We start from the raw sequence: 72,089 nt of genomic DNA, 5'->3' as shown, positions 1-72,089 counted from the left end.
CCTGTCTCAACCACTAGGCCTCAATGGATCAAATTCAGAAGTGATGACAGGAGAGTGCAAGTTACATGACAGTAGTGGGCTGATGAGAAAAGACTAAGTTGGTGCAATTTACAGGTTTAGGGGCCGGATAAAGGTGTAAATTATAACATACACTTTCCTAACTTCCCCTCTCTTGTTGTTTCAGACATGTCCCCAAAAACTTTAATTATAGCAGAGCCGAAGGGCTTGTATTTTGCAAAGCCAAAGCAAGTGACTTCAAGAGACACTAGCTCAGAAATCTCATTTGGAGTTGTTCCCATTTGCAGTGGAAACACTAGATCTTTAATAGTAAGACTGTTTCAATAAATTTCTGGGATTTTCCCACAGTTGTTCCCTGCCAGATTGCAATGGAGTAGAATTCAGTCCTAATGGCTTGATCCTGCAGAGTGCCTAAGTATTTCTGCCAGGGCCTCTGTGCACTCAACTACCATTGGAGTTAGTGGGAGTTCAGCCCCTCACAAAGTGATTGGCGCCTTGAACCATTTACCAGTGTGGCCTTGCAAATGGCACTTCTACTGCTGTGGGAATGAGCTAGAAACTGGACCTGGCTCTGAAGAATACCTTTCTAGCCTTCTGTCTAGGAAAGGGGGCTCTTTGGCATGTGACAGCTGAGGAAGGAGGAGAGTGCCTACACATTTATGGCTTTTTTTCCTTAAATAGGCATCATCCAAAAGTCAGACACTGCAAAAATCAGATAATTGAGCTTATTAATAGCGTCTACATAGCTGAATTATTTGTCATACTGTGGTGAGTTTCTGTGGATGAATTGATAAGGGAAATGGCTTTTCCCCCCTTTCTAAATCTAAATACAGAATCCAGATTGATGTTGGTTACAGTGCAGAACTACGTTGTTGTCGTTTTTGTGTTGGGGGGTAGGATGGGGGTTTGGATGACAAACTGCAGTCTCTGGGTTAATTGCTAGCGTGACCAGAACCAGCGGCATAGCTAGAAGTAGAAATGAGTGGGCCCCAATTTAGGGGGGATGGGCAATCATGTTAGCTGGAGTCACTGTTTGAGACACCCAGGAGCCTGGGGGAACCTGCAGACACCTGCAGGCACCCCCATCTGCAGATAGAATCTCACCAGCCCTGCAACGGAGGATTTATGCAACAATCAGTGCAGGCTGCTGCGTGCTTCAGGTAGGCACCACAAAGCTTTGTGGGGCAAGGCACATAAAGCCTCTTGGACCACGGGCTGTGAGACATGGTGCCCACTCCCATCCCAGGCCTGCTCTGCCTGCTCCTCCTCTCCATGGCACTTCTGGTTTTCCAGCCCAAGGCAAAATGGCTTTGCAGGTTCCCCCACCTTGCTTCCTGCACCCAGTGCAAGGTCAATGGAAGAATTCTTCCATCATCCTACCGCTGTCTAACAATTTAACTATGTCACTCGGGGGGGTGGATTTTTCACACCCCAGAGTGACATAGCTGGGTCACCCTAACTTTTTAGTGTAGACCTGGCCTAACAAATATACCAATCCCAGTAATTCAGTTGTAATACAGTTTTGGGGGTGAAATCCTGACTCCACTGAAATCAATGGCAAAACTCCCATTGCCCTCAGTGGAGCCAGGATTTCACCCTTCCTGTTTATTTCTGGCCCTTCTGTCATTTGCTGTCTTGAAAATGAAAATGTCATGTAGGATTCTGTATCATTTGAGATCAGTCAGGAAAAAATGTTTCCACTATTTCTGACACAAGTGCTGACCCTTTCTTTGTTTCTGGGTTTGCTCTCCCCTCCTCACTACAGCCAATTCTTTTTTGTGGTACCACTAGCATGAAGTTGAGTCTAATATCTGCATCTGGATGGGGCTACTTGCTCATTGCCAGGTCAAGTCAGAAAGGAAGAAAGGTAACTGGCTGGCAGAGGCAAAGCTGGTGGGAAGAGGGCAATTTTTTGACAGTCTGGTGGCACATCCTCACCCGGTGTAAAATATCAGAGCTTCATTGGTTTCAATACGTCTATAAGAATCTGCCCCTCTATTTCCCACTACACAGTGAGTCTACCCTCAGATGGTCATGTCTGTAACCTTGGAGTTCTGGATTCTTCACTGCTTCCAACCAGTCAAATAGTGATAACTGCCAAAAAAAAAAACCAACAACAACAAAAATAACCTTTCACTTTCAGCTGGCCATGAGGCTGAACCCCCACCATGACAAAGTCTTGGCCAAAAACAGTTTGCAGTCAACTTCATGGCCTCCAGGCTGGATTGCTGCAACTTCCTGTAGTTGAGTATCAGAGGAGTAGCCGTGTTAGTCTGGATCTGTAAAAGCAGCAAAGAATCCTGTGGCACCTTATAAACTAACAGACGTTTTGGAGCATGAGCTTTTGTGGGTGAATACCCACTTCGTCAGATGCACGTAGTGGAAATTTCCAGGGGCAGGTATATATATGCAGGCAAGCTAGAGATAATGAGGTAGTTCAATCAGGGAGGATGAGGCCCTGTTCTAGCAGTTGAGGTGTGAAAACCAAGGGAGGAGAAACTGGTTTTGTAATTGGCAAGCCATTCACAGTCTTTGTTTAATCCTGAGCTGATGGTGTCAAATTTGCAGATGAACTGAAGCTCAGCAGTTTCTCTTTGAAGTCTGGTCCTGAAGTTTTTTTGCTGCAGGATGGCCACCTTAAGGTCTGCTATAGTGTGCCCAGGGAGGTTGAAGTGTTCTCCTACAGGTTTTTGTATATTGCCATTCCTAATATCTGATTTGTGTCCATTTATCCTTTTCCGTAGTGACTGTCCAGATTGGCCGATGTACATAGCAGAGGGGCATTGCTGGCATATGATGGCGTATATTACATTGGTGGACATGCAGGTGAATGAACCGGTGATGGTGTAGCTGATCTGGTTAGGTCCTGTGATGGTGTCACTGGTGTAGATATGTGGGCAGAGTTGGCATCGAGGTTTGTTGCATGGATTGGTTCCTGAGCTAGAGTTATTATGGTGCGGTGTGCAGTTACTGGTGAGAATATGTTTCAGGTTGGCAGGTTGCCTGTGGGCGAGGACTGGCCTGCCACCCAAGGCCTGTGAAAGTGTGGGATCATTGTCCAGGATGGGTTGTAGATCCCTGATGATGCGTTGGAGAGGTTTTAGCTGGGGACTGTATGTGATGGCCAGTGGAGTCCTGTTGGTTTCTTTCTTAGATTTGTCTTGCCGTAGGAGGCTTCTGGGTCCATGTCTGGCTCTCTTGATCTGTTTCCTTATTTTCTCATGCGGGTATTGTAGTTTTGAGAATGCTTGGTGGAGATTTTGTAGGTGTTGGTCTCTGTCTGAGGGGTTAGAGCAGATGCAGTTGTACCTCAGTGCTTGGCTGTAGACAATGGATCGTGTGATGTGCCCGGGATGGAAGCTGGAGGCATGAAGGTAGGCATAGCGGTTGGTAGGTTTTCAGTATAGGGTGGTGTTAATGTGACCATCACTTATTTGCAGCGTGGTGTCTAGGTAGTGGACCTCCCGTGTAAATTGGTCCAGGCAGAGGTTGATGGTGGGGTAGAAGCTGTTGAAATCGTGGTGGAATTTTTCCACAGTCTCCTTTCCATGGGTCCAGATGATGAAGATGTCATCAATGTAGCGTAGGTAGAGAAGGGGCGTGAGTGGACGAGAGCCGAGGAAGCATTGTTCCAGGTCGGCCATAAAAATATTGGCATATTGTGGGGCCATGCAGATGCCCATAGAGGTGCTACTGATCTGGAGATATATATTGTCATCAAATTTGAAATAGTTGTGTGTGAGGATAAAGGCACAGAGTTCAGCAGCCAGTTGTGCTGTGGCATCATCAGGGATACTGTTCCTGACAGCTTGTATTCCATCTGTGTGTGGGATGTTTGTGTAGAGAGCCTCTACATCCATGGTGGCTAGGATGGTGTTTTCTGGAAGGTCACCAATGCATTGTAGTTTCCTCAGGAAATCAGTGGTGTCACGGAGATAGCTGGGAGTGCTGGTGGCATAGGGTCTGAGTAGAGAGTCCACATATCCAGACAGTCCTTCAGTGAGAGTGCCAATGCCCGAGATGATGAGGCATCCAGTATTTCCGGGTTTGTGGATCTTGGGTAGTAGATAGAATAACCCTGGTCGGGGCTCTAAGGGTATGTTGATTTGTTCTGGTGTTAGTGTAGGGAGTGTCCTGAGTAGATGTTGCAGTTTCTTAGTGTATTCCTCAGTGGGATCTGAGGGAAGTGGCCTGTAGAATTTGGTGTTGGAGAGTTGTCTGGCAGCCTCCTTTTGGTAGTCAGACCTGTTCATGATGACAACAGCACCTCCTTTATCAGCTTCTTTGATGATAATGTCTGAGTGGTTTCTGAGGCTGTGGATGGCATTGCATTCTGCACGACTTAGGTTATGAGGCAAGCGATGTTGTTTTTCCACAATTTCTGCCTGTGCACGTTGGCAGAAGCATTCAATGTAGAGGTCCAGACTGTCATTTCGACCTTCAGGAGGAGTCCATGTGGAGTTCTTCTTCCTGTGCTGTTGGTGGGAGGGTACCTGTGTATCAGTGCGCTGTTCGGTGTTGTCCTGAAAGTATTCTTTGAGTCGGAGACGATGAAAGTAGGCTTCCAGATCACCGCAGAACTGTATCATGTTGGTGGGGGTGGCAGGGCAGAAAGAGAACCAGATCAGCCACACCATCACCGGTTCATTCACCTGCACGTCCACCAATGTAATATACGCCATCATATGCCAGCAATGTCCCTCTGCTATGTACATCGGCCAAACTGAACAGTCGCTACGGAAAAGGATAAACGGACACAAATCAGATATTAGGAATGGCAATATACAAAAACCTGTCGGAGAACACTTCGAGTATGGCTACACTTGAAATTTCAAAGCGCTGCCGGGGCAGCGCTGCGGGAGCGCTGCCGCGGCAGCGCTTTGAAGTGTGAGTGTAGTCGGAGCTCCCAGTTGCAGCACTGATTACACTGAGGCTTTACAGCGCTGTATCTTGCAGCGCTCAGGGAGGTGTTTTTTCACACCCCTGAGCGCGAAAGTTGCAGCGCTGTAAAGTGCCAGTGTAGCCATGGCCCCAAACCTCCCTGGCCACATTATAGCAGACCTTAAGGTGGCCATCCTGCAGCAAAAAAACTTCAGGACCAGACTTCAAAGAGAAACTGCTGAGCTTCAGTTCATCTGCAAATTTGACACCATCAGCTCAGGATTAAACAAAGACTGTGAATGGCTTGCCAATTACAAAACCAGTTTCTCCTCCCTTGGTTTTCACACCTCAACTGCTAGAACAGGGCCTCATCCTCCCTGATTGAACTACCTCATTATCTCTAGCTTGCCTGCATATATATACCTGCCCCTGGAAATTTCCACTACGTGCATTTGACGAAGTGGGTATTCACCCATGAAAGCTCATGCTCCAAAACGTCTGTTAGTCTATAAGGTGCCACAGGATTCTTTGCTGCTTTTCCTGTACTTGGTAATGAAAAGACTGACTTTAAAAAAGATCCAGAACTCAGCAGCCCCACCTCTTTAGGGACACCTGTCACCCCAGTGCTGTGCTACTGCCACTACATTGACTCCTCCTAGAGCATCTGATACATTTAAAGATCACTTCCTGGGGAAGAGGGAGGAATCCAGTGCACTGGGAATGCTTTTTCCTGTGTGGTTCTATTTTGGAGGCATCATATACTGATAGCCTCTGTTGTAAGAATTTAATGCTCTGCTTATCTGTCTTAATGGGGAATGCAATGAAAGACATTTTAACAACGGGGATGTAAGATGTTAAACACACAGAGACAGACCTACAACACTTTTGTGTGACTAGTAATGACATTTAGACTAATATAGATCTAGAGGCAGCTTTTGCTGTTTCTTAGATAATTTCTCAGATATTGAAAAAAAAATCTAAATGGTCTGTGATCCTACACTTGGAGTTGGGTGAAACCTCACGGGAACTGGTGGGCAATAGTCCTTCATTCAGGACCAATGTAAGAAGCCATTAAGCTGTTTTGTGGAATTGATAGCTGAAAACAGAAAAGCCTCTAGCAACATGTAAGGCCAGTCAGGAGCTGAGCTATGGGGTAGAGGTGTTTCACTGGGGGCTGGATGCAGACAGCAGGGGCTGGGTAATGGTTGATGAATTTGTGTTTGTGAGAGAGAGAGAGAGGCAGCAGAGGCACTGCAGAGGCACACAGAAAAGGGATCATGGAAGCTCCAGAGAAGAAGCAATTCTAGTGTGACTCTGGGGAAAAAGCTAGGAGAGAGAGCTTTTGGGTAGAGTGCTGCCTGGAAAGAAGCTTGGAACTGTGAGCGTAGAAACGGTCTGCGGTTGTTTGATTCCTGCTGTGTTCAGGGAAACAGGACTTTGTGTACATTCTAAATAAACAAGAGTACAGCAAAGAAATATCTGACTCCATCATCAGTTTCTCCAAATGAAAACAGCCACAAGACCCTGAATATTGGCTAACTGCTCAGGTCAACAGGGGTAACATTATTATACCTGTGGTTTATAAATACACCATTGAACATATGTCAAGTGTAGGTCTTGATAATAAAAAAATTTTTTCAAAAAAGAACCACATGGTGTGGTTTTAAAGTTGTAGGCTTAATAAGGTACATTGTTGGAGTTATCTGGAAACTGTAAGGTTAAAATAATACCACCTGCTACAAACATGTTCCGTTCAGATCTGGGCTTTGAACAGTCAATCGCCTAAACTTGTGAGCTCCATGGAACTGCAATTCTCATTATTGGCACTTCCTGCTCCCCATAAGCAGTAACTTCCTGGCTGTGTGAATCAGTGTTTGTTCCTACCCTTTCCAGATGAGTGTGACCCCATGTGTTTATTTTGAAAAGCTGTCTGCAAAACTTTATTGTTTTTCCATATTGTTAAATAAAAACACCTGTTTTGATTGCTGACTTCCCTGCAGCAGCTGGCTCTTGCTCCTAGATCTGAAAAGGATATTGGGTAAAACTTTCAAAAGCTTAAGTGACTAATGAGCCTACATCCCATTTTCAGAAGTGACTTTGGCTATGTCTATAAGATGAGCTAGGGATGTGATTCCCAGGCTTATGCACCCACAGTCACGCTATCCCTCATTGAGCTAGTGCAAGTATAAATAACAGTGTAGCCATAGTAGCGCTGGTAGAAGTAGCAGAGGCATGGCTGAGCCAGGCCACACACAACCCTGCCTGAAACCGGTGGATATTTATTCAGCACGGTTCAGTTGTGCCTCCACTGCCTGCTCTACCATAGCTACACAGCTATTTATAGCTAGTGCAAGCATGTGGACAGGAGCAGGGGAATCCTACCCCTAGCTCATAGTGTAGATTTAATGTGTGGCAGGGTCTTCTCTAGAAACATTTGCCAGTATAGCAGTTTGGTTGGGGAATAATTTTTTAATGATATTTGTATACCAGTAAAAGCCCTAGTCTTCTATACTGGCATAAAAGTGCTTGTGTGAGTGTAGCTTATTTCACTTGCCAAAGTTGTAGCTGTACCAAGAAAAGCCCCCTTTTGCTGAGATAAGCTGTGTCTACACTAGGAGGGTTTGCCAGTACAACTGTATATATACAGCAATCCTGGCAGAAGTATTCCAGTGTGGACTAGGCCTTACACATTTAGGAACCTCAGTCCCATTGACTTTCAATGTCGCTTTTGAAAACAGAATTTATGCTCCTAAGTCACTTAGGTGATTTTGAACATTTTACCCCACTAGTTTGAGTGTTTGGGAACCCTGTGCAGTTTTTGCTTTTTGCCTGGAAAGCAATTGAAGCAGAAAGATAGTGGGAGCTGGAAACAAAAAATGTATATGTCCTGAAAAATGAGATCTATTTTTTGACCAGGAGAAGTTAATATATTCATTCTTCCTTATAGAAATATTGGTATCGGAAAAGTGAACAAAGAGAATCAGTCCTCCCAACCATGCAAGTTAAGGGAAACGTAAAATCAACTGATTCAAAGGAGATTCTAGGAACTTTTCATTTTGGTCTTGATTCAGCAAAGCGTTTAAGCACATGCCCGATTTAAGAATAGTATTACTCATATGCTTAATTTAGCAAAGTACTTAAGCACATGCTTAATATTGCTATAGCTCTGACATCAGTGAAGAGCATTAGCAGAACAGCAGCACAATAGTGGAGATGAGTCAAGTGTAGTGGCAAGTGTAGTGTATCCTAGCACTGGGGTGACAGGTGTCCCTAGAGAGGTGGGGCTGCCATGGTCTGGAACAGCTGGATTCTTTTTTTAAATCAGTGGGAAAGTTGGTAGAAAAAAGAAACCGCATCAAAATGTAATGATGCCACCGAAGTGGTTGAAAGAAACAGAGGTGACAAAAGGTCTCTCACTCAGGTGAACAGCAGTGGGAGCCAAAATGGAAAGGAAAACACTCTAGATTTGAATTGATATGACATCACTGGAGCCTGGATAAAGCTTTGACATGAACTTCTTGTTCATGTTAAATTTTGTGCATTTTCACAATAACTGATGAGAATAGCAGAGGGGAAGAGAAATAGCAGGAGTGTCAGTGTCAGAATGGACGCACAAGTGAGCTCACTTTTGAAAGTGAAGAGATCCAAAGTAGCAATTTATCATTTAGGAGCGCTATTGAGGAAAGCTCAAAAGTCATAACACAGAGAAACAAATTGCTTTTGTGTCCTAGATTTCTACTATCACGATACCTTGTAACAGAGGAGGAGGACAGGCTGCTAAAGAGAATCGGTGAAATAGATTCCTCACTCATAATACAACGTTTCTGGAAGGGAAAAACTAGACTACAGTTCTGGGAAAAGGCAACGATGTGGCAATTTAGCACAGAGAGCCAGGAGTAGGGAAGGCACAGAGCACCAGGCAAGCACTGCAGAAACAAACAAGATGCAGGCACTCAGAAAGGATGCAAGCCCTCCCCCTGTTCCTGTTGTGTGGTAAGCATAGAAACACTCCCTCCCACGACCTTAAGATGCAGCCATTATGAGACATAGTCTCATCTTGATGTACAAGGATTTATTCAGCTAACTCCCATTAACGCGGCAGGCTCTTTCTCAGCTGAGAACAGAACCAAACCCTTAAAGGCTGATGTCGAGCATCACATGTCACACTCACATCAATACGCGCTGTGGGTGTGAGCTCCTCTGAAAATCAGGCCCAAGGTGACCGACTGTGCTCAGTTTGTCTGCACTTCCATTCATCCGCCATTCCAGGAGCATCACAACCTGGAGAATTCTAGAACTGGGAGAAGTTATTTTTGTAACCAGTTCCTTCCTGGTTCCTTGACCAGGCCAAAATTTGTGCCACCTCTGCAAACCTGGATTGAGACATTTGTTTTGGCCAGAGACCACACAACTCAAGTGGCTCAGCTGAGGTTTGCTTTGAGCTTTGATTTTAATTTGAATTAAAAACATAGCTCAAAGGGCACAAACCATGAGGAACAAAACAGCGAGAAGTTCACACAAGCCCCTGGAAGCTGAAACTGCAATTTCATTCAGCTTTAGCACATTTGTCTTTTGATAGCCAGGATTTTGACAACAGTATTAATAGAAGTGTGAGTGGGCTGCTTTTTAGGCAGCAAGTTTCCCTGCTTTCCATATACTTTCCTCTTTAAAGTTTTCTTTCAGCAAGATTATTTTAGCTGGGCAGGGTTTCTATTAGAAATTTGGGTTGGTTTGTTTGACCAAAGGTTGTGCACTCACAATAAAGGAATGTAGGATGCTTGCTCTCAATTAACCTAATTTGATGTGAAAGTGAAAACCTGCGGGGCAGGGTGGGGTGTGGCTGACTGGAAAAGCTTCTGAGTGCACCACTGTGATGCTGGTTTAGGAGGCTAAGAAATATTCTACCTGACCTACTAGGCCCTGCAAAGATCAGCAAAGGTAGAGGGGATGTGGGGAGGGAGGAGTAACTGGAAAAGCCAGGGTACTAATGCTTACCTTGCAGGGCTGCTCAAAGGCGAGGGGGTCTGGATCACCTGTTGGAGGCCAGGAGAGCTGGTTGGGTAGGAAGTCATGGAAAGGGAGGAAGGGATTTTAGGAGCAAAGGAAAGAGAGCTCTGGGAGTCTATTGGTAATTGTGAAGGGGAGCCTATCTGGGGATGAGGATCGGGGTTGGTAGTTGAAAAGAGGAAGTGGCCACACTATGAGAACTATCTTCTATCTTAAAAAAGGGGAATGGACCCAAGCTGAAACCCTAGATCAAAACATCCCCTGACATTTGAGGAGTCATGACCTGAACTTTGCACTTGAGCCCCATCTCCAATATGTTAGAACAAAACCCTGGATCTAAATACACCTTCACTTTGGAGGTGTTTGAATTCTCACCTGCGTCTTTGGGCTTGTCTCTGTGAGGCGTATGTAGAAAGGGAAATATGGGCATGATGCGGGCTTGATGCTGGACTCTTGTATGTTCTTAATGTATAACATGTTAGTCCTTTATGGTAATGTATGCTGAATGTACAGGCCCAGTCCTAGTGTGGTATTTGTGTGTGTTGCACCACTGTCAAATTCTGGGCCTAAAGCTAGTGTAACCCACCTTTACTCCCAGGCAACCACTCCTGGGCTCTTTGGAATGTCTAGGCTGAACTCTGTAAATAAAGAAAAACTAAGTCAAACAAAAACTGCAGAACCTTTCTCTTCCTCTTTGGGTCAGGGCAAAGGTGGCTTCAGGATCTGGATCTGGGTCTAAATTTTTGTTTCTTCTTGGTCCCTGTATTTATAAGAGCCTGAAACAAAGACTGAATCTTAACACCCCTGAACTTGGGGACATCTATATTAAAATCCAAATGTTTGATCCTGCTCCAATATATTTTGGCTGTGTGCAGGAGCCAGGACTTGCTGATGTCTTAGCTGAAATGTCTAGATCAGACTCTGCTTTTAAGTTCATGGGTGCAGGGACCTAGTCTTCTTCCATATAGTTGCAAATACTGTTGACACTTGACTAGTAATGACCAGCCAGGTGAGCATCACCAGCTGGGGCTTGAAGCACTAGTTCTACGTTCCCACTATGCCCCGAAGACCCACTTAGCAAGTGGGAGCCCAATAAGGTGTGGTTTTGGTTACTTGCTATTGCACCTGTCCTGCAAGAACAGAATGTTTAGAGGTTAGGCTTTTCAAACAAGCACTCTGTGGAACTCACCCAGATGTCAGGAATCATCTCAGAACAGGTAGATCTGTAAGGATCTGGGAAAGTATCTAGTCTATAGGTAACTTGTGGCTTTATTAAGTATGCCTTTGTCCTAAGAGAAGTAACCAGGGGACACGCCCCATTCATCTTTGTAGACAATGGGAGCTTGTCCTACATCAGCAAGGCAGGACTTCAGGCCCATTATGGCCACTATTTGTGGCAGAAGCAAGGGTAATAAAACAGGAAATGTGGTACCAAATAGAACGGCTTGTAGCGAACATAAAACTAAATGAGTGGGGAAGGGAGACAATAGAAACTGATGGGGAGCATGCGGTATTCTACTCAGCATCATGAGGGCCAGGCCATAACTAACTAACTGGATAATCTGGAGAAGACTTGGCAGAGGGATAACTAAACTCTATTTTCTGTATAGAAGGAAGATAGTGAATAAAATACACTTGTTTTGATTCACAGCCGATGCCTTTATTAAATTTCCTTCCCTATCTCAGCATGACAACTTGGTATTTATTGACTAACATCCTATAAAGCTTTGATATATGAATAGACTTTAGACAGCTCCCATTTGAACTTGACAAGATGATCTAAGGAGTGCAGTGTACTGGACCCATACATCTACACCAATGTCACCTCAGCAGACACAGTATGAAAAATGGATCATTACAGCGCTTCGTAACTATATTCAGCTAGTCACTGGAAACAGTCAGACATAATGTCTTCAAAAGCTGCCAGCTATTTTAATCTACTTCTACAAAAACTGGCTTCTCGTTTATTTTCTATAAAGCATCTTATGGCACTTTAAGCTGCCTGATTCTGGAATACAATGCAGTCTATGTAGAGATTTGTGTGGTTTTTGTTTTTTCCCTTTGTGTTCGTTGGTTATGCTTCTGAGGCACTCCAGAAGGACCCAACAAAGTTAGGTAACTGGGTAACAAAATGGTAGACCATGTTCATTGTAGAAAAATTGAAGATACTGTAATGAACACTGGAAAGCAGAATATAAACTACTTCTGCACAACGATGAGTTCTGAACTGGCTGTAAAATCTTAAGGTTAGGGAAGGGAGAAGTTATAAGGATCACTATGGACAGTCCATTAAGATGACATCTCAGTGCAAAGAAACAAGTCAAAAGGAAATGTTAGGATGTATTAAAAAGAGGAATGAAGAACATATGCAGACAATATTATCATATCCATTTTTAGAACATGTCCTAGGCATAGGACTGAATCAAAACCTCTGACATAAATCCAAATGCTGGAGTGTTTGAGGTCCAGAACAGAAGCCCAGACACCTCTCTAGTGTTTCTTTGCCTCCAATGTTGCATTCCATATTAAACACTCCACATTTATTTTGTTTTTAAAGACTTTAGAAAAGGAAGAGAGCAAAAATGACTAGACACAGTGAACTGCTGCAAACGAGATGACTTGATTTACAAGGAAGTTAAATAAAAGCATTCAAAATGTTGAATGATCTTGTGCCAAGACAGCCAACAAGAGACCTCCTAATTACATTCTTCCTTATTACAAGAAAAGCAGGAGACTATACATTGAAGGAAACATTAACAATTAGAGAAAAGGAAATGCCTGTCAATTCAGTATGTGTGGTGTTTGCCACCTTATCCGCTGTGCACTGTATCAGTTATACTGCAGGCAAGTTTAATATTTAGTGATCAGCCATCATGATATGGGTCAGTAAGGAATGTCTCGTTACAGTCAACTGCAGCAGGAACTCTCTGGGATTATTACCATGTAAATATTCACTTTTCCAGAGGTTTGAAGGAAAACATCATAATGGTTTTAATGTGTAACCTCTTAAGTGTTGCATTCTCTAGAGAACTGAACTGTTGGGATAGCACCAACAGCACAGTGTGCCCATACTCATGACATTATGGGTTCAAGACTATTGCTACAGCCAGCTTAGTAGGCTCATTCTTGCCAGGCATGAGCCTAGGAACAAAAGGGATACTAAATTATTAAAAGACCTGGACCTAGAAAGGAAGGGTCTGAAAGGTGGGTTGTCAGCAGCCGCTGGAGATGTCTCTGACAGACGCTGAGAATGCAGCAGAGCAGTCTGCTTTGCCTAGTCCAAAAATGGAAGGTTCCTGGGCTCAGTGGAACTTACCAAAGCTTGCAAGGAAAGGTTAAGGATTAAGTAATATCCTTATAGGCCTCTATTGGTTTGCTTGTAGGATTTATGGTTTTAAGCCTTGTCTCTGCATGCTATATACTGTTGGGGTGAATGAATAAATTATGCTTTGTTTTGAATAAGCCATTTTTTGAGTCACTTTAATCAACTGCTGTCACAGGCTCCTGCAGGAAAAGAGCTTACAGGTGCCAAAACCAGTTGGGCCTGTTGAGTTAACACTGTTGTAAACAGGTGCTGCAGCCCAGACACCCAGAGGCAGCTCTAGCTTTTTTGCCGCCCCAAGCACGGCAGGCAGGCTGCCTTCGGTGACATGCCTGCGAGAGGTCCCCGGTCCCATGGCTTCGCATACCTGCCGCCGAATTGCCGCCGAATCCACAGGACTGGCAGATGTCCTGCAGGCAAGCTGCCAAAGGCTGCCTGACTGCTGTCCTAGCAGGGACTGGCAGGATGCCCCCGGCAGCTTGGCGCCCCAGGCACGAGCTTGGAGTGCTGGTGCCTGGAGCCACCACTGCAGAGAGCCATCTCACAGGACCAAGTGGTTCTGCACAGAGTGAGGTTCAGGAAGCCAGACCTGGCGGACTTGAGAGGGACTAAAAGGGGTCTCAGAGTGCACTTCACCCTTTAACCACAACTGCAGAGGCAGGATGAGAGCTCCAGTCATGGTGGAAGCTACCCTGGCTTGTTACACGCCAGTCCAACCGAAGTTTGGGATTGAGAAGTCCATTGTGGTGAAGCGGAAGTCTCTAGTCCCTGACCCTGCAAACCAAACCCCCATTGATAGAATTTTGGTATTAATTATATTTAATAGGGTAGTGTCTAAGGCAGGGGTGGGCAAACTTTTTGGCCCGAGGACCAAATTTGAGTATGGAAATTGTATGGTGGGCCATGAATGCTCACAAAATTGGGGGTTGGGGGTATGGGAGGGGGTGAAGGCTATGGGATGGGGCCAGAAATGAGGAGTTCAGGGTGTGGGAGGGGGTTCTGGGCTGGGGCAGGGGGATTGGAGAGAGGGGGGAGTAAGGGCTCTGGCTGGGGGTGCAGGCTCTGGGGTGGGGCTGGGGATGAGGGATTGGGGTTGCAGGATCAAGAGGCTCAGAGGGTAGAAGGGGGATCGGGGGTTGGGGTGCAGGAGGGGGTCAGAGGTGCAGGCTCGGGGCAGTACTTAACTCAAGCAGCTCCTGGAAGCAGCGGCATGTCCTCTCTTTGGCTCCTACGCAGAGGCGTGGCCAGGTGGCTCCGCATACTGCCCTGTCCGCAGGTACCGCCCCTGCAGCTCCCATTGGCTGATGTTCCTTTTACTTTTTATTTTTTATTTATTTTATTTTTTTGCCTCTTGGGGTGGCAGAAAACCTGGAGCTGGCCGTGCCCAGATCCCACTCCCCGGTGAGAGCTTGAGGCTAGATTAAAACGTCTGAGGGACCACATGTGGTGTACAGTCTAAATAGATCAGACGGGTTGTGGGTTTTTTTGGGAGGAGGGGGGATTTGAACACACAAGCAGAGTGAATAATGTGATGGTGGCAAATGTTGTTACCTCCACGATTGTATTGTTTTGTTAGTAACAAAAAAAAAAACCCTGTGTACCTACTGCAGGGGGTGTCTCACTCCCTAGTTTCTCCTCCTCCTCTTGCTGAACCTGTTACAAGACATGAAATGAGTGTAAGTGACTAACATGGCCAAAACTGAGATAATGAGGTGGGGAGAGGGGACGAAAGCATCCTGGAAGGAAGGAGAGATGGTATCAATAGTGCCCCATTTCTCTTGTCCTCTCTTTTTCTCTTAGTGCACTCACAATGAAGAGAGAGGTCACTTTCCTATTTGGTCCATTATATAGAGCTGCTGAATGACTGATGGTTCTTGGGGTACCCAGGGCTGTTAGTCACTTGTAATCCCTGCCTCTAGCAAGAGGTAGCTTTGCCCACGATACTGGCTCTGTAACACCACCAGCCCTTCAAGAACTCCTCTCTGGGCTATGCCAGCCTGTCTGTGCCTTCCTGGTAAACCATAGTCCCATCGAACTGTTCTCCTATGAGAACCAGCCCCTGACACTGGCTACTCACAGTAATCCCAGATCCTTTGCCCCAAAGGAGCAGTGTGCCCCAGTTTACTAATTTTCCCCTACACCCCTGCTCCTGTATAACACACAGCAAAGGTAATCAAACAAGAGAAGGGTTATTTAGGAAAGAACAGAGATTCAACTAGAACCAGTGTGATGGAAACAAATGGTTACAATACAAAACAAAATCATGAAATGTGAATTATGGCATATATTTACTAATGTTACCTTTCCTAGCGAATGAAATAAGATTCCCCCTAAAGTTCAGTCTGTTGCAGAGCTGGTTGGCTTCACAGGAACCAGAAGCCAATTTTTTGTTTTTCATGAGAACATCTTTCCTCCTCAAGATGTCTCCCCAGTGAAAGGGGCTTCCCCCACCCTCTGTAGTACTGAAACAATCTTTTGTCTTTATTCATGCCAGGGCGATCCCCTATCTGTAGTAGGTTTGATTGTTTGAAGAAGTCGGATGATCTTTTATTGATAGTCTTCCTTTGATAGAGCAAAGCTAGACAATTGAACCTCAGGCTATGCTAACCAGGGAGGGGACAATTCCCTCCTGCTTGAATGGGCCTTGGTGGTTAACCTTTACTCTAAGACCATAAAACAGACTTTAAATATAGTTACATTATTCCTTAAATATTACCCATGCATACATTTTGCAATGGTTATGAGTCTTGATAAGTTACGAGCTGTGTAGATACTGCCCATGTTACCCCTTATGGATAAATACCCTGCAAGATACGTGTTTGGTGTAGTGAGTTTGTCAAATCTAAGACAAATTGTTTGCAAGGAACAGGGGACCTTTTGCCAAAGGGTGTGTGTCACAGTAACTTAATACCAAACTTCAAGAGTGTGCAATGAAAATGAACAAGTCCATAAAAAGATCACTCACGGATCACAAGCAACAAAATATGGAATCTGGACAAAGGCTAATGTTTCAGCGGATAATTATCTGCCATAGGGCACTCTGTCTTGCACATGCTGTTGATATTGTATTTAATACAAACTATTCACTAATTTAAGGAGATAATCTTGAAATCCTTGCTCAGGGAAAATTCTTGGAAGCCGGTGGGATTTTTGTCTAAATATAGAGGACAAGAGTGGGCTTTAAACTAAGAACTATATCACAGGCTTTTCGAAGCACAGAACTTTTATAACTGGTAGTGGGAGGAGGAATGTGTGAGAGAGGGAGAATCCTGCCCAAAAAAGCCTGCCACTGAAATCAAGCAGAGAAGGCGCTGGCCCTATATTGTCATGGAATGAATCCTGAGAAATACTAAGCACAAATAGATTGAATGCTCGGATCCTCATTATGGTAAAGAACCATTTGGGAGTTCCTAAAATCTGGCCTAAATTTTTTAAAAAATAATGTTAGTGGTTGTTGTTGCATTCCCTCCCCTTCCCGCCATGCCTGCCTTTTCCCCAGTATCTTGAGCAGCCTTTTAATCATCTGAACAGTATGATGGCTCTGAGGATGTTAAATTAGGTTTTGAATAGAAATATGAGATAAAACCGCCTGTTCTGTTTTAATAACTGCCCCTTTTTATACTCTAGATAAATGATAAGTTAGACAACTCATAGGCTTTATCGCTTTATATAGTTGGTGCTATAAATAACAACTAGTCTTTTCTGACTGATAAGCAGTAGTAAGGCTTGCAGTGTTGTGTAACTCAAAACCTAAGCTGTGCACACTGAGACCCAAGCAAAAAGGCCCTGTGCTTCTGAGCATTCGTTGACTAGCCAAACAGCCCCTGTCGCTCATAATGTTCAAAGGTTAACTGGGCCCAAAGTGGAGTAACTCCACTTGCATGACCTTCAGCTGAAGTGACTGCTCGTTTTCATCTATTTCATCTAAAAAGGCCAAGCAAACAGGACCTGCTTGTGTGGGAAAAGTCACTGTGTACAGATCTCATCTGGCTCCATCTGGAGCTGGGCAAGGTGCCCAGTAATCTGCATCTGACTGTCATGAGTTTAAATCCTAGTGCCACTGGTTAATTTAGGATTCAGACTTGTCAAGGGTTTTTGTGGGCCAGCTGTAAGTGGGACTCTGTACAAAGAGTTCAAATGTAATCTTAATCCCTCTGCAGAGTTAGGGTGGATGTTGCAGCAACTGCAGTGCTGTTCATTCCAGAGAGCTATTGTGCTCTGGGAGTTAATGCTAGGTTACTAAATTGCCCAGTAATCATTCCAAAAAAGCATTGTTTTGGGGTGTTGAAAATGAATGCGTGGCATTGTCTCCTCCACACTTCCTTCTTCTGGACTGATGCTGTGCAGTGTAGCCATTCAGCCACTACTTGCACTGGCAAACGGGGGAATGCTGAAATTAAAGATGTAGTACTTTCCCCTCTTTATATTGGCAAGCATCACCATTCAGAGCCTCAGCACTTCACACAAGTGGGCACTAGCCTGGTTTCACAGAGGAGGTACTTATGGTGCAGACAGGTTAAGTGGCCACACAGGAAGTCAGTGCAGCCAGGAATAGAACCAGAATACCTGTGTTCAATTCCTGGGTCTCACCACTAGAGAACATTCCCCTGTATTCTGTCCCATCTCTCAAATACCTGTGCTGATCACTTCTTTGAGTGTATTTGCTTTTCACTGCAGTGAGAGTAACCGTATTGGCAAGAAAAAGGCATCATGCAGGAAGGAATTATAAAGCAATATCCAAACCACTTTGACCTTAAAGGCGATATTAGCTAGTCCTAGGCCTCTCCTGAGCAAAGACTTCAAATTTGGACTAAATTAGCAACTTCTTTTGCATTTGTAGCCTAAACAAAATCTGAGCCCAGGCCTCCAGAAATGATCTGAGCTAGTACACTAATCCATCATGCCACTTAGCCCAGTTTGAAACAATGCTTGCCCTTGCAAACGATGATATAAAAGCTTTTGCAAGGTTGGCACTTTACTGGGGTTATAATAACTGTCACCTGACTCAATCTGTACCTGCAAATGTTCTTTATCTCTTGTCACGCATTCACCTTTTAACTACCCATTCAATGATTGCAGAGGCTATTTAACCCTTACACACCACTTTTTTTGTTAGGCTTCGCTTCTCTTTGCCAATGCTTATTAATGTCTTAATAGCCTTTTAAAAAGACAGGAGGCAGAACGGGCAGAAGAGAACTGAAGCCAACACTACTTTTGCTTCCTAACTTTCGTGAGGTACAGGAAGAGATCAGTAAGGCAATTTGAAAATATTCTGCAGATTACCCTAGTAATTATGTAAATGAATACTTTGAAATCTGTATTGCTATTTGCTGCAATAAGGCAAACAGGGTTTGGCCCTGAAATACAATGCATGTGCATGTATATAACATATAGTAGATGATGAAGATTTATAATCAAACTTACACCTAATTCTTGTTATCTTAAATCATCTTTGATCCTAATAGTATCATAAGCAGCAAATCTCTTGCTCTGCTGTCTAATCAAACCGGACCAGCCACTGACCCCTAGTTCTGTATGTGGAAAGAGATTCTGCTGTTTCCGTGACCTTTTTCCTTCTACCCCCCTCGGCTTTGCTTCTGGATCCCGCAGGCACCTGTCCATGCAGACCACCGTCCATGCTGCTGGAGGGTTAGGTACACCAGAGGCTGGGCTGGTAGTATGAGGTTGGGCTGGGGTGGCGCTTGTCTGACAGAAAAGATGATACACTCTGGGCCTGTATCTATCACTTCTGTATTGCACACACCCTCTGCAGCTGTGGCTAGGAAGCTGGATAGCAAGGACTGTTCTCCTAGGTTTGGGCGTGGGCCCTGTGACCATTTCTGTTATGAGGGGGACAAACCCCACCCTCCTTACAATGATTAATGTGGTACTGGTGGCGAGGGATCCTCATGGAGACTTCCTTCATCCCATCTCATGGGAGATTGGGTTCAATATTCTCTGCCTCTCCCAGCTTTTATAGTGCCCAGCACTCAGGCCTGGCATTCGACATACACATTTTAATTGCTTATTTCAGCTGTTTATTATGAAGATCCATTGAAATGGCACTTGTCTGGAGGAGAGTATAACAGTAGGAAAGGAGAGGTTCTGAAGAGAGATGCCCTTTGATAATGCAAACTGATACAGCAGCTATAATTTATGCACACTATGTGAGGCACCAAAAATAAAATCAATTGAGAATTCTCATGAACAAGACGGAGGGGGTAGTTGTCTATGTGTTTTGAGAGCGAATACCCTTGATATGGAATTTGTGTTCATGCAGTGGGAGCTGGTGTTGCAACGTTAGCATATTAACTAGCTTTTAGGATTTGTACTTAGTATACACTATTGGCTTCTCAAGCTGTCTGTTGATCTGAATATTTTCAATGGAATTGTTTCCTATCATAACTATTCTGCATTTTGTGGCTACTTCTGAGGTGGGTGTCTTACTTTTCACGTTTAAATATAAAAGGCAATAAACAACTGTTTGTAAAACCAAGCACAAGTGGGTCAGCCAGGGCTGTCTTGGTAACAGTCTCTCCCCTAACAAATAGAGGAGTTATGTCGAAAATGAACATGTGATAGGTGGTATTTATACAGAATCACTGGACGCAATTATGCAATCATGAAAGCAACCAAACATAGCCAGGTTTCCTTGCTTCATCTGGGATGCCACCCAAATTTGTCAGCTGTACTTCAGCATTAGTCTCATGCTGATCTTCCTGTCCTTGGGTGTTGCTGTACTAATCTGTGGAGCTCCCCTCAGCACTACTCTATCAACACTTTCCCCTACAGACTCTCTCCTTTCTGCCTCTCCTAATTTTGTGGACCTTCTGAAGCTCCACCAAACCACTCTGACCTTCAGCAAGCTAAGGATGATGAACTAGGTATGGAAGCAAGGATACGTCTATTGCAAGTGCTGATGTCTCATTAGACATTTATTTAGTATTCCTGGCAAGGTATAGTTGCAATACCAGGATTTAACAGGGGCAGCCAGAGTTCACTAAACAACCTTTTTGTATAAATCTTGTGGGAATGTACTTGGAAGTGCAAAGTCAATGCATATATGTTTCAACACTAGTATCCTGGTAACATCGATCAGCTGTGTCTGGTCTCTCTTTATCCTCACTTATTAGCACCGAAAGAAACCTAGATCCTTTTCATCCCTGGTATAATTCCATTTAGATCTATAGAGTTACCCCAGGAATGAATTTGCCCACTCTTTGTTGAAGAAATATTTAAATGACTGCATTCTTTATAAATTGCAATAACTTTTACTCTTTATTTTCTGAAACACTTTCTGTAGGGATGGTCTATTTTTCTACCTAAGGGCAGGGAGTGACTGTGTGTGATTTAAGCAGCAATCTCACACCCTCCTCCTCATCTCATTTACATATTTATATGATGAATTATTACTAGAGTAACAGCTGTACACAGTACTCATATCTCAGCAACGTAACCTTCCCCTTCTCATCAGATCACTTCTATTTCTGACTAGAAATCTTCTGGTCGACGTTTTCACTGGCTGTTGATTTTTTTTTTTTTTAATTCTGTTGGTTGGTAGATCCTTAGGGATATTGTCTTCAGTGTCATTTATATTTATTCCCTCTGCTTAAAACAAGACACCAGATACAATGATGCTGAAGAGACTAGACAGCTTAAAAAATGGTAAGTTAAGTAAGTGTGTGTGTGTGTGTGTGTGCGCGCTCTCCAATGAACTGTTCATTAGTTTAAAGGGGTTAGTATGATGAACTAGAATTTAGGTTCTAACTACCCTACTAGTCTAACATTAAAACACAGAAACAAAGTGTGTGTGTGTTTAACTTAAAAATTAAACAGGAATATGCTGATTGGGGTCCTGGTTATACAGAATGCTTTAATACTTTTACATAAGCTAGGTATGGGGTTAGTTTGTTTTGGGTTTGATTTGGACTGGTGTGTGTTTTCACATGGCACCAAGAAGAGCGAATGCACAGTGTAATCTTTTTAGATAGATTGTATCTAGTGTATTTTCTGTAATGATGCATGGACAAAAATAGGAGGATGACCAGTTAGACTTTCCATTGTGAGAAAAGGTAGGGATGACAAATCCAAGCAGCACCGATATTATTTCAAGATGATGAATTGCCCAAATATGGAGAGAACTACAAATGTAAAATCTTTGTTCTTACTAGAAAGTTTTGAAAGTCACATCAAGACTTGAAAAATATGAAGCATAGAGAAGTCTCAGAGTTCTCTGCTGTGTGAACCCGTAACTGCAAGATTTTTTGAAATATAACTTATTTGCATGCCTCTTTAAAACGTGTCTTATGTATTGCATACTACAGAACAAATGACTTTGGGCTGGGCTCCAATGCAGTTATGACACAGAACTTAATATCAGTGGTAATATTTTGGAGGCAGTCTTGTTTGCACACCTGCCTTTTAAATTCTAAGGATCGTGTTGTACTACAGGGTTTTGGTTTGGTTTGTTTAAGCAGATTTCCCCTGTGAAATTGGCATGGAATTATGACTTTAAAAGAATCAATTTTGGCGTCTTAAAAGAGAGTTTGGTCCCTGTTTTTGTTTAGATGTGAAAATGTTGCTTTTCTTGTGTCTAAAAGGATGTTTGTAGTTGGAGAGTTACTGAGCTCTTTATTATAATATTAAAGGCAGCACTAGTGTTTTCATGACACTGCCTTGTGTATCTCTTTCCCTTTAGTGCTTTTCCTGACACAAACATAACTGGGATTACAGAATGAAATGGTGAGAACCTGCTGCTCCCACAGCAGGCAATAGGAGTCACAGATGCTCAATAGCTCTCAGGGTCTAACCTTGAGATAGCAAAGGATGGTTCCCCTGAGTCAAGGTCTTGTTGATGTCCATGGGTGTTGGATTGAGTCACAGGAAAGGGCTCCCATCTTTTAAATTCACTGTTTGTCTCAAGAGTTTGTTTTTTCTTATAAAAGTAAAATGAAAGTTTTGGTATCCCAGAGCAGTTGAGAACAATGGTGTTTTTCAAAATGCCTTAATATCTTGCTAAACTTGTAGTGTAACTCTGAGGTAAAATCGCATTTCAAAAATCCCTTCAGTTGATTATCTTCACTGATTGTTACCATCTTGCAACAACTGTCCTTCTGGGCAGAAGAAAAAACCTACTGCCAGAATTACAAATAATTTACATAACCCAATTTAAAGCTCTTAACAAAATGTTCCAGCGCTAAGAGGATTGTTATACTGTAATTAACATGTGGGATGAAAATACTTTCTGAAGTTCAGAAACACTCAAAAGATAGATTAGATTCCTAGGAAAGAAAAAAAAATTAGCTTTTTGCCACCACTGGCAATGTAAACAAATGATCAATTTAAAAACAACACATTGTGCATGATGATGAAGTATTTCTGGGCTGTGAGAGTTCATGCCAGTTTTGCAAGCCATTAGTAACAGTAGTTTGTGTTTTGTTGGTGATATATATATATATAAATTTTTTTTATGCTCCCAAAGCACTTCACATACTCTACGCAAGCAGCATAACTAAAATGCAGCCAACTGGTGCACAGCTCACACACCAATGTACGTGGGAAAGGGGCGGGAGGAATTCTGGCTAAGGGCACTGTGTCATGGGATCGTTAATATCCTTGCACCTCATTTTGGACAGCTATGACTCATGTTGAGTAGTTCTAATGAAATGAATGGACCTACTTATGCAATAAGGTAGTAGTGTGAGTAGAGATTTCTTCCGAAGGACCTTTACACGGTGAACTTTGTGGCACCCAATCTATCCACCTCAGAATGACAAAGTCCTGAATCCACCCTTCTAGGACCAGAGGCCAACTCAAAACAATCTGCTACTCTAGACAAAACTTTAGCGGGCCGCACCCCTCCTCCTAGGCCTAGGACTGCAGATTTGGCCCAGCCGCATTTCTGTCATGATGGAGGGGCTGCTGAGCCAGATGCGAGGGAATGGTGTTGCAGCCTGGTGGATGGGGCTGCGGTGCTTCTAGGTTTGGCCCAGCCACCTCTTTGTCAGGGAAGGGTCTCTGGGCCAAATCTGCCACCAGAGGCAGTTGCCCAGAAACCTGCCAACCTAGGCAGCTACCTCATTTGCCTATAGCTAGAGTGGCCTCTGACTAGGATTGGAACCTTTGGTTCCAGGAAGTCTGCATAATCCAAGGAAGATGATCAGATCATTGAGCTTTCCCCTTCTGTTGATCAGTAACTTATTTTATTGTGCTTAAGTGTTAAAGTGATCTCTTAAATCAGCCAAATTCACCCATAAAATGTCAAATATAATCTCTGGGGACCAGCATTATGAATAGCCAAGCTCCATAAAAGGATGCTTCCGGGATGCTGGAGGAGAGAAGAACCTGTCCTTGACCTGCTCTGAGGTTTTGCAGTCCGGGCAGTTTTCCACCCAGGCTAGTATGGAAATGGAAGCAAATAAAAAGAAATGACACTATCTCTAATCATTGTAATGTGGTGTTGATGTGTTTCACATACACCCCTACCTCAGCCAGCAGCACCTGGCAATGTAAACAAAATGATCAATTTAAAAACAACACATTGCATGTGATGATGAAGTATTCCTGGGCCCTGACCGTTCATGCCAGTTTTGCAAGACAATAGTAACAGTCAACAGCTGAGGTGACGAGGTCTTCTGAATCTCCAAAGTAAAAAACTACTATTAAAGGGCCGTGGAAGTGGGATGTCTGAGCAGAGGTCAAACCACAACAGGTCTGTACAACAGGAGAGTGTCTGTTTTACATGCAAATCAAAACAAGATAACAGAAGTAACTAACAAAGAACTGCAGCCTGGTGAATGGGCCTACCTTCTTCCAGCCATCCGCATCATGTCTGTTCAGCACCCTGTGTCACACCCCATCCCCTGTACTGAGGAAAGGGGAAGCTAGAGTTAGGACCCAGTACACAAGGGGCTGAGCTAAGAGCACCCCTGCACCCTGTCACAGACTGCTTGACAGCATTAGACGGGCCCACAAGTCCTCCACCTCTCCCTGATCCTTTTAAGAGGCATTTACAGATGCCAGCTCACTGTGCATGACCCACTTTTTCCACTCTCGTCTTGCAAGAGAGCTATTTGAACAAATGTGCGGTTGCAGAGGGAGAGCGCCATCATCGAATCTGTACTTGGATCCACATCTGAGGATCACAAAAAAACTAGGAATGTTATCACATCTCATTCATGTGCTGCATGCGATCTGGAATGACCACTAAGGCACAGGAACAGCCTGCAGGGGTTCTTAAATTGTTGCAGTGTTAAAGTGAACAGTGTCTTCCTGTTTGAAAGCGTAATCTCTTATGGCAAAAAGAGAACTCTCTGAATCTTTGAGTAGATTTAGATGGTTTTTAAGAACCCCAGGATGGCAGGAAGTGAACAACCTAGAAAAGGTAATACAGACCCAGGCCCGTATTAACTTCTGCTGGGTCAGAGTGTGCACCCTGCCCTTCCTCCCCCCACATCCTTGTGGGGATGAAACATAGGCTGAGGTGATTGGAAGCCAGGATGTGGGGAGGGATGGCTTGGATGATGAGCCATGCAATGGCGGGGGGGAAGCGGGAGGAACAGGACTGGCTAGGAAAGAAGACTGGGATGGGGAGTCCAGAGGATTGACATTAGGACTTGCAGGACAAAGAGGCTGGACCTGGGATAAGAAGCCTGAGGAGTGAAGATTGCAATCGTCTAAGTGAGGAGAATGGGAGTGGGGTGAGGTGTCAGGGGTGGGAAAGAGACTGGACTGAGACAGGGTAGAAAGGGGCCTTGTTTGAGTGGAAATGGGCAGAAGAGTCTGTGCCCAGTAGAGCAAATTCCCCTCTACAGCCTGGAATGGAATCCAACATCCCTGAGTCTCAACACTCCTCTGCTGTCAGCATATATCTGTGAAACCCTGTGTCTAGTGCTGGTCGAGAGAGGATGACAACTTACTGCTGCTATTAGTTAGTGATGAGCACCTTAGAAAAACTCATCTGGAAATTAATAACTGGGTTTAAATAGCATGCAGTAAACAAGGAACAGGGCCACACTTTGAACAACGAGAAGCAAACAAAACATTGAGTAGCTGCTCATTAAGTGAGTGCTGTCCATCTGGTGCACGGAACAACGCAGGGGTCCTGTGTGTGGGAACAATGTGACTAAAGACTGTATCATAATGCATATTCACAAAAGGACCAAATTAAGGTGCACAGGCAGATTAATTCTGGCATTTCCTAACTTTTGAGTGCTTGACTTTGCAACCTTGACATTCTTTTAATGTGTGTGTGTGTGTGTGTGTGGTGGGGGGAGAGTTAGAGAGGGAGATTGAGATGTATATTTCTTAATTATGGGTTTTAATCCATTTTGTTTGACATATGGTGGGAGATGTGCTGAATATTGCAAATTCAGTGTCTTAATAGTTCTTTAGAAAAGAGACTGGCAAATATACTAGTTCACTTATTTCTTTGCACTCCTGCTATGTGAAACAGTAGAGCAGTCAACAGGTTGATATTCTCTTGCTTGTGTCTGTAAGAAGACTTCTTAAAAAAATTCCATGTCCCTCTTGCTGTCTTATTTAATTACACCAACTACGTTCTTAGTTTGAATATTCCTTGTCATGCCACAACATTTAAACCCTGCCACTGATTTACATTTGGCTTGTAATGATTACATTTGTATTGTTTACCAACAAACACTATTGGACCTAGGATTATAAACACAAAGTACAGTGTGGTACTTTGATCTGAAATTGCACATTCTCAGTCCTTGAGTTCTTTTACCACAAGCAAATGAATTGCCTTCATTATTTAAACAGACCTGTTATCTCCAACCATCAGAATCTTATCTCCTCTGTACTGCTAGAAAGAATTTAAACAGTCATTGCAGTTGTGGAAGTGCCAGCTTAACTGGTCTCAGGTTAAAAAAAGGGGTATCATCTCACACAATCTTGGTAGGGTTAGGAATGAATGATTTACTGAATAGCTAGCTGCGTCTTCTGTTGGACTGTTCTCTTCTCTTCTCTTGAATTCCAGGGGCAGTCATTGCTAATGGTGTCAATTCAGCACATTGTACAATTAAACTCCTTATTTTATCCTTAGAGCAGGTAGAGGTAATAGAAGGCTCTTTGGCATTGTAGTATAGCTCTGGGAGAGGGGGTGAGACTTAATTCAGTATCTATACCCATTCTGTCCTTGGCCTCTGAGCTACTTAGAACCAGTTGTACTGGTACAGTTGAAATAATGAACAAGTATGTACTGATAACTGGATGAGGTCCACCATATATCAATTGTTGACCACTTTTGGTTTCTACTGACCTGGCCTAGATTTGAACCAGCTATCTACAGGTGAAAGGTTCCTAATCCCACTGGTAAACTCTTGAGCCTCTTAGATCCTTTCTTGTTCTCCCTTTTTACTGATGATTAACTTTTCCATGATGAGAGAATTTGTATGAGTGGAAAAACACACTATCCTGCCACACTGGTATTCTCAGCAAATTAAGTTTTCTCTTGCTATTGGCTTAACAGGAACACTTTTTTGGTTGTTTTTTTTAAACGAACAGAATTACACATCTAACTTCCATGATTATGCATGCATATGGCTAATTATCTTCACTTGCATGCACAATCAACTGGTTTCGTGCATGCAGTCAAAGTAACTAATTGTAGGCCCATGTATTGTATTGTGCTCAGTACATAGTGCAGCTCTCATTCCATCAACGACCAATCTACAAGTAGGTTGAGGACAGTATATTAAATCTACAGTGACCATGAGGCCAGCTGGCAAATGGCAGGAAGCCTGGAATTAAAATTTCAGGTAGACTTATTTCAAAAAGTGAAAAGCTACCTTTGTGAATAATCTCAAAGTTGTTTTTATTATGGGACTGTTTGGAATGGACTTGCTGTTTTCTTGAGCAATGTCATGCTTTATCTCTTTTTATCAAAATGGTTATTGATTTTTTTGTTTACTAAAATCTGGATTTTCAATAACTTTTTATCAAGAAAAAATATACTTTTAAAAACCAAAAAGGCACTAAAGTGTTTCACAAGAAAAACCAAAAATGTCAATGAGGCTGATTTGGAAAATGTAGTTTAATATATTTCATTTTTTTGGAAAACGTTCTCTTCAAAACCTAGAAAACCAGTTGTTGTTGCAAGCTTTTAAGGATTTGTTGGAGTTTAAAACTAGCAAACTTTTCAGTGTAGTGAAATATTCATACTACAGAGTTGTACAAAAACATGAATCTCTTACTTGTAACTGAAAATTTTTAACAACATTGAACTTAAAATCCCTGCTCCCGAGCAAATAAAGTATGGACTTTAAGATTTAGGTCAAGGGTAGGCAACCTATGGTACGCGTGCCAAAGATGGCACACGAGCTGATTTTCAGTGGCACTCACACTGCCCGGGTCCTGGCCACTGGTCCGGGGGGCTCTGCATTTTAATTTAGTTTTAAGTGAAGCTTCTTAAACATTTTAAAAACCTTATTTACTTTTACATACAACAATAGTTTAGTTATATATTATAGACTTCTAGAAAGAGACATTCTAAAAATGTTAAAATGTATTACTGGCACACAAAACTAGCATGAATTAGAGTGAATAAATGAAGACTCGGCACACCACTTCTGACAGGTTGCTGACCCCTGATTTAGATCTTAGATAAGAACCTCCAGCTATGAGCAGATAGTGGAACATTGTATTAATAACTATCCTTATTAGACAACTTTCTGTCCTGATAAGTCACCCAAAATACATCATATCCCCAGTATGATAGAGAATAATTACATCTGATGATGGAGTTAAACCAGAGAGGAATTCAGTCTAAGCAGAACAATTCTGTTGTACCTTTATTAGAAGAGAATGCCCGTTAAGCAATTTATTTGTAAATCCCTTGAGTATGTCTGTGATTCTATGAGTAGGCACTTAAGATGGTTTTCTTTGTACTTTTAAGTGGCAAGGAGGATATTATTTGAATTTACTTCCTGTGTTTGGGAAAAACTTGTCCGGCTTTTAAACATACATGGTCATTAATCACCATTTTTTAAAATATGTATGCAAATTAAGGGCTTATTCTAAACTCCACAGGGGGTAAGCAAGAAGTCTCTAGCTTTCTCCTGCCTTCAAGCCCCTCTCCCCCTTCCTACACACACACACAATGCAAAACATGGCCCCTAAACTGTGAGCCTAATCCTGTCTCACTAAAATTGTGGGAGTAGATAGGTGTATGATGTCTCATTTATCTGTATTGCCTTTTCCGAGAAGTTTCATGAATTACGCAGCTTCCAACATTGGCCATCGCACTGGTCTTGGCACAGGATATGGTAAACCCTATAGTTGCAGAAGATTGCTGGAACTTGTTATTTTGTGTCTAATTTTAAACATTTACTTTGTAGAGTATTGTTGAATTGTGTTCATTTTTAGACCATCTTTAAACCCACATATTTACTTAGTACAAAGACTCTAAAGAAGGTGCCCTTATACCCTATATAACATACTCACTCCACAAGAAGGAAGTACTTCTCCTGCACTGTTCTGGCTGTCAGAAGAATAGATCATTTATAAGTGATTGGAAGAAATTAGTAAACTTCTGAAAGAAGTGGAGGGACTCCAAGGTACAGTAATAAAGGAGACCCAATGTAGAATCCTTTGTTAAAAGAAAATATATTTTTTTAATTATTTTTTTCAACAGGAGAGACTGAGGGAGCCCCACATGGGACTATTCCATGGCTCAGAGGATAGAGAACTCTTCTGAGAGGTGCAGAGACCCTGTTCAAATCATTTATCCTCCTTTGGCAGGGAGGGGGCAATTGAACCTGGGTCTCCCATATTCCAGGTGAGGGTTCTAACCACTAGGCTAAATGTTATAAGGTAGGCACCACAGGCAGCAGTGACTCCTCTATCATTTTGTGTAGGGAGAGACAGGCTCCTATCTTATTTCTGCAGGAGGTGCCTAAGGCTTCTGACTCCAGGCCACAGGTGTCTGTTCAAGCATAGCTAATTTGATGTAGGTGCCTTCCTACAGCCTGGATTTACATGCCTATGTGTGAGAAAGGGGAGGGATTTAGGACACACCCATAGTGTTGGCATCCTCCATTGTCTAGTTTAGGTGACTCCCCGCCTACCATGTGGTGCTTTGTGTATCACATTCTAAGGTGCTGTCTGCCCCCCATTCATTGCATAGGAATCTAGGCACCTCACTTGGCTTTGTGATTTCTGGATTTTCTAGGCACCTAAAAGTTAGACAGTGTGATGCTCTGCATTGCAACACTGAAGTCTCTTTGTGAAGCCCCCTCAGTGTCAATAATATATAAGCCCCCACAGTGCCCAATAGAAGCTGCAGAATAGGCAGGGAAGGGAGGTGTTTATTGCTACTGTGAAGAGAAACCACTTGCATTGAGGTTGGAGTTATTGTGGGGAAGTGTCTTCCGCACATACGGTGAAATCCTGGCCCTACTGAAGTCCATGGAAGTCTTGCCATGGGCTTCAATGGAGCCAGGAGTTTGCCTGTAATCCAGATATTGCTATTATTTAGAGACAAATCATCAAACTCTTATTCATAAAGAAACATGAGCTTATGCCAAGAGATTCCCAATCCTATGTTAAAGCAGCAGAAGAAAATGAACAGGCAGAGGCGAACTCCTAAAAAGCCATTGTCTGATTCTGATAACAAGAGTAACTCCCCTGAAATTGAAGAGGTTACTCTAGTATAAGTGAGAAGATGATCACAGTGCCTAATCTTCATCAGCATCATGGGAACCTCCACAGCCCAATTAATCCATCACCATTTATAGGCAGTAAGAAGGCCAGTTACTACTCCTGGAGAATGGAGGGACAAACATTGGTCTAACCGGTCCCACTCAGTTTTGCTTTATGTAGATAATTCATTCCCCTTCATTTTAGTGGCAGCTTAGTTGCCAGTAAATTTGACTCTTGGCTGACATGTAACTGGGGGCAGAGGGAGAAACCTGGCCTATTTTGGAGCCCTGATGCAATATGGAGTAAAAATGCATGCTATGTTTAGGACTTAAGGGAAATACATGTAATAATACTATCTGGGCCAAGTGGCATGAGTATTCCTTTTTCTTGGGCAAAATAGACAAGTGCCATCTATGAAATGGATTGAGACCTCAAACTCATTTCTCATAGGCCAGTGTTTCTCAAATTGGGGCTGCTGCTTATGTAGGGAAAGCCCCTGGTGACCTGGGCCGGTTTGTTTACCTGCCGTGTCCACAGGTCCGGCCGATTGCGGCTTCCTCTGCCCGCGGTTCACCACTCCGAGGCCAATGGAGGCTGCTGGAAGCAGCCTGGGCCAAGGGACGTACTGGTCACTGCTTTCAGCAGCTCCCATTGGCCAGTGCACAAGTGGACAGTTTGAGAAACACTGTCATAGGCCATCAAATGGCCAACCCATAGTGACTACTGATTGTGGCATATAGACCAATTGCAAGGGACCATGTCAGAGAGGGGAAGAAGTAGTTGGGAAATGCACTTAATGATATTGTTGAGAAATCACAAAATAACTCAGAAAATATTAATGAATATTGGTGAGATGTAATGGGAGGAGGAAGGAAGATGCTTTCCTATATGAAGTGAAAGTCTTGAGAAATAGGTTGCGTAGTATTTACTGAGAAACATAATAAAGAGACTAGATTGTGTCACGGCTGCTCGATTGCTAAAAGTAGAGTTGTTTTGAAACTTTTAGCTTCTGAGGATTTTAAAAGCCATGCAGCACAAAGAGCTGAATATGGCCTGGCTAAAACAAATTGAGATGCTTCTGCCTTCCTTATACCAATTAATTGGTGACAAAGTGAAACAAAGGGGAAAACAACTTGGCCAACCAGGATACAAATAATAAAAAGTAATGAGATAGTGCCTAAGGGCCCCAGTCATGGTCCAGGGCCCTATTGTGCTAGGTGCTGTACAGATATGGTCTCTGCCTCAAAGAGCTTATAATCTAATTATGATAATGATGGTTTCATGTGATAAAGAGCAAAATTACCAACCCATGACGCACAGATCCTCAAACAGCCTTTACGTAGACAGTAATGACTTTCAGCCATAGCTGGCCAGGCTGGATTTGAACCAGAGTTCTAATCAAGGAGGCTTCTGCAATCTGTTACAAATCTCCTAAGTAATACTATATTTGAGACCATTACATTATAGCAAACTAGCACAGACTTTCTGCTCTCCTAATTTGTTCTGGCAGTAGCAGATCTCAGCTCAATCTGAGGCAAAAAGCAAGATTTATTCTGGGGTATATGCTGATTTACATAAACAGTTACTGCAGAGGCTTTTTGATAGTGCAGTACCCATCCCATTCTGTTCCTCCCCGCACATCCCATCCCCAATTGTTTAACTCTTTAGATAACAAATAGCAGTTAAAATTATGTAACAATGCTGCAGCCTCAGACTGCAGAAGATGTGTATTTGCTGCTCTTGGATATTTATATTGAGCTTTACCACTATAAACTTATTTCCAGGAGGAAACATTATTTCTAATGTTGATGAAAATGTCCTTTGGCCAAAAATGAGGCTTTTCTCCATATATGATAACCACTGCAACATGAGCTTTATTTACAGATGAGCAGCAAAGGTTTCATCTGTGTAATGTAATAAAAATGCAGCTGTGCTGAGCAGTGCTGCATCTGTTCAATAGAAAGAAGGTTATTCATTCCTCTAGAAAAATAAAAGTATTTATACCATAAATATATAAACCTTAACATCAGACCCTACAATTATTCTCAAACTGAAACATTTCAGTAATTAGCTACAATCAACTACATTTATCACTAACAACACTTTGCCATCCCAGCACCTATCTGCATTCAAATATTTACCTAGGGTGTGCCAACATAAATAATGTCTACACAGTATTATACTGACTTTGCAACTGTAGTGTAAATGCTGTCACAGCTAGAACTCGAGGAAGGTATCTTAAGCAACTACTCCAACATCACTTCAGCAAGCAAAGTGTCATGTTCTCTTAACTACGTCACTTTAAAGATTTTTGAAAGCAGAGAGAACAAGCTTCACCTAGTGCAGCATAACCCAAAATGTGCATCAGTGGGAGAGAATATAATGTTTTAGGTACAGGAAAACCTATTAGGCCAAAGGTCCCATTGCTTGTTTTTTTGTTTAATCCCACCTTCCTGCTTTTTCACAAAACTCTTAATCCTCTTCCCCTCCTTCTCCAGAAATAAACCCAAGCACCATTTTTCAGTGTAGATGCCTTCACTGAGGAACCTTAAAAGGTATGTTTGCCCCCCCATCCCAAAAAAGGACTGAGCACTTATTCCTCTTATGAACTTCAAGAGGAGTGCAGAGGGACCCATACAATTTAGGGCACTCATCTTGATAATTTTGATACTAGTCACCTTTTAAAACTCACTTACTGGTGTTTCTCTCCATCTTTTTGTTTCGTTAAGTGTCTTTCCTTGGTAAATTATTCTATGTGTTTACTACCCTTTACCTAAAATGGTTCTAGGCCTGGTCTATGCTAGACAATGAAGTCTGCTTAACTACATTGCTCAGCGGTGTAGTTAAGCCGACCTAATTTCCTAGTCTAGATCAGGCCTCGGTATGTCTACATTACAACTGCTACAGCCTCACAGCTGCAGCTATGTCACTGTACTGTAGACATCTACTACAGCAATGGAAGGGTTTTTTTTCCCATCACTGTGGTAAATCCACCTCCTTGAGAGGTGGCTGATCCCTTGTTCAAATCCCTTCTCCCCCGCCCCGGAGGACTTGAACCAGGAGTCTCCCAAGTGCTGGGTGAGTATCTTATCCGCTAAGCTAAAGACCACGAGGGAGGGTCTCCTCCTCCCTGTTTTGTGTGAACTAGCCTGAGGGCCTGATCACATAGGTGTGCTCAGAGGCTGCCTACTGGATCAGGACCACTACCCGACATGTAACTTGAGCTGGCCAATGCCTATTTTTCCCAGTTTGTGAATCATGCTGGGGCTTAGGCATCCAGATGCCTGCCTGCCTCTCTCCTGCATATCATCAGGCAATAGTGTGCATGCTCAGGCAGGAGATAGGTGCCTGGTAATCTAGAGGGAGGCTGCAATGTGCATGCCTAAAGGAAAAAATGTAGGTGCTGAAGTGAGTTTAGGCACCTAACGGGTTAAGGGGCAGCCAAGCAGCAGTGTTGCGGATCGCACGGTGCCTGAAAATGGGACATAGGCATCTAAGTTCCTTGGTGGATGCCTCCTGAAGTAATTGGGAGCTAATATATATACCAGAGTATTACAGGGAGGTATGTTCTTCTAAGCGTTTCAATCTTTTACTGATCTTGCCTGGGTTCTGCTTTAGCCAGCTACTCTTCCTCCAGGTGCTCATGTTGATCAGGCAGTGAGGAAGCTGGGAGATGGTGTCCCATATCTGTGACATAAAGGAGATGTAGAGCTGGATGTGGTCTGCACCCAGGTGGCATTTCAGCACCTGTTGTCACGCTGGCTGTCCCAATAACTTTATATAAAGGTTGAATACTATTGTGGGAGAGGAGTGAGCTGTTCTGCTTTAGGTGTTCAATGACATTACATTTTTGCTGTAGAAACACAAACCCCTGATCTCTCAGATCTCGCAGAGAACAGTGCATTTACTTCTAAAATGCAATGTAACTTGAGGGCTAAACATTTTCTGTTAATATTTTTAGCTATTCCACAGTTTTTACTATTTCACTTTAAATTGCACTTATGAATTGTGTTTCTTCTCTGCATTCATCACTTTGTTAATACAGTTTGAGCTCTCCCATTCTTCTACTATTTTGCATACGGATGATGGTTTCAGTAATCTCCCAAATCCTTTTTCCTGATCAGAATGCAGATGGATACTGAAGATGGATACTGGTATCTTTCTTTATGCTTAATTCCATCAAATGAGGAGATAATACAGTGCTTCTTCATAATTGTTTGCTTGACCATTAAGTTTTGCATCATCCCCACTTGTTTCAGTAGGAGCTCAGTATAGAAAAGACAGCCTTCAGACTACACAAAACTAAAAAGGATTTTGACTGAATTGTCCCCTGTATATGATTTAAAACCAAATAAAACTCACTTGCTTTGATAAATGGAGCTTTTCTATCACTACTACTAATACTCATGTAGAATGTTCTTCACACTTAAAAAGTTTTCCCCTAGAAAGTTTTAAAAGAATTCAGAGAGCTGTAATTTGGGAAGTGCACATTTGGATTCAAAGCCCTATCTGTGCGGCTACTACATGTGTCTTTAGAATGACCTGTTCCACCAAGCAGAAATACACTGCAAAATGGTACCTTGCAGCAGTGACATTGGAACAATTTGTATGGTGGGTGTGCTGAAAGCCACTGAACAAAACTGCAAATCCTGTATATCATGGAACCCAATTCAAGCCGGGGGTGCTGCCACACCGCCAGTTCCAGCAGCCCTGCCTTGCAGATGAGATCAGCCAAACTGCAGGGTTCTCAGTTAAACCCCACTATACCTGCCCTGGATGCTGAGCGTTGGCCCTGAGAAGCTGCAAACTGAAACAGCAGTTGGCTTTTAATGGGGCCGCATTAGGAATGTGTGTATAACTGGGCCAAAAGGAGAAAGCAGCAGTTAGACGATACCCAGCCAAACTGCCAGACAACTCTCTGGAGCTGGGCCAGTAAACCTGATCCATACAAACATGTATGTTAAGAGGACATGAGGAAAACCTGATCCATTATGCTTTGGAAGATGGGGGAAACTGGCATTTGCACAGAATAAATAAGATGTTGCCATCTAGCCATACACAGCCCCATCTATGTATGCATTTATACCATGTTTATCTCTGGTGTCTAAGGATCCATGGGAAAGCCTTTGTTCAGCCCTGTGGAGATCCTGCCTCTCTGACCCTCCCAAACCCACACAACAAAACTAGAAATGTGTTTGGTTCAGGTGCAATGCTGCCATTGGTCCCCTCCAAGCACAAGCTATCTCCCTGTCTGAGGTTAGTTAAAGGAACTGAGACGGAATTGATGGTGCAACAAGGAGCACCAATTTACATGGCAAATTGCCATGTAATTTGACTGAGACCATGCTGCACAGGGTAAATAATCCCTACCACCATCCCTTTATGGACAGCCATGTTCACCAAACTGCATTTATAACCTGATCTGGTACTAGCACGGAGCAAGTGTCAGTCATTTGACCTTTCCACCTGCTTCAAATGGCAAACATGGATATGGAGCCACTCTCCACTCAGTGCAGTGGAAGGCTGTATAGGGACTGTACTAAGGCTGCAAGATCTTGCTCTCCTTTCTGTTGCTATCGATGAGGAACATTTTGCTCTTGTCCTTAGTTCCTTTCAGTCCACGGCTGCAATAACATAATGACTGTGTAGGTGGGAGGATTCTTATAATATAATGGAAGTCACTCTGGCTTTTAGAAATAACATTTCTTCTCCTACCTTTGCGTCCCAAATCTCTCTCTAATGCAAGTAGCCACAACCACCCCATATGTTTTGCGGTGTTGCTGTCTTTAAAATATCTCAATTCTGCATTTTTTTGGGTTGTACTTAAATATAGGCCTCGGCCCCCTTGGGATGGCAAAGTCCTTGTGCTCAATTAGGCATAAGAACTGCAATTATTCTGCTCCTTATCTCCTAAGCTCTTCCAAGTGCATGCACCCATATGGAGGGAGGGATGCAGGGATGGACAAGAATAATCTGTTTGTTTATGCATGTGAATGGGGACAGGAATTTTTCTCCTTCTAATAACTTGGGGGCTGAGGGAGTTCACTGGTCATGGTTTATGTTAAGATTCCATTTGATAAAGGGTTAAATGGTTTTAATCTGTTGTTAGTGCTACAGGACAATAGATTGGTTATAACCATTTATAACCCCTACTGTTGTGCTCATACCTATAACCCATACTGCTCATGTCTGGAATGTGCTTACAACATCTATTATTATTTATTAATGGAACATTTAATATAAAATATGTCTGGTAAACAGATGGATTCCATACGCATTTTGGGTCATAGGCTCCATGCTGTAGTAAAAAGGTCTAGGAATTTCTAAGATCGCCTGTTCTTCCATCCCCACGAGGCCCACAGGAAGGTGTAGCTGGGGAGAAAAGTATCCACAAAGTCCCCTCTGTGTTTCCTGTACAGTATCCCCTCAAGAGGAAAGGTTTCTGGGGATGTAGAGCAGGGACAGAAGCAGGCCTCCCAATGCTATGGATCATGGTGATTCACAAGGAAGGTACCCCAGCTTTGTACAGGCAGGTGCCTTCTGGAGGGATAACAGCCCCTCTCCTACCTTGGTAGCATGGCTCTTGATGTGGTTGTTGGTTGGGTCACTGGGGTTGCTGAGCAACAGGCACATTCAGGGGACTCAGGGAGAGAGTTAGCAGAACATGGAACATGACTCCTAATTGGCTTTCTACACAGAAACCCACTTGGTTTGCAGGCAATAGTGCTGTACAGTATATCTAGAATAACTTCGGTTGGGAGGCAGAGCAGCAATTCTCCAAAAATAATAAATCAGCAGAGCCCTTTTTGCACTGAGCATCCATGGAGGGATATTGTTGGGGTGCTGGGGCAAGAAAGGAACAGAGCTCTGGAAGAGAAGAGCGGCACTGCAGAGGTTCCCTTCTGCAGACGTGCAGAAAAGATGCACTGGGCTAGCCCGACACTTCTCACAAAATTGATCTGTGTGTGTCAATGCATGTCCTGCCATCTAGTTGTGACTGGGTGGGAGGAGAAGTCTTTAGTAACTGATGTAGAGCATGGCTAGAAACACCTATTAAAGCGATAAAATACCAGTTGATGATATGATTGTGGGGATGTAGATCGGTTTTTGTTTTTAAATCTGTAATAAGAGGCCAGAGCCACACATGGATACATGCAGCAAATTTCCAAGCCTCTGGCAGTCTGATATACAAAGTCCACACTCCCTCTCCATGTGCAGATGGTGCCTATTGTGCTCTTAGCCACAGAAGCATTTATAATTTCCAGTGCTGAGGAATGGATTTTTTCCTCTTTTTTCCTGCTGCAACTTACTTTTGCTATTTCATAAGAATGGCCTACTGGGTCAGACCAAAGGACCATCTAACCCAGATCTAACTTCCGACAATGGCCAATGCCAAGTGCCCCAGAAGGAATGAACAGAACAGGTAATCATCAAGTGATCCATCCCCTGTTGTCTATTCCCAGCTTCTGGCAAACAGAGGCTAGGGACCCCATCCCTGCCCATCCTAGCTGATAGCCATTGATAGACCTATCCTTCACAAGTTTATCTAATTCTTTTTTTAACCCTGTTATAGTCTTGGCCTTCACAACAACCTCTGGCAAGGAGTTCCACAGACTGACTGTGCGTTGTGTGGAAAAAATATTTCCTTTTGTTTGTTTTAAACCTGCTGCCTATTAATTTCATTTGGTGACCCCTAGTTCTTGTGTTATGAGAAGGAGTAAATAACACTTCCTTGTTTACTTTCTCCACACCAGTCATGATTTTATAGACCTCAATCATATCCCCCCTTAGTTGTCTCTTTTCCAAGCTGAAAAGTCCCAGTCTTATTAATCTCTCTTCATATTTCAGGGTAATACTCTGATTCCTGCCACACCTCCTCTACTTCCCATCCCCCAAATGCTTCCCCCTCCCTTTTGCGTGGGACAATTTTTGTGCTGCAGGTCAGTACAAAGTGGCAGCATACCAAGTAGTAGGTTTTAGCTTGCGTGTAGAATTTTTAATAAGTTGCTACGGTGTTCAGCACGTAAGCCATGGGAGCATATGGCTCATTGTTCTACGTACTTGAAATGCTGGCACCGAGTAGCAGAATTACATCAGTAGAATTACATGCAAGATGTTGCTTTTTATTTTGTAGCTTCTGCCTGTAGAAGAGTTAATAATACATCTGGCTAAGTTAGAGCACTAATGCTTGGCTTTATGAATGGAGATTTTGATTCTGCCCAAATGAGTTTCCAGAAGTTGTTAGAGAAGAAATAAATATTCTGTGGAAGCTGGTATATGACTGACTGTTCTGAATTACCAGTCAAAATTTTAGTTTAGCTGCCATGACCCAGTTAAACTAAATTTGGCTCCACTCCCCACATGAGAGCAGATGTAAGCACAACGCCCTTAGCTAGTACTAGTGTAACATTTGCTTATATTGGTTTCTGTTCCAGTAGCTAATTTATCTGGTTGAAGTACTTTTTTTTTTTTTTAACACAGGGGGGATCCCACAGCCTCCACTTTGTTAGTCATGTTATACTAAAGAGTTCACACACGGAACAAAACAGGGGGAACTCCACACTGCCCTGAAGAGTTATACTGAAACTGAGCAGCAAACAGATTTCTTCCTGTAACAGGTAGACCCAGTACTTACAGATGTCTCTGACTATCTGGAACAAGTGAAAATCAGAGTGTTCGTTCTCTCTCTCCCATGATTTATTGTGTTTAAATTGTTCTGAGCCACTAAAGCCTCATGAAGAAATCTTTGAAAAACATTAGTTGTTGCTCTATTTTTTTTTTTTTTTGAGGAATCTTTGTTCCTCAGCTTCTTCTGTGAGGAGGGAGACAATGTCATGGCGAGAGAAATGAAAACCATTTCTGCAGAGAGGAAAGGTGGTGATAAACGGACTCGGGACCAATAGTGATATCAAAACTGCAGACCATGATGCAGATGTGAAATCTGAGTCAATGTAGCTATATTTGAAGATGGTTTTGGGGGTTTTGGTTTTTTTTGCTTTTATTTAAACAAGAAAGGTTTGTCTCCCAGCCTGTCCACACTAGTTTCCAATCATGGCTTTTTTTAACCACATAGTGACAGAGATCTGAACCAAATCAAGCATTATTGAACTTAGTCCACATAGCAGTTTCTCTGTCTGCCAAAACTGTGTGCTAACCATGCAGTCCCATCCAAATCTATGATGCTGCCTAACAATATATATGCATTGGTGCATGGTGGGAAAATCTGAGCAGCTATTGTGGAGTGCAGCGGTTCTCAAACTGTGGGTTGGGACCCCAAAGTGACCCTGTTTTAATGGGGTCACTAGGGCTGGCTTAGACTTGCTGGGGCCTGGGGCCAAAGCCAAAGCCTGAGCCCCACAGCCCAGGGCTGAAGTCAAAGCCTGAGGGCTTCAGCCTGGGTGACAGGGTTCAGGTTACAGGCTCCATGCCTGGGGCTGAGGCCCTTGGGCTTCAGCTTTGACCCCTCTGCCCCACCCAGGCTGGTGAGGCTTGGGCTTTGGCCCTTCCACGCAAGGCAGCAGGGCTCAGGCAGGCTTGGACTTTGGTCCCCTCTCCTGGGGTTGTGTAGTAACTTTTGTTGTCAGAAAGGGGTCACGGTGCCATGAAGTTTGAGAACCCCTGGTGTAGTGCTTCCACTGGTGCAGAGGATTTTGGATGGGGGTTTTCCAAGATGTCCCCATACTGCTATTCAAGACTGTGGGATTTGCCTAAGAATCCCAGATGACTCTTTGGCCACTTTCCATTATGAAGATCTCGGCCCAGGCCTGGCAAGCTTTGAAAGTTTGCTGCTTGACAGTCTTGAAAGCAAACAGGTCAAAAATGATTGCAGAAGACTGACTATTTCTCTCCCTACATGTTGCTGAGCTGAACTGCAAAGAAACCAGACTCTCTCTGGGCTAGACCCAGCAATCCCCATGGATGCGCTATTATTGTGTCTGGCTTGCTTGACATTGTCTGCAATATTGTATGCAGAACCTAAATGTTGTTACTGAGACTTTTTTCATTAATAAAAATGAATATAGAGGCTAGTCTTGAAGGTTGTACATTAATTCCCACAATAATCTCATGATCATCAACACACTTCCACAGCTATGCTATAGTTAGTTTCTAATTTTTTTTAAGCGTTAGGGAAAAAAAGCAGTAACTTTTGACATTGCTAGAAACCTCACCCTTAAGACTGTATAAAATGCTGCACAAAAAGTCAACATACCTGGGTTTTGTATGCAAAACCACTCTCGTTTTTCCTCCTGATAGTTTCAAAGTTATAAGTTGGTGGTTTTTGTTTTGTTTCTGTTTTCATTTTCTTCTTTGTAGGCCCCACTGGTGTCACTCTGGTCCTGTAGACTGTTCTTCTTGCTGAGGAAAGTAAGGGGAGTAATTCCTGTGGTAAAAGCCTGGGAGCAAAGGCTGTTGCCAGCTTAGCTATTTTGTCACTGGATTTTATGACTTTCTGGTTTTCCTAGCGTAAAAAGAAGTGTCAAAGTGACCAGTGACAAATCTAGTGACTTTCACTGCCAATTACAGTGACATTCAGAGAAAGAAGTCACCAATATATACAGTCACAAAATCATTCACCAGCAGCTCAGCTGTGTTAATAAAATCCATTCCATGCTCTTCTTACTACTTTCTTTTGCACACCAACTTAATGTCGTTACATCTCAACTGGGATTATGTCATCAGTAGGAATCGCATTCCAGGGTTTCTTGGGCTGAGATCACTATAATCTGCAAGCAAGGAAAAGAGGTTTGTGGAGGCTAATTGCTTAAGCTAGGCACATTATGGAGAGAGAAGTACGTTAGCCAGTGATTGTTTTTGGCCAAATGTTTTTAATTTCTCCCTGCATGGGTAGCGCACCCTGTGATGCAGGGAAAGATGGCTAATGAAGTGGGCAGGGTGGGGGAGGCAGGTTAGTCAGTGAGGAGAGCCGCACAGATGGAAGATGAGGTGGGATGAGACAGAGCCATGTGCCCTGATGGGGTAGGAGGCACCATGCCTCCAGGGAGGAAGCCCTTACTACAGGATGAAAGGTGGCGCTTGCTTGATTTTGGATCCCGTTTACTTATTGCCGTGTCTTGGCCTAGGATTAGCTGCCTATCTGTTTTTAGAAATCAAACCCTGGAAGAGGGCGGAAGGGGCCCAGCTAGTGAATTTGTTTTTAAATCTACTTTCTTGGCTCCCTCTGGCACCGAGCTCAGGTCAGGTGAATGCCCCCCCTTCCCCTGGCTCTGGGTCCTCCCTTTCACTAACCTGTCGGCTCAAATCCAGCCTGGCAAGAAAGGTGAGGCTGATATTAACCAGCCCCAGCCGACCTGGGCTGCAGTGGGACAAAGATACTTTTCAGGTTTAGGTATGCCCAGTGCTTAATTTGTGATGAAAGAGGGGCCAGCACTCAGCTGCCCTCAGTCCTGGTATGCCCTGGCACAAATTAAACACTGCCCAGAGGTGCTGGGACTATGATCTGCCAAATGTGTCCAAAGGACAACTGAGTTTGGTTAACTTCTTTCTTGCCAGCCTAGATCTGAAACGACAGGTTAGTGAAAGGGAGGACCCAGAGCCGGGGGGGCGAGGGAGGGCATTCACCAACAACCTGCCTTCCCCACTCCGAGCACTTCACTAGCCATCTTTCCCTGCATCACAGGACATGCTACCTACCATGGAGCAGCAAGAAAGAACACATTTGGCTAAAAACAAGCCCTGGCTAATGTGCTGCTCTCTCCAAAGTGCACCTGGCTTTAGCAAAATATTTAATTGGCCTCCACAAACTTCTTTTCCTCTCCAGCAGATTATAGTGATCTCAGTCTAAGGAGCCCTTGAATGCAATTCCTTCCAAGGACATGCTCAATTGAGAGGTAATGACATTGTCTTGGTGTCCAACAGAATGTAGTAAGAACAACATGGATTTTAACATTGGATTTTATTATCACTATTGAGCTACTTGTGAATGATTTTGTGACTATACTTGCCTGGACATGCTCATGCGCGGACACACACATATATAAAAAATTCTCTGTTGAATTCTCTGGAAGTTTTGTTTAGTGACCTTTTTTACTCCTTTTGAGTGCTTAAACAGCTATATTTAGTGACTTTTCAGGGTTTGTCTGGTGACCCTGCTATGTCGAGTTGGCAACACTTCCAGCAGCTGATTCCTTTTTTCCTCAGCTCCTGTCTTTTTGGTGCCTGAAACTCAGCCCCACAGACATAATGACTAATTTTCCCGTTTCATCCTCCCTGTCCCAGAAAGCAGGCATACCCCTCAACAAAACAAAGAAGTTGAAACATAAGAGGTAAACCACTGTGGCACAATGACAAAATTCAAGAGGTTAAATGAGCCAAATAGATTTTCAACAGGGATTGAAATGGAGGGAAGGGGGTATTACTATTCCTAGTTCTAATCACAAACAACTTTGCTCAGATGAATAATCAAAATGAGATGCTAGTCACAGGATCTGTGAATGTTCAGAATAGGATATTGTACAGAGTTTCACTGGGCTCCTTGAGCCTAGTTTAGCCTCTCTTGGGAATAAATTTGCCTATGGGCTTGTTGTCTCTTTCTTAATTGGGGGAAGGGTAGTGATTATATGGTGTGTCTCAAACCCCGCCCCCACTGGTGGCACCAAACTGAGACATATTTCAGGACACTTTTTGCACAAAAAGTGTGGGGAGTTCACACTAGACTCTACAACAATGTTAGGTACAGGGGGTTCCCAGTATACATTTCCCCTTTATTCATTGTTTTGGATATCTGTCGCTCATCAATAAGGGTACATGTTCTGATTTAGGTTGGTTCTGATCTGTATATCCATCATTTACATGGATTGGGACCAACATGAATTGGAACATGTTCCCATATTGCACTGTACTTGTGTCCACTGGCCACGTTCAAGGGTTATTACCTACAGAGGATGTTCTCCATGCTGATTACAGAGATGGCAGGTGAAGGAAAGCCCAGTGTAAACGAGTTTTGGAAGTCCTACAACATCTCGAACTGTGTGGAAAACATTGATATGTCATGGCAAGAGGTCACTTTGCAATGTAAGAATGGCATTTGTGTCGTGCATGGCCAGATGCTGTCCACAGCTTTGTGGGATTTGATACCGTTCCTGCTCTTAAGCAAGAAATTGTCAAGCTGGTGAAGGACGTCAGCTTCGAGGAGGTGGTGGAGGAGGATATGCTGTACAGGAGTTGTTGAAGTCTCACACTGAGCAACTGACAAATGAGGAACTGATTGAACTGGACCAACTACGGATATACAAAGAAAGCAAGGATGATGACGATGACATAGGGCAGGAAGCCAGGAGTCTGACAATAAAGAATCTCTCCCATTTCTTTGGATTGCTGAATAAGATGACGCAAATCATACAGAGCAGTGATCCTTTTCATGAATGGCCTGCCAAAGTCTCCGGGGCTCTTGATTCAGTGGCTTGCGGCAGGGAGATCTCTCGTTCAAAGATTCATGCAAGAGCGCAGACGTCGATAAAATCCTTTTTTAAGACTTCTGCAACCAAAAAACCAGCCACGGAAAAGCCAGCCCAAGAAAACCCTGCTGCCACCCCTACCTAAGTTTACACCCCGCTTATTCCATTGTGTCTTAATGGGAAAAGTTCCCCGGTAAACATCATTTTGATATCCACACCCTTTCCAAGAATGCAACTCCAATGTATACAGGGGGCCTCCTGTACCTCAAGTTAATCCGCATTCAAAAATTAGTGACGCCAAGCCCAGAGATCAGTGGGGTAGTTCATGCCTCTCAAAGCTACTGTTCCAGGTTCTCTGCAGCCTTCTCTCCAATCAGTGCATATTTCTGAGGCTTTCTTAACCATACACTCAAGTCTACACTAGAAAAAGTTTGCCTTGCAATTGCTTCCTAGTGTAGACACAGCTTGTACTGGTACCAGAATGCTTTTGCTGGTGTAGTTTACATCACTGTATTGTCTAAAAGCTGTGGCCAACTGTTTGAGTAGACTCGCAGTTTGTTCTTAAGAATGGTCAAGAGACCACATAACCAAACTTACAGTTGGTCTACACTAGAAAAGTAGAGCAACCCATCTATGTTACCCAGGAATCCACATCTATGAGCGAAGTAGTTAAGCTGACCTAAGTCCCCATGTAGACAGTGCTTTTGGAGATCTAGCTACTGCCTCTCAGGGAGGTGGGTTACCTATGCTGACAGAAGGCGTTCTCCTGTCATCATAGGCAGTGTCTACACCAGGGATCGACAACCTTTCAGAAGTGGTGCTGAGTCTTCATTTATTCACTCTAATTTAAGGTTTTGCATGCCAGTAATATATTTTAACCTTTTTAGAAGGCCTCTTTCTATATGTCTATAATATATAACTAAACTATTGTTGTATGTGAAGTAAATAAGGTTTCAAAATGTTTAAGAAGCTTCATTTAAAATTAAATTAAAATGCAGAGCCCCCTGCACCAGTGGCCAGACCCAGGCAATGTGAGTGCCACTGAAAATCAGCTCATGTGCTGCCTTCGGCACGCGTGCCATCGGTTGCCTACCCCTCGTCTATGCTGAAGCATTTCAAGTGTACACAAGCACTTAACCAAATCTATTGTCTAAAGACAAAGCAGTACAGTATGAAAAGGAGACATATATATCTCCCAGGAAGCAATTCTTATCTCTCAGCATGCTCGCATTATGCAGAAGATATGTTTCAAAGATATGCATTTTAGCTTACCAGTTTAGAAGTTACAAAAGTCCTTACACTACACTAAAATCCAATCCACCAGTCCATAACAGTTCCTTAACTTGTTGCTCGGTTTTGTACTTTTCTTGTCTCTGGTCTGGATACTACATTCCAAACCAGCTGCCGTGAAGGTAACTATACTAGGACACAGAACAAACGTATTTTGATTTTGAAAGAGTTTGAATTTTTGAAAGCTGACTTCAGTGTTGCAGAGTGTTATGGGATATGTAGCCAGAGTAAGTATGATTCAAATATGTAACCTGGCTCCAAGTATAAAACGTTAGCCTAAACATTTATATAGAATGTATAATACATATTAATATGGTGTGCAATATGTATAACATGCGTATTAGCTAACCACTGCCGCAAGCAAAACAAACTGTACCCACAAAAGCATTTTTATGCAGGTAGAGCTTCGTCTACACTAAAAGGGTTTACCAATACTGAAATTCTGCAAGTCCTCCGCCAATTGCCATTACTATACCAAAAAAAGTTTCAAATCTAAAACTGGTCTAAGTTCAACATTCATTTCAAAAAAGGAAAACAGTTTCTAGCAAGCAAGAGAGCACCTTCATGGAGGTAGTAATCTGAATCGGTAAGTGGTGGTCCAATCTGGGCCCTACAAAGAAACATAAACTATGACAAGTACTATGGAAGAAGGAAACTAGGAGGCATAACTTTTAAGCCCTGGTACTTAAAAGTAGCATCGTTTTTATATAACTATGCTGGGTAGGACTGTGAATTTTTTCTTTTAACTGATATAGTTTGGCCAGCCCTGCTATATAACTGTGGCTCACGAGATGGCTAAGGGGAGAGATGATTGAGGTCTATAAAATCATGACTGGTATAGAGAAAGTAGATAAGGAAGTGTTTACTTCTTCTCATAACACAAGAACTAGGGGTCACCAAATGAAATTAACAGGCAGTAGAACAGTAAAACAAACAGTAAAACAAACAAAAGGAAGTATTTCTTCACACAAAGCACAGTCAACCTGTGGAACTCCTTGCCAGAGGATGTTGTGAAGGCCAAGACCATAACAGGGTTCAAAAAAGAACTAGATGAATTCATACAGGACAGGTCCATCAATGGCTATTAGCTAGGATGGGCAGGGATGGTGTCCCTAGTCTCTGTTTGCCAGAAGCTGGGAATGAGCAACAGGAGATGGATCACTTGATGATTAGCTGTTCTGTTCATTCCCTGTGGGGCATCTGGCTCTGGCCACTGTTGGAAGACAGGACGCTGGGCTAGATGGACCCTTGGTCTGACCTAGTAGGGCCATTCTTATGCGGCTCTTTTACCGTTAAAGTGCAGATGGTGGAGCCCTCCTGCACCCCCCATTCTCAATTTACCAGACTGAGGGGTGTGGGGGGGGGAATTTGGGACCTGTGTCTGGCGGCACGGTGGTGGTGGGGTAGTGGCTTCTGCCCAGTGGGGGGGTGTCTCAGGGCTTCAGCCCTGTGGGGTGCTCCTGTTGGGGTTTGGGGCTTCAGCAGGAGTGGGGCTGAAGCCCCAAGCCCCATCAGACATCTCCTGCGGGGCTGAAGCCCCGAGCCCTGGCAGGTGTGCCCCGGCTCTTGAACTTCTGAAGACTGTTGTATGTGGCTTGGAGGGCCGGTAAGTTTGGCCATCCCTGTAATATACAATATACAATCCCTAGTGTAGTGTGGATACAGTAATAGTGATATAAAGAAGCCTGATACCCGCCAAAGGGCTTTGGCCATTATACCTGCCTCTACAGTAGGTGAACAAACTTTTTTTCTACTGTAAACAAGGCCCAAGGATATCTCCTTGTATTGGTCTTCATCACAATGTGTAATAAGGAGACACTTATTCAAGTAATAAACATGAAGTTTGAAGGCTGGAGTGGGAGAGTATATAATGATGTTGGAGTAGTCAGCCAATTTTGTACAGTACATAGGTTTGGGGGAGAAGGTTCAAATACAAACATTGCTAAGCAATTCGAGAAAAGTAAATGGGCCCAGCCAGGTGCTGATAAGGATTGTTATAGGAAGAAGTTTATGGAGGTGGGAGGGGAGATTGGAGCTCTGTACAGCACCTAGAACAACCAATTTTCATGAAAAGATTGTGAGTTTTTATCAGTTGATTTACTTTATTCTCAAATTTCTACTGAGCTTTTGACTTCATCCTAGCTGGGTCAAGTGATTTACTGCTGTTCAGTTTATTCTAGCACTATCCTTCTGTTTCAGTACTGTAGTTGGAGTGCAGTCCCTCTCCTTGCGCCCCAGTCGGCTCCAGCAAGCCTGCCCTGCTCTTATTATAATCCCTATAGAGACCTGCCTGTGACCTCAATTATCTGCCCCCCGTCCCTCATAGTCCACACAACCTGCCTCCTGTCCTGTTTCTGCCCCCTTGTTGCTACCACAATCCATGCCCCACTTCCCAACCGTTTGTGCCCCAGCCATTTCACGACAATCCAGGGTAAGGCCCTCCCCCTCCCCATCACGCGTTCCTACCCCACGGGACCTCCCCCCGTACCTAGCCTATTCCCGCGCCCTTCCCATCTGCAGCCCCTCACTAGGCCCTGCCCCCTCCCCGTCCCCCTCTCTCGCTCCCGCCCCGCCCCGCCCCGCGAGGCGGAGTTGCCGCCTGGGCCCCGCCCCTCGCCCCAGGAAGGCGGAGCCGCCCGGCGCCCGCACCTCTCTACCCTTGGAGCCGGGTTACATGGCGGCGGCTGGAGCGGTAGCGAGGCAGCCGGGAAGCGGAGCCGGAGCGGAGCCCGCCGCCAGGGCCGGGCGGTCCAGGAGCCTGTGCAGCGCAGCCCCTCAATGAGCCTGGGAAGCCCCGTGAGTGCGGCCGGCGGGCGGGGGCCAGGCCGCAGTGCGCGCCGCGCGGGGCCTGGCCGCACAAAGGCGCTTTGTTCCCTCCTCGCTGCCCGGGGTCCCCCTCCCCCTCCGTGGGGCCGCGGTACCGGGCCGGGAGCCTCCGCAGTGCGGCGGGCACGTGCCCCTACCGGGCAGCTGCCGCCGGCCCTGGGGTAGGTCGGACCGCCCAGCTCCCCTCGCCCCCGGCGGGGACTCCGGTCCCCGGGGCAGCGGCGCTGTGCGGGGCCCCTGGGGCGGGGAGACGTGGTCCCAGCCGGGCTGAGGCAGCTTGGCCGGCCGGGCGGCCGCTCCCCGGCAGGGGGCTTCTGCTCTGCGGCTGAGCGCTGGGGGAAGGGTCTGGCCAAGCGGCGCGCGGGAGCCTGGCTCGGCTGCCGCGCGGGGTCGTGCTTCCCCGCGGGGGGGACCTCGGCCACGGGGCACCCGCAGCCTGCCCGGGGCTGCGCCTTCCGTGTGGGCAGCCGGTGACTCAGTTACGGGAAGGGTTGGTGAGCAGCAATCGGGGCTGTCCCCGCTGCTCCTAGCCCCCAGGGCGCTGCGCACCCGCCGCCTGGCCTGAGCCCAGGGTGCGCTGTTAGACAGCGGCTGGGCTCCTGCCCAGAGGTGGCTGCCTGAGGGAAGGAGCCGGCTGTCGCTACTGAGTGTGTGGTGCGCTTTGGGGGCCCTGGAGATGGAGGAAGCTGTGTAATTGTAGGGCTTTGTCTCTGCCTGCAAATGAATCGAAGGACACTTGGAGGTAGACCTCTTTTGTGCTGGAGTAGCTCGCTGGCAGGATAGCTTGTCAAATATCAAATCAAGTGTAATAGGTGCCAGGCACAAGGTCACTGCTGAATTGTCTTTTGAACATTACTCTTGTCACCGATCTTAACACTTTTCAGTCATGGCAGAGCCAGTAGAACGGGGCAGAAGTAATGCTACTGGTAATTAGAATCCTCTCCCTTTTTGGGGACCTATCAAATTGGAAGGCTGTGCGTCTATGTATAGTGCCTGGTTTTTAATACAATCTTATCTTTCACTCATGGAAACGGGATGGGTGGGTTGTTCAACAGGTACAAAAATGTAATCCGTTAGGGAAACAAGTTTTCCTTGTTAATGTTCTTTGAAAGGATCAGTTGAGCAAATTAAAACCCAACCCTCCCTCCCCCAAAAAATAAAAAGTTTAACTAAAAGGTATAGTTTCTTGGTGGCTTATCTTTTCTTTTAAAATTAAAATACACTACATAGGCTTTGGCCTGCAGTTGATAACATTGAGGGGCCAAATTAGTATCATAGTGCTTTGTTCTACCATTTGGGACATTAGGGGTGAAATCCTGGCTTCCCTGAAGTAAATTGGTTTCAGCAATGGGGCTGGGATTTTGCCTAGGGTCAGTTGCTTCCAAAGTTAAGTGCATTTTGTTAGCTGAGCAAATCCTTCTAGTACCACTGACCATCACTCAGTTAAAAAGAGTCCTCTCCAGTTATCAATATTCAGAAGGATGATGGCAGGTACAGTCTTGAGGTGAGAAGCGTTCATGGATTTTCCCAGGGGACCTTAGATGACCCTGTGAGGGGAAAGAAGTTGTTTGATTTTTTTTGTTTTGTTTATAAGTAGTTAAATTACAGAACAAAAGAGCACAATTTACTTGATTGTGAATTATTAAAAGAAATGGGCACAGTTGATCAAACTAGCAAAATACAGTAATGTTTAAAGCAACTGTGAATGGTGAAAATACTTTGTTACATTAATACAGTATTATTTTTGATCAACTTTGTAATGGTTAAAGTAACTGTTGTGAAAAAATGTTGTGATCGAGCCAGTACAAACATTATGCTAGGCGCTACCACCAGCAAATAATGTATTATATTTTTATTACATGAAACAAGTTTTTTAATCTAGCTATAAATTCCAGAAGGTGGTGGTTGATAATGAAAATAGACTTTAGGTGGGAGCAGTAATACAACCTGATACTTTTTGAAAAAAGATAGTGGAAACTACAGTTAGAATTTAGATGAGCAGCCAGAAGCCTAACTGAATATAAGCTCTTGTGATCAGTCGTCTTATATTTATTTTCAAGACTGGTTGAAAATCATGTCCCAGTGAAGCAGCGAATTTACAGCCACCTTGCAAAGTTACTATTATCAGAGTTTACCAAATGAAGCTTCTGTGTGTGAAATGTTGACTACTGCATGAAATTACAATAATGAGACCTCTAAATATTGGTGTTTGTGCAAAAAAGAAAAATGCGTGTTTTTTCTGTCCATTAGTGTTGAGAGTAAACTAATAGTAATATCTGCTGACTCTCAGCATACAGTTACCTAAACTGTGTAGGGAGTAAGTAGAAGGGTTTAGAAAAGCAGCAGTTCAATGATGACTCATTCTGCCTACTGACTGCAACGTGGCTGATCTAAAAAAATATATATATGTGCACCAAATCTTTTATAGTTTAAGGAACAGGGCATATCAGGTTGTGTAATAGCTTTCTTTAGTGACTCTTTATTAGTCTTATATTTTCCTTTTGAGTAATTACTCTAGCTGTAACCAAATGATTACGTAATTGAAATTAACTGTGTTTTTCAGTAACTGGGATCCCTGAAAAAAACAAATATCTAGTGTAATAGTTTACAGCAGTGTTTTATTGTGTGTAGCATTTATTATATTTAAATGTAAAGATCTATGTAGTGTGCAGTTGGGGAGAAATTGGAGATATTTAAAAAATCTTTTGCAAACTGAACTAAGCTTCATGATGTTGCTTGTGTTAATGTTCTGCTGGGCTGACAATTTCAAGGAAGATGGTCTGGCAGATGACTTCTGAAAAAAGCAAGTTTTTTATTTGGCCAAAACTAACTTTCCTGTAAAACATGGCTGTACAAAGATGGTAACGCCTTCGTTCATTTATTTGAAATTTATTTTGAGGCGCGAGGGGCTGGAGTTGTAAGAGTCCTACTTAGAGTGCGCGTGGTCCTATTGGTATCACAGATAGTCTAACTAAAAACTACAATACTGTACTTAAGTAGTTCTGTTCAATATGTGTAAGGTGGCAGAATCTGGTCCTTAGTCTCTTATACAATGCACTCCTTGTATAAGAATCACATCTGTCCTGGATGATTTCGTTATTATGAGCTGTTGATTCTTGCAAGCAGAGTATAGATTAGTATAGGAATGATTTTTGTCCCAGTGGTTTTGATCATTCTGTGGGGTTGATTCTTATATCAGTAATACTTACAAATAGAGTGCACTGTACTGTGTTCTATACTGCACTATATTTAGCATGAAGATATGTTATACATGCTGCATTCTCAAATATTTATAGCTGTTCAGTGTATCTGTGTCACAACTTGGAAAAGAATTTGTAGCTACAGATTGCTTTTCAAGTAGCTATCTTTTTTTATATTTATCCTTTTATACTGAGTCCCAAGACAGGGAATTGGACTGCCTCTTCAAAATGTAGGCCTTGTATTGTATATGAGATCCAGATTTGACTGACTTATGTTTAATAAATGTCATTCTTGGCAAGTTTGAACTCTTATAAAAACTTCAATTTTATGTGTAAAAACATAAAACGCACGATTGAAACTGTAAATGTGTTACCATTCGGAGAAAAACAAACTTGCGTCACCATTTGAGGTTATTTGAGGTTGGAGTGGGAAGGGCCAAATAAGAAGTTCCAGATAACTTGTCCCTTCACTCTAACAAGAGCATACAATAATGACTTTAAACCCAACTTTCCTTAATCTTTTTTCCTCCCCTTCGCTTCTTATGGTCCAGTAAAACTAAACATTGTACTTATTAACTTGTCTGGGAAAACAGTTGTTATGCGGTGTTGCTGCTTAACCAGCCACTAGAGGAGGCAAAAGTATGATGAAAGCTGAATTCCTGGAAGACAATAGCTTGCAACTGCCAGTTTTTACCCAGAGCCAATCCAAGAGGTGATTGCAGTGAGCACATTACAGAATTTGAGCACAGTGATGCACTATTGAAATAGCTATCACGCTAGTCCTTAGTGTATTTACCTTCTAGGTGGAAGATAATAGGGAATTAAGGGCAAAAATTTTTAATTTTTGTTTTCTAAAAACTTTATTATAGTAGGAATTGTAGCTCATCTTCCTCTTACTTATTGGTGTGAACTGTGTTTAGGTGGTGATAAAGACCTTGAGTATCTCCACCAGGTTATTAGAAGCCACTGTATTTATTTTTTTTACATTGTGGACAAGGGTGAATAAACTGACTTTTATAGTATATTTTACACTATTGTAGCCATATTGGTCCTGCAGTATTAGAGAGGCAAAGTGGGTGAGGTAATGTCTTTTATTGTACCAGCTGCTGTTGGTGAAACAGATATGCTTTTGAGTTTACATGATCTCTTCTTCACATCTGGGAAAAGGTACCCAGAGTGTCACAGCTCAATACAAGGTTGAACAGATTGTTTAGCATAAGGAGTTAACATGTTGTAAGAGATCATTCAAGGTGACATAGGCAGTTAACACCACTGCAGTTGTAGGACAAAGGCCATGTCTACATCTAAAATTTTGCAGCGCTGGTTGTTACAGCTGTATTAGTACAGCTGTATAGGGCCAGCGCTGCAGAGTGGCCACACTTACAGCAACCAGCGCTGCAAGTGGTGTTAGATGTGGCCACACTGCAGCGCTGTTGGGCGGCTTCAAGGGGTTTCGGGGAACGCGAGAGCAAACCGGGAAAGGAGACCAGCTTCGCCGCGGTTTGCTCTCGCGTTCCGCGAACCACCCTGCAAACCGCAGGGAAGGAGACCTGCTTGTTCGGGGAACGCGAGAGCAAACCGCGGCGAAGCTGGTCTCCTTCCCCGGTTTGCTCTCGCGTTCTCGGAACCACCCTGCAAACCGCAGGGACGGAGACCTGCTTGCTCGGGGTTCGGGGAACGCGAGAGCAAGCCGGGGAAGGAGACCAGCTTGATTACCAGAGGCTTCCTCAGGTATGCTGGGATACCTGCTTATTCCACGGAGGTCAAGAAAAGCGCTGGTAAGTGTCTATACTTGATTACCAGCGCTGGATCACCAGCGCTGGATCCTCTACACCCGAGACAAAACGGGAGTACGGCCAGCGCTGCAAACAGGGAGTTGCAGCGCTGGTGGTGCCCTGCAGATGTGTACACCTCCTAAGTTGCAGCGCTGTAACTCCCTCACCAGCGCTGCAACTTTCTGATGTAGACAAGCCCAAAGAGGGTTATAACATGGTAGTCCACTGAGTTAGTTCCTACAAAAGAACTGTATTAAGGCAGACTAACTGCAAGACACCTTTCAAATGATTGAATGCTTGTATATCTACTTATCTGAAGTGCTTCCGTTGCTCCCATTGCTGTTGTGTCTGAGTGCCTGGCAATCTTTAATATAGTTCTCCTCCCAACACTTCCTGATGCAGGGAAATATTTCTGTTCCCATTTTACAGATGGGGAACTGAGGCCTAGAGAGTCTAGTGACTTGACTATGGTCACAGAGGAAGTCTGTGTATTACATTATTAGTGTAATGTTTAACTCTCCAGTGTGGTATGTGCCGTCATGTGCCAAACTGGATACCATCAGATTAGGCCTGAATAAAGACTGGGAATGGTTGGGTCATTACAAAACCTAAACCTAATTTCCCCAATATTAATTTCTCACTACTGTTACTCACACCTTCTTGTCAACTGTCTGTAATGGGCCATTCTCTTACAACTTCAAAAGTTATTTTTCCTCCCTTGATATCCTGCTGTTAATTAATTTATCTCGTTAGACTGACCTCACACTTGGTAAAGCAACTGCCATCCTTTCATTTATTTATACCTGCTCCTGTATTTTTCACTTCATGCATCTGATGAAGTGGGTTCTAGCCCACAAAAACTTGTGCCAAAATAAATTTGTTAGTCTCTAAGGTGCCACAAGGACTCCTCCTTATTGTTTTTGCTGATACAGACTAACACGGCTACCACTCTGAAACCTAACTCTCCAGTGTTTTTCCAATACTTCCTTTTCAGGTAGCCCGACTTATATTTCCTTTGTTTTCATTTTAACAGAGTCCTTATGAAAATTGTCTTAATATGTCATGCAAAGAAAGGATATTCCATGCAAAGAAAGGATATTGCATGACCTGATACGATATTTTTAATGAGATTAGGAACGAGACTTAAGGAGAGAAGAAATGGGGACTGCAACTTCCTTTTCACATAAAGTTCATACAGCTGCCTTTGCTGCTTTTTGACTTTCTTTAGTGTTGTCACGTCCATGCAAACTCTGAAATGATGATGGGAGGATTAGCAGATTTTGCTTGCTACCTCTATTTCCTAGCTAAAGGACTAACCAAGTATCTTCTTTCCTGTTCAGTGAAACATACTAAAGTATGGACTCTGGATGCAGTATCAAACAATCGGAGCAGTGACATGACAACAGTGTTACTTATGGGGGAAACAAAGACCCTAAAGAATGGAAATAATATTAAAATTTTAGAAATACATATGTAGATGACCTTGGATATTGAGTTAATGAAAGATTTGAATGAATTCAAGTTGAAAAATGATCCTTCCATAACAATTTTCGAAATATTTAAAGGAAAGGTAACACTCAGTGAGTTGAATTGATTTCCAGGGAGTAATCTGAGATTTCCTGTTAGATTGTGTAGGTGAATTGCCTGTTGACAAAATGAAGCTGTCTTTGCAACTGACTGTCATTTTGTTACTGATGTACATCACAGATTCCTCTAAGATAAAAGCAAATTGAATTAACAGTCAAGGTGTTAGGAAGAGCTTGATGGTAGCTGACTACATCTTAGGCCAATTTATACTAGTATAGAACATATTTCCTACATGTAAAAGGTGTCATCTCCATAGGATAGGTCCTCATATGTTCAGGTAATAACTTCTGTTATAAACTAAAAATGGACTTTGGGGCACAGGAACAAGAGTTCAGAAATGTTACATACAGCAGGTCTATTTTAGAGGATTAACATACATATTGCTTAAATGATTTCTTAATATTCCATTCAATTTATAGTGAGCCCCTAAAAAACACTAAATCTGTTTACGGTTGAGGTTGCTCAAATGAACTTCCTCAGAATTCACTAAAATAATTTTAAGGCTACACTCTCACACCATACAATATATCATCAAAAACTAGCCCACCACCCTCACAGAATTCAACTGCATCCATATATAAATACCTTCTGACTAGTGCTGTCACTCGGTTACTTTTTTTAATCGCGCGATTAAAAAGAAAAAATACCGTTCCAGAGGAATTGTGTCCATGCAGATGATGGGTTCTGCTCGATAACAATCCAAAGCAGTATGGACTGATGCATGTTCATTTTCATCGTCTGAGTCAGATGACCGCAGCAGAAGGTTGATTTTCTTTTTTGGTGATTTGGGTTCTGTAGTTTCTGCTTCAAAGTGTTGCTCTTTTAAGACTTATGAAAGCATGTGCCACACCTCATCCCTTTCAGATTTTGGAAGGCACTTCAGATTCTTAAACCTTGGGTTGAGCTATCTTTAGAAATCTCACATTGGTACCTTCTTTGCATTTTGTCAGATCTGCAGTAAAAGTGTTCTTAAAACAAACAACATATCCTGGGTCATCATCCAAGACTGCTATAATGTGAAATATGAATGCAGGTAAAACTGAGCAGGAGACATACAATTCTCCCCCAAGGAGCTCAGTCACAAATTTTATTGACTTTTTTTTTTTTTTTTTTAATGTGCATCATCAGCACGGAAGCATGTCCTCTGGAATGGTGGTTGAAGCATGAAGAAGCATACAAATGTTTAGCATATCTGGCAGGTAAATGCCTTGCAATGCTAGCTATAAAAGTGCTATGCAAATGCCTGTTTTCACTTTCAGGTAACACTGTAAATAAGCAGGCAGCATTATGTCCCGTAAATGTAAACAAACTTGTTTGTCTTAGCAATTGGCTGAACATGAAGTAGGGCTGAGTGGACTTATAGGCGCTAAAATTTTACATTGTTTTAGTTTGTTGAGTGCAGTTATGTAACACGCAATCTAGATTTCTAACTTGCTCTTCCATAATAGAGATTTTACCTCATGCAAGTGCTCTAGTGCATTGAAAAATACTTTCTTTTATCATTTTTACAGGCAGATATTGTAATAAAAAATAATATAAAGTGAGCGCTGTTCACTTTGTACTTTGTGTTGTAATTGTAATTGAAATCAGTATATTTGAAAATATAGAAAAACATCCAGAAATATTTAATACATTTCAACTGGTATTCTGTTTAACATGCGATTAATCTCAAATAATTTTTTTTTAGTTAATTGCTTGAGTTAACTGCAGTTAATCGACAGCCCTTCTTCTAACGCATTCAGTTTAGCAGTTGTAGTGCCTTTAATGCTCAGTACCAGGTTGCCGGTGATGCTGTCCACACCGGGCCCGTACTCAGAAGGGACTCGTTATATTTGGCAGGTATAGGCGTCATGGGAGTCTTTCGTTTGGGGAGGTTACGCGAGCGCCAGAAGCTCCCTAGGAGTCGGGGAGCTTCTGTTCCCGGAAGGTGGCCTCTTCACCCCGAGGCCTCTGCTGCCCACCACTCAGTCCTCTCTACTCCCTCCCCCTCTTAACTCACCGTTAAGGCAGGAAAAAGTGATGGGGCCATGGTCCCCTGGTTCACCTGTTCCAGTTCCCCATTTCTCTATATATGAATACCGTGTCAGATAGAACAGGAGTACTTGTGGCACCTTAGAGACTAACAAATTTATTTCAGCATGAGCTTTCATGAGCTACAGCTCACTTCATGAGCTACAGCCAATCAGGCCTTCTGTGGGTAGTATATCCTGTGGTGCTCAGGCCCACAAGACTCACAGTCTATGACTCAATGTCCTCCCAGAGCTATGCGTGCTGGTGTAGATGTGGTCATCACGCAAGGACCAGCAGCTCTCTAGGTTCTAAACCAATGGCTTCTTGCAGCTATAGTCTTCGGATGCACAGAATGGAACACACAGACAGGAGATATTTATACATACAGAGAACATGAAAAGGTGGAAGTATGCATACCATCAGGAAGAGTCTAATCAATTGAGATGAGCTGTCATCAGCAGGAGAAAAAAAACTTTTGAAGTGATAATTGAGATGACCCATAGAAGGTGTGAGGAGAACTTATCATAGGGAAATAGATTCAGTTAGTGTAATGACCCAACCATTCCCAGTCTCTGTTTAAGCCTAACTTAATTGTATCTAATTTGCATATTAATTTGAGTTCAGCTGTCTCTCTTTGGAGTCTGTTTTTGAAGTTTTTTTTGTTGCAAAATTGCCACCTTCAAGTCTGTCACTGAGTGGTTAGAGAGTTTGAAGTGTTCTCCCACTGGTTTTTGAATGTTATGATTCCTGATGTCAGATTTTTCATGAATTTTCATGTTCTCTATATGTATAAATATCACCTGTCTGTGTGTTCCATTCTATGCATCCAAAGAAGTAAGCTGTAGCTCACGAAAGCTCATGCTGAAATAAATTTGTTAGTCTCTAAGGTGCCACAACTACTCCTATTCTTTTTGCGGATACAGACTAACACGACTGCTACTCTGAAACATGTTAGATAGAAATTTCAAGTGCTGTAAAAGATCCAATACATTGTAAGAGCCCAAGAAACATGAACGTGTCATCCAATGATCACACATTCCAAAAAGGCAAATGATACAAACGAGTAAGGGATACTTCCGAGGGAATTCTGCACCAAAAAATAAAAATTCTATGCATAATTTAAAATTCTGCATATTTTATTTGTCAGTAAATATGGATGCTCCATATATCAGTGGGGCGCACAGGCCACTGGCTGCAGTGAGGTGGGAGGTCACCCTGCAGCCTGCCCCATCCCCAACACACAGATTCAGCAGTGAGGCTGCACCTGACCTGACAAAGCAGAAGAACCGTGCATGTCTCAGAAACACCCTGAGGGCCCTGCCTCTCTACCCTAGGTGCACCAAGATAGTAAGGAGGAGGGACAGTGTATCACGTGCAAGCCCAGCTCTGGCCCCCGATCCAGGTGTGAGGCAAGCAGGCTCAGCCCAGTGGGGTCCAAGTGTGGAAGGTCTTAGTGTGGGGAGATCCAGTTATGGAGTGAGAGGGTTCTGTGTGAGGCAATCTAGGTGTGGGGGAGTCTGGTGCAGGGGGATCTGCGCATGGGCTTGTGGCAGGGTTCTGGGTGCAAGGGGGTCTGGGTGAAGATGATTGGAGGTCAGCAGGAAGGGGCTAGGTGTGGGAATGGGGCTCAGCAGGTCTTGGTGTGGGGGGCTCTGCAATGAGGTGAGGGGGAAGTAGGGCTCAGTGGGGTGGAGGTCTGGGTGTGGGGGAAATAGGGCTTGGTGGGGTGAGGGTCTGGGGTGCAATTGGTTGGGGCTTGTCAGGGTGGAGGTCTGGGTACAGCTGGTTGGGGCTTGGAGAATGGTCTTGGTGCAGGGTGGGAGTCCGGATGCAGGGTGTAGGGGCTTGGCAGGGAGTCTGGATGCTGGGGGGGCAGGGTCTCAGTGGAATGGGGGTTTGGGTGCTTGGGACTCAGTGGAGGGGTTCTGGGTGCGGGGGGAGGCTAATGTCACTTCATCTTCAAAGAGCATAAAAAGTATGCATTTCTAGTTCTACAACTATGGTGGTGTTTCTTTTTGTGGTTACAGGTGATGTGCTCAAATAATGACGTATAACTTGTCTGAAGCAATCTAAAAGTCTTTTTTGTATAGAAACACTGACCTATTTTTCTTTCTCTCTCTTTTTTTTATTTCCCCTCCAGGTTGTCACGGAATAAAATGGATGGTAGCTTTGATTGTGATTGTGGTGAGCTGGAGCCACCTGATCATTAACAGAAGGCATCTTTTGTAAATCAAGATCTGCCAGTTTCCTGTTTAACTAGACTGTAAACAAAGGAGGAAGAAAAAAACATAGTGCTTACCAGCACCATAGAATGACGCTGCTCAGGACCAGTCCAACACTGAATGTATCTGCACTGTGAGGAGGAGGATGTTAATAGAAGTCTATTATGTGCATATTTATTCACATTTTTGTTAAATGTTACCCAGTTGCATGGTAGAGCTGAGTGCATAGTATGTCATTTCATTTCGTTTGTTTCTTGTGAGTATTTTCTTTAACGTCTGCAGAGATTCTGCACCTTTCTTGAACTATGAATGCTGCAATCTTTCTATCTTATGCTCAGTTTGAGTTATAGCATTTGTCAGCTCTAAATTTAAGGGGACACAACAGGCCTGGTTGGCTGCTAATGCAATGAGAGTGTCAGAAAAACATATTGGAGTCAAAGCCGAGTTTTTCTTCTCCCTTTCTGTAAGATCTTTCCTTCAGATACCAGTGGAAGAGTGTCTACATATTTACAGAAGCTTGGTAGCTTAAGAGGAAAAAGAAACGTGAAGAATTTCAAAATGGCAGAGAAGTTTGAAAGTCTCATGAACATTCATGGTTTTGATCTGGGCTCTCGATATATGGACTTGAAACCACTGGGCTGTGGTGGAAATGGCTTAGTTTTTTCTGCTGTCGATAATGACTGTGATAAAAGAGTGGCTGTCAAGAAAATTGTCCTCACAGATCCTCAGAGTGTTAAACATGCTCTACGTGAGATTAAAATTATTAGAAGACTTGACCATGATAACATTGTGAAAGTATTTGAAATTCTTGGTCCCAATGGAAGCCAGTTAACGGATGATGTGGGCTCCCTTACGGAACTGAACTGTGTTTACATTGTTCAAGAGTACATGGAGACGGATCTGGCTAACCTGTTAGAGCAGGGCCCTTTACTGGAAGAACATGCCAGGCTTTTCATGTACCAGCTGCTACGTGGGCTCAAGTATATTCACTCTGCAAATGTTCTACATAGAGATCTCAAACCAGCTAATCTTTTCATTAATACTGAAGACTTGGTGCTGAAGATTGGCGACTTTGGTCTTGCACGGATCATGGATCCTCATTATTCCCATAAGGTTTGTGGAGTGATGGATTCACTTTTTAAAAAGTGATATCCCGATAGCCTATCCATCTTAGAATGGTCTCTCTTTGTCTAGGTACTTTAATAGTATTCATCATTATATTATAAGTGCTTGATGGCAGGGTGTAAGTGGAAAGTTTCTGAAGCCTGTCCTGGATTGGTAACGAACTTTCCCTCCCAGTATTTTACAGAGTTGCACCATTTGCTGCTCAGCTAAGAATGCTGGCAGAGTAAGGCTGTGTCTGCACTTCGTGGTTTTCAATGGCCTGGCTGTGTCGCTGCAGTTGTGCCATTGTAAGGTGCACTGTGTAGCTCTCTCCCAGCGACATAATATCGCAATAATATAATACAGCATAATATAGCTTTGTCGGCAGGCGTGCAGTTTCCACTGATGAAGTGCTGTCTACACTGGCAGTATTGTTAAAACATTTGTCGTTGGGGGAGAAGGGGGTGTTCTTTCACACCTCTGAGTGATGAAAGTGCTAGTATCGACATATAGCTGAAGTTAAAATGTCATTATCTCCATAGGTAGGCATTAATGACTGCTAGTGTACCATGAATGTCTTCCCTTCAGCCCCAAAACATTGAGATTTTTCACCTCTGATGGCTTTGTGTCTCATCTGGCCTTTTGAAAGTTCTGTGCATGCTACTTTAGTTAACTAACTTATTTATAACCTTGCCATGGGAGATAATCTAGAGTTGCAGTGTTGAAAATTTTGGCAAATGCAGTGGGTGAGAGCGCTGCGCTTTTTTTTAATCATAAATTTAATAATTTGGGGGCAGGTTCAGACCTCCAAACAATTTGTTTACTTCCAAGGGGAGATTGCATGCACATAACCAGGAAGAGAGTTTAACTCTGAGTATTTATAAAAGCAGTATTTAGATGAACAAATACACAACTTAGGTTTTAAGAGCAATGCATAGATGTAGAATTACAGGAACTTTAGATTACTTTAAAATATCTGTGCATCCCCAGGGTACAAATGAGACTACTCACTGGGATTTATTAGTAGTAGTGGGATCTTCCTGTTTCTTGTTTCATTTCTCAGAAGGGGTTTGTTTATTATCTCCATTAACTTGATGTTTGGCAATAAGGAACTTTTAGGAGCTATACTTCATTTGACTAATCAAGTTGCAAGTGATAGATTAAATACAATCACCACTGTACTTAACTCTGTTTTAAAGGTGGTTGTATAAAATAGCCCTTTCAGGATCAAACTTGGAGCTCATTGCAAACAGTATTTAAACTTGTTTAGCGTGCTTATAAAATATACAGTATTGGTATGCATGGTGCACTGAATGTAACAGGATGATATAGCTGATCAAATAGTCTAATATTGTCCTTATCTCTGGAGGCTTGGATTAAAATATATATATATTTATATATAATTTTTTTGTCTTAAGGAAATCTTATTTGTGTTTTTTTTTTTTTTTCTTCCTTCCTTAGGGCCATCTTTCTGAGGGATTGGTTACTAAATGGTACAGATCACCCCGTCTCTTACTTTCTCCTAACAACTACACTAAAGCCATTGACATGTGGGCTGCAGGTTGCATCTTTGCTGAAATGCTGACTGGGAAAACCCTCTTTGCAGGTTGGTAGTGTACTGATTGTCATTCACCCAGGCACACCGGCTGCTGGGGCAGTCTTACCCTGCCCCACCCCACGCTGCAGCAGCAGGAGTTTGAGGGGGGAGCTCAGGGCTGGGGCACAGGGAGGTGCTTACCTAGGGTGCGCTCCCCAGAAAGGGCAAGAGGAACTTCCTCCCTCAGCAATTCCTAGTTCCAGGGGCTACCTCTGCTGGCAGACATCACCCCCACAGCTCCCATTGGCCACAGTTCCCAGCCAATGGGAGCTGCAGAACTGGGGCGGAGCAGAGGGAGCATGTGGCACTCAGGAGCAGTGGAGGGAGCCTGCCACCCCTCCCCAGAGCACCCGCACTGCCCCTTTCTGCCTTCCCAGCACACATGGCACCCCCCTCAACCATGCGCCTTCCCCCCCCAGCACCTTTGGCGCCCCCTAGTCTTTCCCTCCAAGCTGCCCCCACCCCAAGCTTTAATCAGAGGTATGTAGTAAAAGTCATGGACTGGTCACGGGCCGTGAATTTTACTGCCCTTGACCTGTCCGTGACTTTTACTAAAAATACCCATGACTAAAATGTAGCCTTATTTATAACCCACTTCTAGTGCTCCATTGGTGCAGAAAGGACATTGTTTAGGGTAGGATATGTCCCTTTGACTATAATGGGGCTCACAGCCCTTATGCATTTGTGGTTGTGCCAGCAAAACTTGTAACCTCCATTAATGTTTCTGATCACATGGGATGCAAACTACTTAACTCCTGAATTAGTGTAGCTCTCAGGGAGAGAACTTCTGTCAGTATAACTAATACGTGTACAATTAATGAAATACAGGTTTGACAAAAGTACAAGCAAAATCCATTCAGCTGTTTGAGTTCAGAGTGTGGCAACAGTTTTCCATACACTTAAAAAACAACAACAAAAAAAGCTGTAAGGAAATTCCTAACTTCAGGCATCAATATAAAAGTTAAGTTGAGAGCATTTTGTGCTTTAAAATGCCATTAATTCAATGTCATATATTTGAAAATCGCTAGGAACTTGAAGTTACATAAAGATCTGCTTCTCTCCAGAAGGTTGTCCTGGAATTAGTAGATGTATTAAATCTTCCAGTGAACACTGAGAAATGGGTACTGAAGTGTCTATTGGTAGCAAAATATTTAATACTCAAAACATGGAAATATAATGTGCCTCTAGCTTATTGAGAATGAGTGAAAGAAATAGACAGCTCTGATGGAAAAAATGCTACAAGTCAGTAACACAAAATCCTGAAATTTGGTGCTATGGGTGCATTGATGCAATTCTAATATAGCACAAACATAGAATCTCTGTATAGTAAAAATTTAATCTAAAAATATTTTAGTAGCAATATTGCATCACTAGCATTTAGATTACATTTTTAATATACATTGATCCTAGGATTATGCTCTGGTCCTTTTTTATGTCAAACTATTACATAAATAAAAGCATAAAACCATGTACTCATATGCTTCCATTCTTTTGTCTTGATGTCTTCCATAATGGTAGCTTAATTTTACATCTTCATTCCATTGTCTGTTCAATTTTGCTTGAAAAATCAAAGGACAAACTGTGTATATTTGCAGTTTCAATTTTAGCCTTAACCTGGCCTCTGAACACTTACCACCTATGAATTATAGACTGCATCCACTTTACTTTATCTATCCACCCTAACTTATTTACATCTTCCTTATGGGTTGCAAACCACTTCTTATCTCCATCCACATTCTGCTTACTGACCAATGAACCAAACCCCATTGCATATGGGCCAAACGACTCTACTTTGCTTCAGAACACCCTACCCCTACCCCGCTCCTCTTGGCTAGATGACACTGTCTTGCATTTTGTATCATGCTTTCCTCCTCCCCTGTCTATGGACTGGCAAGCTCAATCTACTCTACCGTCCGTGGAAGGTTTTTTTCAGATGTTCACCTCTGTTTTGCCTTCTAGGCATGGTTGGAGATCACGCCCTCCCATTACAGACAGATTCACCATTACACTGTCTGCTATGCCCATAGACTGAGACTTGTTCTTTATCTTGGACTGATTTGATTTAAATATCAAGATTGAGTATTAATCCAGACATTTTGTTTTATTACATGAGAAGAGTGGGCTAAAAAAAGTATTTAGATTAAAGCTTGGCTGCTGTGTATCTCTCAAAATGCTGCAATACAGCTTAATTTTGAGTGCCGAACTCATGGTAGCTTCAACAATGTATCTTACAGGGAAAGGGAATTAGGCTGGGCTGTTGACAAGGATATGTGTGGATAGTTGTATAAGGAGACTTGCTTCGTGGGGATGCTTTGAAACTCATATTTAATAGGAGTTTGACAGAAGTACTTGCAAACCTCTTTCATATTTACCAGGTATAACAAAAAATATAGGATGCACTTATGTTGGGGATGCACAGAGTTTGGTGCATTAATGAGAGCTTAATGCTGTTGTCTGTTTGCGGTCTGCTAAGAGGTAGTTTCCTTGAAAAGCCAATGACTTCTAATGGAAAATGTCACTGTAGCTGGAAAGATGAGTGTCTGTTGTACAAAATTGTAAAGTACATCTTGTGAAATTGCTTGAACTATGAGGGTAACTGAAAAAGGCTTATGCAGGTTTTTTCTCTCTCTAATACAGTAATGTCCAAATTAAAACTACTACAAGCCATACTTCCAAAAGTGCTTAGTGTCCGCAATTAGGGCCAAATTTTTGAGAGCTAATTGTTCTCAATGGAAAATTGTTGGCAGCTGAGCACTTCTAACAATTTGGCCACTTCATTTAGGTGTCTGAAGGGGAAGTAGCTGAGCTTGCTTGAAAATCTGACCCTAATTTCTTGGTAAAGACTTTGCTTTCTAGCTCCTATGCAGTTTTGTCAGCAGGTGTGGGATTCTTGTATCTAATGCATCCTGTGGTCACAGGCTATACAAATGCATGTTTGAGTCTCTCTTGTTTTGCTACCAAGTAGGATACTTGTACATCCTTTCTTCATGTGTGGTGTCACTTTTAAAAAAGTTAAGAGTAAATCATAAGATGAAGTTGTAAGCCTGTATATCTGGAAACATACATCCATCATCCAGACTTTTAAGTTTTGATTCAGCCCTTATAGGGAAAATCCCAAGTTCAGCATGTCTGTTTACATGTGATATCAGATAAAGAAGCAACTAGAAAAGACTCATGCTAAGTCCTAGCTCAGGAAGCTAATTTAGTATCATCTTAGCTTCCTGAAAAAGAGAAGTAAACTTTTAGTGTCTTTAGGTAGGTGGGAGGAGGGGAAAATCCAGCCGGGTATCTAACAGTTAATATCAAGACATGTTAATTGATTTTTCTGATTGGAACACTGTTCTTCTGAGGTTTTTAATGTTCATTGCCTGTCTGTGCTTCCAAGTTATCCCTCAAAATCCTGCTTACTAGAAAGCAACTTCAATGAAAGAGGAAATAGTAGACACCCCAGAATACTTGGGACTTGGGAAAAAAGTTGATCATAACTATAAAGGAATTTTTAGAAGGCTTTTTAAGAGTAGTGTAAAATACAGAAGTAATAGATTTTTAACAGCAGTTATACATTCACATTTCCAAGCAAATATTTAAACAATAAATAGTTCATCTTGAATGGGGAAAAGAGAAGAGATTTCATTTTCTTAAGCAGATTCTTAAATAGATTGAGAGAGAAACAAAAGCATCTGCTGCTCATCAGTCCAGGCAAGTGAGGTACAGTCTAACCAAAGAATTCAGAAACTAATTCCCAAAAGCTAAGTTTTTTGTATATATACAAATATGCTAAGGACAGTTAAACATGTATACATTTAAATAAGCTCACATAACTCCACAAGAAGTGCTTGTGATTTGATTTAAATAAATCTGTCACTCCTAACTCCCCCTTCTCCCCAATCTCCATAGTGAAATGTAATGCCAGAAAACAAAAATATGGGTGGGGCTCAAATTGTGATTTAGGTAACTGCTTCAGGAAGCTGCCTTGTTACCATGGAAACTTACCATGCCCAGGAGTCATTTTGTGAAGATGTTGCTGTGGTAACCACAGCTCCGTGAGGCTGCAGCAGGACTGCAGCAGTTGCGACCAGTTCTGACAGTGGGGCTGCAATGGGCTCCCTCCCAGCACTGACAATGGGACTAGATCCCTGCAGGCCAAGGGACGGACCCTTGACACCGTGGCACAACATGCAGGGTGACTGCTGCAGTCATCCCAGCTCAGTGCAGCAAGACCCCTAGCTAAGATTGCAAGGAGGACGACAAACCTGCAACCACAGGGCAAACCACCCCACTGCTGAGCAGTTCCTGGCTGGGAACAGCTCCCAGTGCCACACTCCTGGTTGACAAGTGAGGGAGTGGGGCCATCACAGCAAAGCTGCAGGGGAACCCTGCACTGCTGCAGAGCCAGTGACGACTAATTCCTGAAGGGGCAAGGTGCAGGGAAAGCTGTGCTCCTTTCATGGGAGAGCAGAGGCCCCCCCGGCCAGGACTATTAGGATGAGTCCCTTGCAGCAGGGGAGGCCACCCTGCTGATGAATGGTTCCTGTTGGGGTTCTCCTCCTCTTTGCAGTCCTGGCTAGCAGTCAGTGCTCTCTCTCCTTCTTGCACCTTGTGCCTAAAGGAATCGCGTGTCAGCAGCACTGCATCAGTGCAAACTGTCCTCTGCGGATCTGCCCACTCCCTCATCAGCTGGGAGTGTATAGGGGCTGTCCTGTGTAGAAGCCATTCAGCAGTGCTGCAGCCTCCCCTGCTGCATGGGTCCTGCAGTCCTGGCTAGGAGTGTCTGATCTGTCCCGCCAAGACCCACTTGCTCACTTCCATGGTAGCAGGGCTGCAAAAGGTTCCCTGCACAGCCAGGGTGTTGCTAATTCCCGACCCAAACTGTGAAGGTGCAAGGTGCAGGAGGGAGGCTGCAGTCCTGGCAGGGCAGAGCAGAGATTCTGACCAGGACTGCGAGTAGTCATCCCTGGGCCTGGCCGCAGGGGGGCCACCCTACTACTGAATGGCTCCTGCTAGGGGCTTATCGTTCTCGCAGTCATGGCCCGCTGATCAGTGGAAAAGCTCCCTTCTAATTTAGTAAGCTTTTTGTGTTTGCCTGTGGTCCCATATTTATAGTCTCGGTTTTTGAATAGTCTTAAAGGCAGTGTTGCATGGGTGCCTTTTTAATATGCATAAATACACTTCATTAAGTATTTTAACTATTTTAGTACTGCACTTCAAAAATAAAAAGCAATATTTGTACAAATTGTATGTGGAACACTTTTCTTTTTAATCAACTGATATTGATGTATTGTAATAGTATTCCTGACATTACTGCAAGATTTCAGATCCGAATTGTACTCCAAGTGGATCAATTGGTGGGTCCGTGAATTACGTTAAAGCAATTAAAAGCGGAGATGAATCATCACTGTTATGATGGTAGAGGAGCACAGAATCTAAAGTGCTCCAGATAGTGAATGTACTATTGAGTAAGCAAAATGGAACAGCTGAGGGGGCAGGATATTAGCAAAAGAAGTGGTGGGACCTATTCTTGGAGTTTGATGTACAGAAATTTAAGAGACTGTAAGGCATAATAGGCTAATATCTAGCTAGCCATACTGCAGTAATTCCTTCCAAGTGTACTAAATTACTTTTGAGCTCATTTGTCAGAAATTAAAAAGAACAGGAGTACTTGTGGCACCTTAGAGACTAACACATTTATTTGAGCATGACTTTCATGGGCTACAATCCACTTCATTGGATGCATAGAATGGCACATATAGTGAGGATATATACACATTCATACAGAGAACATGAAAAGGTGGGAGTTCCCCTACCAGCTCTAAAAGGCTCATTAATTAAGATGAGCTATTGTCAGCAGGAGAAAAATGTTGGTAATGATAAGTACTCCTGTTCTTTTTGCGGATACAGACTAACACAGCTGCTACTCTGAAATCAGAAATTAAAGAAAGTTGTTTGGAACATAACTGACTTCTTGTGTCTTGTCTGCTTAACTTTTAGGTGCACATGAACTTGAACAGATGCAGCTGATTTTAGAGTCAATTCCTGTTGTGCATGAGGAGGACCGTCAGGAGCTTCTCAGTGTAATCCCAGTTTACATTAAAAACGATATGACAGAGCCGCACAAACCTTTAACACAGCTGCTTCCAGGTATCAGTCCTGAAGGTAAGTGGTTCTGAAAAAAATCTAATTAAAAACCTTAAAAATCATAGCAGACAACTTCACATTGAACATTTTTGACACCAACTTGGTTATGTATTAAGCACGTTTTCATGAGTGGCAGGGTCAATACTATATATGACGTCCCATGCTTGACTCCTGGTCATTCTCCAGAATAGGAATTTTGTGGAGGCAGTTGTTTCCAGCCCTTGTGAGAAATGGAGCATCTTGTATCGCTTTATATAGCTACTTCATCAGTCCTAGAGGAGTGTTACATGGCTTTGCAGGGAGTTGTAGAAAGAGAGGATAATGGGCATCTTTGTGACAATTCAAATAATGCAGAGGTGGGGAGAGGGTTGTTGAGACGCTAATCCTCTAAGGATGTGAATGTGAGCATGTGAATGATGTAATTGCTTCAGGAGTATACAGTAATTGTTCTGAAAACATTTTAGGGACTATTTTGTCAAAATAGAAAAGTTTTGGTTCAAGTATTCCTGCTTGAACAAACCATTTTGAATCTTTTTTTTTTTTTTTGACCATTCCTGGGTAGAAGTCAGTGGCACTTGCTAACTTGATTTAGACCATGCTAACTCGACTAACTTAAAACTAATAAGAAATTCTCTTTTAAAAATCACCACTTATTGCTGTATTCTGCCTTTCCAGATTTATAGTTACAGTCAATGTTCCCTCTAATATTTTACATCCATGTGCGGAATGAATTGTATGTGCACCAATATGGAGGTGATGTGTGGTGGGAGTGGGGCCAAGGGGTTCGGCTTGTGGGAGGGGTCTCAGGGCTGGGGCAGAGGGTTGGGGTGCAGGGGAGATGAGGACTCGGGCTGGGGATGAGGGGGTTGGGCTGCGGGAGGGGGCTCTGGGCTGGAGCAGAAGGTTGGGGTACTGGGGGGTGTGAGCTCTATGGTTGACCTGGGGATGAGGGGATTGGGGTGCGGGCTGCAGTGGTGAGAGAGGACTTCTCCCCTCCCAACTCTCCCCCAGCCCTCTCTTGACACAGCAGCCTGGGGCTGAGGAGAGGTGCCTCTCCCTGGCTGTGGCAGCTCCAGGGCTGGGGCCAGGGCTGGGCGAGAGGTGCCTCTCCCCAGCCATGGCAGCTCTGGGCCTGGGCTGGAGCCGGGGGAGAGGTGCCTCTCCCTGCCTATGCAACCCTTGATAGCTTGCTGAATGGCCACGCAGCTTAGAGGGAACTTAGGTTACAGTATAGGTTTTTGTCCACATTGATTTTATCACCTGGTTGCTTTGTCTTAAAATCATTCTGTAGCCTTTAGGTCTCAATGTTTTCAACAGTCTTTGACATAGATATACATGTGTAAAATAAAGCAGTGTGTTTATAATCCCCAAGTGTAATTGTTTCAGGAATAAAGATTTTCATCTTCTAATTACTTATCACTGATATGGTTGTATTCTCTACAGCACTGGACTTCCTGGAGCAAATTTTGACATTTAGTCCCATGGATCGATTGACAGCAGAAGAAGCTTTGTCCCATCCTTATATGAGCATTTACTCCTTTCCAACGGATGAGCCCATTTCAAGTCATCCTTTTCACATTGAAGATGAGGTTGATGATATTCTGCTCATGGATGAAAGTCACAGCCATATTTACAATTGGGAAAGGTAAATTTATTCCAAATGCTGTTGTTTAGATATTAATGAATTGTCTTGTGCTGCTGAATCATGACATCTTCCTTAACTCTAAAGTAAGAGGCTATATCTGAGATGCTATGAGTACATCACTTTAAGAGCAGTAGAACTCTGCAGAAAGCAGGAATAAGTATACCCATGGTGAAGTTTTTCCTCCTCCTTCCCCCTTCACCTCCCCAGAAACCCCAATTGCATTTCAATTGATTTTTCTAAATTAACTTGAGGATAAAAATTTTCCTACAGCTTATCCCTGTAATTAGTCCACTGCAATATAAAGCACAACAAAGACTGACTTGGATATGGTGTTGTATGACTATTTTTCAGTCTGCTAGGCTTTTAAAATTAATTTTTTAAACTTTCTTCAGTAAGACAAATTGGTCAGGAATGCAAATTTTCCATAGTCTACATTCGGTAAATATACTAGTAAAAGCATAGCATTGCAATAGTAATATTTAAAAATATCTTTACTTAAAATAACATTTCTGATAGAAGAATATTTGGGGGGCGGGGGAATTTTTAATTTGGGTTAAATATCATATTTTAGTGATTTATATTCTGGGATTTAAAATGATACAGCCCAGTTCAGTTAAGAAAATAACTTGCATATGTTGAATTGTAAATGGTCTAGCAGTGTTGGGTTTTTTTTGGTCTCGGATAATTTGTAATCAGGAAGGTTTGTTTTTTCGTTCACTAACTCTAGGAAATTAACTATTACAGATACCATGACAGTCAGTTTTCAGATCATGACTGGCCTATTCATAATAACTTTGAAGCTGATGAAGTTCAGCGTGATCCAAGGGCTCTTTCTGATGTCACTGATGAGGAAGAAGTGCAAGTAGATCCTCGCAAATATTTGGATGGAGATCGTGAAAAGTATCTGGAGGATCCTGCTTTTGACACGCACTTCTCTACTGAGCCTTGCTGGCAATATCCCGATCACCATGAAAACAAGTACTGTGATCTGGAATGTAGCCACACTTGTAATTACAAAATGAGGTCATCTTCATACCTAGATAACTTAGTTTGGCGAGATAGTGAAGTTAACCATTACTATGAGCCCAAGCTTATTATAGATCTTTCTAACTGGAAGGAGCAGAGCAAAGAGAAGTCTGATAAGAAAGGCAAGTCAAAATGTGAAAGGAATGGATTGGTGAAAGCTCAGATAGCTCTTGAGGAAGCATCACAGCAGCTTGTTGAAAAAGAAAGGGAGAAGAATCAAGGATTTGACTTTGATTCATTTATAGCAGGAACCATTCAACTTAGTTTACAACATGAGTCTACTGATGTTGATAAATTAAATGACTTGAATATCTCAGTGTCCCAACTGGAATTGAAAGCCTTAATATCAAAGTCAGTAAGCAGAGAGAAACAGGAAAAAGGAATGGCCAATTTGGCACAGTTGGAAGCTCTGTACCAAACTTCTTGGGATAGCCAGTTTGTAAGTGGTGGGGAGGAGTGCTTCCTCATAGATCAGTTTTGTTGCGAAGTCAGGAAAGATGAACAAATTGAAAAAGAAAACACTTACACCAGTTATTTGGACAAGTTCTTTAGTAAGAAAGAAGATACAGAAATGCTAGAAACTGAGCCAGTAGAAGATGGGAAGCTTGCGGAGAAGGGAAGAGAAGAGAGCTTTCTTAGTAACAGTGGGGAGTTTCTCTTTAACAAGCAGTTAGAGGCTATAGGTATCCCTCAGTTTCACAGTCCTGTTGGTTCACCACTTAAATCAATTCAGGCCACATTAACACCTTCTGCTATGAAATCATCTCCCCAAATTCCCCATAAAACATACAGCAGCATTCTGAAACATCTAAACTGAAACACTCAGCAGACACACATTTTTTTTTTTGTATTCTTCATGAAATGTTTGTCTTTTTTATTACTAGTGTAAGTAATTATTTTTACTTGAATCAGATGGTGTAATTTTGGTATGGATTTCATTAGGTTTCTGTTTACCATCATTTTTACAATCCAGAATTAATTTCTATATATGACTTAGTTTTTTGTTTTTAAACTGGCATGTCGTTTGCACACGAAATAAAAGAATAGAGCGGAATAATGCAAAATGTAGGAGGAAACAGAAAAAAATGCACTAAACCAAGTAAAAACATTGTCAGTAAAACATTTGTCCATGTTTTGCAGAAAAAATCTTGCCTTGAAATTTACACAGTGAGACTGTACATAATTGCATGAAAATATCTATTTTTTCCCTGAAACATTTTTTCATTAGTGTATTAGTTTTTCATACTGTAAACATTTCTTAGACACATGATACCAGCACCAACTGAAAATGAATGCAGAATTTGGTACGCATGTGTTATCTACCTCAAGGTAACAGCAGTATGTGGCAAAACATTAACCACCCATAGTGCTTCTCATTATGCACTTCTCTTTAGCCAGCATTATTATAGTAGCGATTTTTCCTGAAAAATCATTCAATATTTATAAATGTTCTGGTATGCATTCTTTATAGTGAAGTGTTAATATGTGGCACTTTTATTTATTTTAACAAATGTTTTCTGTAATTACAGAAAGTCAACTTAATTTTTGAAGTTTCTTGGCAGATAAGGTTTTTGTTTAGCACTATGGTTTATTGCCTACATAGCTGAATATATAATAACATTGGCTTATTCTGAGGCTGTCCAATACATCTATATGGTTTTTTTTTAAGTTTTCATTTCAAATAAAGCACTCACTGTGTATAGGAATTTGTAATTTGGGGGTGCTTCATCTCTCTACAAAAATTAGGAATTGCTTTATTATAAAATGCTCCTAGAAATCTTAATTGTGTTCATTTTTTTTAAAAAATTTGTAACGTTAGTTGTGTGCATGGAAATAATTAAGGTACATTATTATTGTAGGTTAAAAGTTCTCTATGGTGAGACATTTTGCTTTTACTGTATGTTTTTACTGAATAATTCCCAGCCCCAAAACAAGCATGAATAAAATTAGGTTAAATGTAGCATGTAGTATCTCGGTCTTCTGGAAATTTGGTTTACCTTCTGTTTTTTTTGTTGTTTTTTATTTGTTTGGGACACTGTATGTATTATTGGCTCCCCTGTTTAAAGAAAGACGACAAATAAAACATGGCCAGCAAAAAATGACTCTCGTTTCACTACTTGTACAATGAGAATTACCTGCTGCATTGTAACTTAGGTAGCTGTCACCATTTATATTGTGGCCTGTGTGCCTGCCCCCAGTTTTAAATGGTTTCTGTTGCACCTTCAGCCTATGATAACTTGAGGGTTGCCCAGATACAAAACAAAACTCACTTTGTAGTGGAAACAAACCCTAGATGATGTATTACTGGAACTCCTACTGTAGCAGTGTCCTGTAATATTACATTTATGAAGGTCACAAATGTGCTGTATT

The 72,089-nt window shown here is 42.8% G+C and overlaps 1 protein-coding gene across 3 annotated transcripts; it reads left to right on the top strand.

Annotated features, from left to right (window-relative positions):
• Nucleotides 1-19,975: 19,975 nt before the first annotated feature.
• Nucleotides 19,976-71,821, top strand: MAPK6 (mitogen-activated protein kinase 6). 3 transcript variants are annotated; one of them, XM_050966899.1, is made up of 6 exons: nt 19,976-20,112; nt 58,131-59,325; nt 60,778-60,922; nt 66,902-67,066; nt 68,492-68,693; nt 69,438-71,821. In XM_050966899.1, the coding sequence occupies exons 2-6, from the start codon at nt 58,771-58,773 to the stop codon at nt 70,534-70,536; spliced, it is 2,166 nt and encodes a 721-aa protein (XP_050822856.1). In that variant the 5' UTR covers nt 19,976-20,112; nt 58,131-58,770; the 3' UTR covers nt 70,537-71,821. The 3 variants fall into 3 exon arrangements, with proteins under 3 accessions (XP_050822856.1, XP_050822855.1, XP_050822854.1); XM_050966898.1 differs by lacking the exon at nt 19,976-20,112 and adding an exon at nt 20,720-20,893; XM_050966897.1 differs by lacking the exon at nt 19,976-20,112 and adding an exon at nt 47,231-47,388.
• Nucleotides 71,822-72,089: the final 268 nt, after the last annotated feature.

Source organism: Gopherus flavomarginatus, chromosome 9, assembly GCF_025201925.1.
Source record: "Gopherus flavomarginatus isolate rGopFla2 chromosome 9, rGopFla2.mat.asm, whole genome shotgun sequence".
In the NCBI taxonomy this organism is placed as follows: Eukaryota; Metazoa; Chordata; order Testudines; family Testudinidae; genus Gopherus; species Gopherus flavomarginatus.
This window is presented reverse-complemented; position numbering and strand designations above follow the sequence as displayed.

What these genes read in the sequence shown, in the direction of transcription:
- MAPK6 (XM_050966899.1), top strand. Translation starts at nt 58,771, where the DNA reads ATGGCAGAGAAGTTTGAAAGTCTCATGAACATTCATGGTTTTGATCTG. An exon ending in ATCCTCATTATTCCCATAAG is followed by an intron (nt 59,326 to 60,777) that starts GTTTGTGGAGTG and finishes TTCCTTCCTTAG; the next exon opens with GGCCATCTTTCTGAGGGATT. An exon ending in TCCAGGTATCAGTCCTGAAG is followed by an intron (nt 67,067 to 68,491) that starts GTAAGTGGTTCT and finishes TATTCTCTACAG; the next exon opens with CACTGGACTTCCTGGAGCAA.